We start from the raw sequence: 69,719 nt of genomic DNA, 5'->3' as shown, positions 1-69,719 counted from the left end.
GGGTGCCAAAGAGGTTCCATTGTAATGGCCTTTGAGTTGGGAAATCGAGGAGCGACAGCAATGCGGATGGCACCGTTGCAAAGCTGACTTTCTGCAGAAGAGGCACAGCTCCAGTTTTTTGCCCTGGCTCTTCGGCTGTGGGAGCAGATGCCAACCGTTCGTGCTCTACTCCCTGGGATGCTGGGCAGCCCAGCACGGGTGCCAAAGAGGTTCCATTGTAATGGACTTTGAGTTGGGAAACGGAGTAGCGACAGCAATGCGGATGGCACCGTTGCAAAGCTGACTTTCTGTAGAAGAGGCACAGCTCAAGGTTTTTGCCCTGGCTCAACGGCTGTGGGAGCAGAGGCCAACCGTTCGTGCTCTACTCCCTGGGATGCTGGGCAGCCCAGCACGGGTGCCAAAGAGGTTCCATTGTAATGGACTTTGAGTTGGGAAATGGAGGAGTGACAGCAATGCGGATGGCACCGTTGCAAAGCTGACTTTCTGCAGAAGAGGCACAGCTCAAGTTTTTTGCCCTGGCTCTTTGGCTGTGGGAGCAGATGCCAACCGTTCGTGCTCTACTCCCTGGGATGCTGGGCAGCCCAGCACGGGTGCCAAAGAGGTTCCTTTGTAATGGACTTTGAGTTGGGAAATGGAGGAGCGACAGCAATGCGGATGGCACCGTTGCAAAGCTGACTTTCTGCAGAAGAGGCACAGCTCAAGTTTTTTGCCCTGGCTCTTTGGCTGTGGGAGCAGAGGCCAACCGTTCGTGCTCTACTCCCTGGGATGCTGGGCAGCCCAGCACGGGTGCCAAAGAGGTTCCATTGTAATGGACTTTGAGTTGGGAAATGGAGGAGCGACAGCAATGCGGATGGCACCGTTGCAAAGCTGACTTTCTGCAGAAGAGGCACAGCTCAAGTTTTTTGCCCTGGCTCTTCAGCTGTGGGAGCAGAGGCCAACCGTTCGTGCTCTACTCCCTGGGATGCTGGGCAGCCCAGCACGGGTGCCAAAGAGGTTCCATTTTAATGGACTTTGAGTTGGGAAATCGAGGATCCTCAGCAATGCGGATGGCACCGTTGCAAAGCTGACTTTCTGCAGAAGAGGCACAGCTCAAGTTTTTTGCCCTGGCTCTTCGGCTGTGGGAGCAGAGGCCAACCGTTCGTGCTCTACTCCCTGGGATGCTGGGCAGCCCAGCACGGGTGCCAAAGATTCCATTGTAATGGCCTTTGAGTTGGGAAATGGAGGAGCGACAGCAATGCGGATGGCACCGTTGCAAAGCTGACTTTCTGCAGAAGAGGCACAGCTCCAGTTTTTTGCCCTGGCTCTTCGGCTGTGGGAGCAGATGCCAACCGTTCGTGCTCTACTCCCTGGGATGCTGGGCAGCCCAGCACGGGTGCCAAAGAGGTTCCATTGTAATGGACTTTGAATTGGGAAACGGAGGAGCGACAGCAATGCGGATGGCACCGTTGCAAAGCTGACTTTCTGTAGAAGAGGCACAGCTCAAGGTTTTTGCCCTGGCTCAAGGGCTGTAGGAGCAGAGGCCAACCGTTCGTGCTCTACTCCCTGGGATGCTGGGCAGCCCAGCACGGGTGCCAAAGAGGTTCCATTTTAATGGACTTTGAGTTGGGAAATGGAGGAGCGACAGCAATGCGGATGGCACCGTTGCAAAGCTGACTTTCTGCAGAAGACGCACAGCTCAAGTTTTTTGCCCTGTCTCAACGGCTGTAGGAGCAGAGTCCAACCGTTCGTGCTCTACTCCCTGGGATGCTGGGCAGCCCAGCACGGGTGCCAAAGAGGTTCCATTGTAATGGACTTTGAGTTGGGAAATGGAGGAGCGACAGCAATGCGGATGGCACCGTTGCAAAGCTGACTTTCTGCAGAAGACGCACAGCTCAAGGTTTTTGCCCTGGCTCTTCGGCTGTGGGAGCAGAGGTCAAATGTTCGTGCTCTACTCCCTGGGATGCTGGGCAGCCCAGCACGGGTGCCAAAGAGGTTCCATTGTAATGGACTTTGAGTTGGGAAATGGAGGAGCGACAGCAATGCGGATGGCACCGTTGCAAAGCTGACTTTCTGCAGAAGAGGCACAGGTCCAGTTTTTTGCCCTGGCTCTTTGGCTGTGGGAGCAGAGGTCAACCGTTCGTGCTCTACTCCCTGGGATGCTGGGCAGCCGGGCACGGGTGCCAAAGAGGTTCCATTGTAATGGACTTTGAGTTGGGAAATGGAGGAGCGACAGCAATGCGGATGGCACCGTTGCAAAGCTGACTTTCTGCAGAAGAGGCACAGCTCAAGTTTTTTGCCCTGGCTCTTCGGCTGTGGGAGCAGAGGCCAACCGTTCGTGCTCTACTCCCTGGGATGCTGGGCAGCCCAGCACGGGTGCCAAAGAGGTTCCATTGTAATGGACTTTGAGTTGGGAAATCGTGGAGCGACAGCAATGCGGATGGCACCGTTGCAAAGCTGACTTTCTGCAGAAGAGGCACAGCTTCAGTTTTTTGCCCTGGCTCTTCGGCTGTGGGAGCAGAGGCCAACCGTTCGTGCTCTACTCCCTGGGATGCTGGGCAGCCGAGCACAGGTGCCAAAGAGGTTCCATTGTAATGGACTTGGAGTTGGGAAATCGAGGAGCGACAGCAATGCGGATGGCACCGTTGCAAAGCTGACTTTCTGCAGAAGAGGCACAGCTCAAGGTTTTTGCCCTGGCTCTTCGGCTGTGGAAGCAGAGGTCAAATGTTTGTGCTCTACTCCCTGGGATGCTGGGCAGCCCAGCACGGGTGCCAAAGAGGTTCCAATGTAATGGACTTTGAGTTGGGAAATCGAGGATCCTCAGCAATGCGGATGGCACCGTTGCAAAGCTGACTTTCTGCAGAAGAGGCACAGCTCAAGTTTTTTGCCCTGGCTCTTCGGCTGTGGGAGCAGAGGCCAACCGTTCGTGCTCTACTCCCTGGGATGCTGGGCAGCCCAGCAAGGGTGCCAAAGATTCCATTGTAATGGCCTTGGAGTTGGGAAATCGAGGAGCGACAGCAATGCGGATGGCACCGTTGCAAAGCTGACTTTCTGCAGAAGAGGCACAGCTCCAGTTTTTTGCCCTGGCTCTTCGGCTGTGGGAGCAGAAGCCAACCGTCCGTGCTCTACTCCCTGGGATGCTGGGCAGCCCAGCACGGGTGCCAAAGAGGTTCCATTGTAATGGTCTTTGAGTTGGGAAATCGAGGAGCGACAGCAATGCGGATGGCACCGTTGCAAAACTGACTTTCTGCAGAAGAGGCACAGCTCAAGTTTTTTGCCCTGGCTCTTCGGCTGTGGGAGCAGAGGCCAACCGTTCGTGCTCTACTCCCTGGGATGCTGGGCAGCCGAGCACGGGTGCCAAAGAGGTTCCATTGTAATGGCCTTTGAGTTGGGAAATGGAGGAGTGACAGCAATGCGGATGGCACCGTTGCAAAGCTGACTTTCTGCAGAAGAGGCACAGCTCCAGTTTTTTGCCCTGGCTCTTCGGCTTTGGGAGAAAAGGCCAACCGTTCGTGCTCTACTCCCTGGGATGCTGGGCAGCCCAGCACGGGTGCCAAAGAGGTTCCATTGTAATGGCCTTTGAGTTGGGAAATCGAGGAGCGACAGCAATGCGGATGGCACCGTTGCAAAGCTGACTTTCTGCAGAAGAGGCACAGCTCAAGTTTTTTGCCCTGGCTCTTCGGCTGTGGGAGCAGATGCCAACCGTTCGTGCTCTACTCCCTGGGATGCTGGGCAGCCCAGCACGGGTGCCAAAGAGGTTCCATTGTAATGGACTTTGAGTTGGGAAACGGAGGAGCGACAGCAATGCGGATGGCACCGTTGCAAAGCTGACTTTCTGTAGAAGAGGCACAGCTCAAGGTTTTTGCCCTGGCTCAACGGCTGTGGGAGCAGAGGCCAACCGTTCGTGCTCTACTCCCTGGGATGCTGGGCAGCCCAGCACGGGTGCCAAAGAGGTTCCATTGTAATGGACTTTGAGTTGGGAAATGGAGGAGCGACAGCAATGCGGATGGCACCGTTGCAAAGCTGACTTTCTGCAGAAGAGGCACAGCTCAAGTTTTTTGCCATGGCTCTTTGGCTGTGGGAGCAGATGCCAACCGTTCGTGCTCTACTCCCTGGGATGCTGGGCAGCCCAGCACGGGTGCCAAAGAGGTTCCATTGTAATGGACTTTGAGTTGGGAAATGGAGGAGCGACAGCAATGCGGATGGCACCGTTGCAAAGCTGACTTTCTGCAGAAGAGGCACAGCTCAAGTTTTTTGCCCTGGCTCTTCGGCTGTGGGAGCAGAGGCCAACCGTTCGTGCTCTACTCCCTGGGATGCTGGGCAGCCCAGCACGGGTGCCAAAGAGGTTCCATTGTAATGGACTTTGAGTTGGGAAATGGAGGAGCGACAGCAATGCGGATGGCACCGTTGCAAAGCTGACTTTCTGCAGAAGAGGCACAGCTCAAGTTTTTTGCCCTGGCTCTTCAGCTGTGGGAGCAGAGGCCAACCGTTCGTGCTCTACTCCCTGGGATGCTGGGCAGCCCAGCACGGGTGCCAAAGAGGTTCCATTTTAATGGACTTTGAGTTGGGAAATCGAGGATCCTCAGCAATGCGGATGGCACCGTTGCAAAGCTGACTTTCTGCAGAAGAGGCACAGCTCAAGTTTTTTGCCCTGGCTCTTCGGCTGTGGGAGCAGAGGCCAACCGTTCGTGCTCTACTCCCTGGGATGCTGGGCAGCCCAGCACGGGTGCCAAAGAGGTTCCAATGTAATGGCCTTTGAGTTGGGAAATCGAGGAGCGACAGCAATGCGGATGGCACCGTTGCAAAGCTGACTTTCTGCAGAAGAGGCACAGCTCCAGTTTTTTGCCCTGGCTCTTCGGCTGTGGGAGCAGATGCCAACCGTTCGTGCTCTACTCCCTGGGATGCTGGGCAGCCCAGCACGGGTGCCAAAGAGGTTCCATTGTAATGGACTTTGAATTGGGAAACGGAGGAGCGACAGCAATGCGGATGGCACCGTTGCAAAGCTGACTTTCTGTAGAAGAGGCACAGCTCATGGTTTTTGCCCTGGCTCAACGGCTGTAGGAGCAGAGGCCAACCGTTCGTGCTCTACTCCCTGGGATGCTGGGCAGCCAAGAACGGGTGCCAAAGAGGTTCCATTGTAATGGACTTTGAGTTGGGAAATGGAGGAGCGACAGCAATGCGGATGGCACCGTTGCAAAGCTGACTTTCTGCAGAAGAGGCACAGCTCCAGTTTTTTGCCCTGGCTCTTCGGTTGTGGGAGCAGAGGCCAACCGTTCGTGCTCTACTGCCTGGGATGCTGGGCAGCCCAGCACGGGTGCCAAAGAGGTTCCATTGTAATGGACTTTGAGTTGGGAAACGGAGGAGCGAAAGCAATGCGGATGGCACCGTTGCAAAGCTGACTTTCTGCAGAAGACGCACAGATCAAGTTTTTTGCCCTGTGTCAACGGCTGTGGGAGCAAAGGCCAACCGTTCGTGCTCTACTCCCTGGGATGCTGGGCAGCCGAGCACGGGTGCCAAAGAGGTTCCATTGTAATGGACTTTGAGTTGGGAAATGGAGGAGCGACAGCAATGCGGATGGCACCGTTGCAAAGCTGACTTTCTGCAGAAGAGGCACAGCTCAAGGTTTTTGCCCTGGCTCTTCGGCTGTGGAAGCAGAGGTCAAATGTTTGTGCTCTACTCCCTGGGATGCTGGGCAGCCCAGCACGCGTGCCAAAGAGGTTCCATTTTAATGGACTTTGAGTTGGGAAATGGAGGAGCGACAGCAATGAGGATGGCACCGTTGCAAAGCTGACTTTCTGCAGAAGAGGCACAGCTCAAGTTTTTTGCCCTGGCTCTTTGGCTGTGGGAGCAGATGCCAACCGTTCGTGCTCTACTCCCTGGGATGCTGGGCAGCCCAGCACGGGTGCCAAAGAGGTTCCATTGTAATGGACTTTGAGTTGGGAAATGGAGGAGCGACAGCAATGCGGATGGCACCGTTGCAAAGCTGACTTTCTGCAGAAGAGGCACAGCTCCAGTTTTTTGCCCTGGCTCTTCGGCTGTGGGAGCAGAGGCCAACCGTTCGTGCTCTACTCCCTGGGATGCTGGGCAGCCCAGCACGGGTGCCAAAGAGGTTCCATTGTAATGGACTTTGAGTTGGGAAATGGAGGAGCGACAGCAATGCGGATGGCACCGTTGCAAAGCTGACTTTCTGCAGAAGAGGCACAGCTCAAGTTTTTTGCCCTGGCTCTTCAGCTGTGGGAGCAGAGGCCAACCGTTCGTGCTCTACTCCCTGGGATGCTGGACAGCCCAGCACGGGTGCCAAAGAGGTTCCATTTTAATGGACTTTGAGTTGGGAAATGGAGGAGCGACAGCAATGCGGATGGCACCGTTGCAAAGCTGACTTTCTGCAGAAGAGGCACAGCTCAAGTTTTTTGCCCTGGCTCTTTGGCTGTGGGAGCAGATGCCAACCGTTCGTGCTCTACTCCCTGGGATGCTGGGCAGCCCAGCACGGGTGCCAAAGAGGTTCCATTGTAATGGACTTTGAATTGGGAAACGGAGGAGCGACAGCAATGCGGATGGCACCGTTGCAAAGCTGACTATCTGTAGAAGAGGCACAGCTCAAGGTTTTTGCCCTGGCTCTTCGGCTGTAGGAGCAGAGGCCAACCGTTCGTGCTCTACTCCCTGGGATGCCGGGCAGCCCAGCACGGGTGCCAAAGAGGTTCCATTGTAATGGACTTTGAGTTGGGAAATGGAGGAGCGACAGCAATGCGGATGGCACCGTTGCAAAGCTGACTTTCTGCAGAAGAGGCACAGCTCAAGTTTTTTGCCCTGGCTCTTCAGCTCTGGGAGCAGAGGCCAACCGTTCGTGCTCTACTCCCTGGGATGCTGGGCAGCCCAGCACGGGTGCCAAAGAGGTTCCATTGTAATGGACTTTGAGTTGGGAAATCGAGGAGCGACAGCAATGCGGATGGCACCGTTGCAAAGCTGACTTTCTGCAGAAGAGGCACAGCTCAAGTTTTTTGCCCTGGCTCTTCGGCTGTGGGAGCAGAGGCCAAACGTTCGTGCTCTACTGCCTGGGATGCTGGGCAGCCCAGCACGGGTGCCAAAGAGGTTCCATTGTAATGGCCTTTGAGTTGGGAAATGGAGGAGCGTCAGCAATGCGGATGGCACCGTTGCAAAGCTGACTTTCTGCAGAAGAGGCACAGCTCAAGTTTTTTGCCCTGGCTCTTCGGCTGTGGGAGCAGATGCCAACCGTTCGTGCTCTACTCCCTGGGATGCTGGGCAGCCCAGCACTGGTGCCAAAGAGGTTCCATTGTAATGGACTTTGAGTTGGGAAATCGAGGAGCGACAGCAATGTGGATGGCACCGTTGCAAAGCTGACTTTCTGCAGAAGAGGCACAGCTCCAGTTTTTTGCCCTGGCTCAAAGGCTGTAGGAGCAGAGGCCAACCGTTCGTGCTCTACTCCCTGGGATGCTGGGCAGCCAAGAACGGGTGCCAAAGATGTTCCATTGTAATGGACTTTGAGTTGGGAAATGGAGGAGCGACAGCAATGCGGATGGCACCGTTGCAAAGCTGACTTTCTGCAGAAGAGGCACAGCTCAAGTTTTTTGCCCTGGCTCTTTGGCTGTGGGAGCAGAAGCCAACCGTACGTGCTCTACTCCCTGGGATGCTGGGCAGCCCAGCACGGGTGCCAAACAGGTTCCATTGTAATGGCCTTTGAGTTGGGAAATCGAGGAGCGACAGCAATGCGGATGGCACCGTTGCAAAGCTGACTTTCTGCAGAAGAGGCACAGCTCCAGTTTTTTGCCCTGGCTCTTCGGTTGTGGGAGCAGAGGCCAACCGTTCGTGCTCTACTCCCTGGGATGCTGGGCAGCCCAGCACGGGTGCCAAAGAGGTTCCATTGTAATGGACTTTGAGTTGGGAAACGGAGGAGCGAAAGCAATGCGGATGGCACCGTTGCAAAGCTGACTTTCTGCAGAAGACGCACAGATCAAGTTTTTTGCCCTGTGTCAACGGCTGTGGGAGCAAAGGCCAACCGTTCGTGCTCTACTCCCTGGGATGCTGGGCAGCCCAGCACGGGTGCCAAAGAGGTTCCATTGTAATGGACTTTGAGTTGGGAAATGGAGGAGCGACAGCAATGCGGATGGCACCGTTGCAAAGCTGACTTTCTGCAGAAGAGGCACAGCTCAAGGTTTTTGCCCTGGCTCTTCGGCTGTGGAAGCAGAGGTCAAATGTTTGTGCTCTACTCCCTGGGATGCTGGGCAGCCCAGCACGCGTGCCAAAGAGGTTCCATTTTAATGGACTTTGAGTTGGGAAATCGAGGATCCTCAGCAATGCGGATGGCACCGTTGCAAAGCTGACTTTCTGCAGAAGAGGCACAGCTCAAGTTTTTTGCCCTGGCTCTTCGGCTGTGGGAGCAGAAGCCAACCGTCCGTGCTCTACTCCCTGGGATGCTGGGCAGCCCAGCACGGGTGCCAAAGAGGTTCCATTGTAATGGCCTTTGAGTTGGGAAATGGAGGAGCGACAGCAATGCGGATGGCACCGTTGCAAAACTGACTTTCTGCAGAAGAGGCACAGCTCAAGTTTTTTGCCCTGGCTCTTCGGCTGTGGGAGCAGAGGCCAACCGTTCGTGCTCTACTCCCTGGGATGCTGGGCAGCCCAGCACGGGTGCCAAAGAGGTTCCATTGTAATGGACTTTGAGTTGGGAAACGGAGGAGCGAAAGCAATGCGGATGGCACCGTTGCAAAGCTGACTTTCTGCAGAAGACGCACAGATCAAGTTTTTTGCCCTGTGTCAACGGCTGTGGGAGCAAAGGCCAACCGTTCGTGCTCTACTCCCTGGGATGCTGGGCAGCCGAGCACGGGTGCCAAAGAGGTTCCATTGTAATGGACTTTGAGTTGGGAAATGGAGGAGCGACAGCAATGCGGATGGCACCGTTGCAAAGCTGACTTTCTGCAGAAGAGGCACAGCTCAAGGTTTTTGCCCTGGCTCTTCGGCTGTGGAAGCAGAGGTCAAATGTTTGTGCTCTACTCCCTGGGATGCTGGGCAGCCCAGCACGCGTGCCAAAGAGGTTCCATTTTAATGGACTTTGAGTTGGGAAATCGAGGATCCTCAGCAATGCGGATGGCACCGTTGCAAAGCTGACTTTCTGCAGAAGAGGCACAGCTCAAGTTTTTTGCCCTGGCTCTTCGGCTGTGGGAGCAGAAGCCAACCGTCCGTGCTCTACTCCCTGGGATGCTGGGCAGCCCAGCACGGGTGCCAAAGAGGTTCCATTGTAATGGCCTTTGAGTTGGGAAATCGAGGAGCGACAGCAATGCGGATGGCACCGTTGCAAAACTGACTTTCTGCAGAAGAGGCACAGCTCAAGTTTTTTGCCCTGGCTCTTCGGCTGTGGGAGCAGAGGCCAACCGTTCCTGCTCTACTCCCTGGGATGCTGGGCAGCCCAGCACAGGTGCCAAAGAGGTTCCATTGTAATGGCCTTTGAGTTGTGAAATGGAGGAGCGACAGCAATGCGGATGGCACCGTTGCAAAGCTGACTTTCTGCAGAAGAGGCACAGCTCCAGTTTTTTGCCCTGGCTCTTCAGCTGTGGGAGCAGAGGCCAACCGTTCGTGCTCTACTCCCTGGGATGCTGGGCAGCCCAGCACGGGTGCCAAAGAGGTTCCATTGTAATGGACTTTGAGTTGGGAAATGGAGGAGCGACAGCAATGCGGATGGCACCGTTGCAAAGCTGACTTTCTGCAGAAGATGCACAGCTCAAGGTTTTTGCCCTGGCTCTTCGGCTGTGGGAGCAGAGGTCAAATGTTCGTGCTCTACTCCCTGGGATGCTGGGCAGCCCAGCACGGGTGCCAAAGAGGTTCCATTTTAATGGACTTTGAGTTGGGAAATGGAGGAGCGACAGCAATGAGGATGGCACCGTTGCAAAGCTGACTTTCTGCAGAAGAGGCACAGCTCCAGTTTTTTGCCCTGGCTCTTCGGCTGTGGGAGCAGATGCCAACCGTTCGTGCTCTACTCCCTGGGATGCTGGGCAGCCCAGCACGGGTGACAAAGAGGTTCCATTTTAATGGACTTTGAGTTGGGAAATGGAGGAGCGACAGCAATGCGGATGGCACCGTTGCAAAGCTGACTTTCTGCAGAAGACGCACAGCTCAAGGTTTTTGCCCTGGCTCTTCGGCTGTGGGAGCAGAGGTCAAATGTTCGTGCTCTACTCCCTGGGATGCTGGGCAGCCCAGCACGGGTGCCAAAGAGGTTCCATTGTAATGGCCTTTGAGTTGGGAAATGGAGGAGCGACAGCAATGCGGATGGCACCGTTGCAAAGCTGACTTTCTGCAGAAGAGGCACAGCTCAAGTTTTTTGCCCTGGCTCTTTGGCTGTGGGAGCAGAGGCCAACCGTTCGTGCTCTACTCCCTGGGATGCTGGGCAGCCCAGCACGGGTGCCAAAGAGGTTCCATTGTAATGGACTTTGAGTTGGGAAATGGAGGAGCGACAGCAATGCGGATGGCACCGTTGCAAAGCTGACTTTCTGCAGAAGAGGCACAGCTCAAGTTTTTTGCCCTGGCTCTTCGGCTGTGGGAGCAGAGGCCAACCGTTCGTGCTCTACTCCCTGGGATGCTGGGCAGCCCAGCACGGGTGCCAAAGAGGTTCCATTGTAATGGACTTTGAGTTGGGAAATGGAGGAGCGACAGCAATGCGGAAGGCACCGTTGCAAAGCTGACTTTCTGCAGAAGAGGCACAGCTCAAGGTTTTTGCCCTGGCTCTTCAGCTGTGGGAGCAGAGGCCAACCGTTCGTGCTCTACTCCCTGGGATGCTGGGCAGCCCAGCACGGGTGCCAAAGAGGTTCCATTGTAATGGACTTTGAGTTGGGAAATGGAGGAGCGACAGCAATGCGGATGGCACCGTTGCAAAGCTGACTTTCTGCAGAAGAGGCACAGCTCCAGTTTTTTGCCCTGGCTCTTCGGCTGTGGGAGCAGAGGTCAACCGTTCGTGCTCTACTCCCTGGGATGCTGGGCAGCCCAGCACGGGTGCCAAAGAGGTTCCATTGTAATGGACTTTGAGTTGGGAAATGGAGGAGCGACAGCAATGCGGATGGCACCGTTGCAAAGCTGACTTTCTGCAGAAGAGGCACAGCTTCAGTTTTTTTCCCTGGCTCTTCGGCTGTGGGAGCAGAGGCCAACCGTTCGTGCTCTACTCCCTGGGATGCTGGGCAGCCCAGCACGGGTGCCAAAGAGGTTCCATTGTAATGGACTTTGAGTTGGGAAATCGTGGAGCGACAGCAATGCGGATGGCACCGTTGCAAAGCTGACTTTCTGCAGAAGAGGCACAGCTCAAGTTTTTTGCCCTGGCTCTTCGGCTGTGGGAGCAGAGGCCAACCGTTCGTGCTCTACTCCCTGGGATGCTGGGCAGCCCAGCACGGGTGCCAAAGAGGTTCCATTGTAATGGACTTTGAGTTGGGAAATGGAGGAGCGACAGCAATGCGGAAGGCACCGTTGCAAAGCTGACTTTCTGCAGAAGAGGCACAGCTCAAGGTTTTTGCCCTGGCTCTTCAGCTGTGGGAGCAGAGGCCAACCGTTCGTGCTCTACTCCCTGGGATGCTGGGCAGCCCAGCACGGGTGCCAAAGAGGTTCCATTGTAATGGACTTTGAGTTGGGAAATGGAGGAGCGACAGCAATGCGGATGGCACCGTTGCAAAGCTGACTTTCTGCAGAAGAGGCACAGCTCCAGTTTTTTGCCCTGGCTCTTCGGCTGTGGGAGCAGAGGCCAACCGTTCGTGCTCTACTCCCTGGGATGCTGGGCAGCCCAGCACGGGTGCCAAAGAGGTTCCATTGTAATGGACTTTGAGTTGGGAAATGGAGGAGCGACAGCAATGCGGATGGCACCGTTGCAAAGCTGACTTTCTGCAGAAGAGGCACAGCTTCAGTTTTTTTCCCTGGCTCTTCGGCTGTGGGAGCAGAGGCCAACCGTTCGTGCTCTACTCCCTGGGATGCTGGGCAGCCCAGCACGGGTGCCAAAGAGGTTCCATTGTAATGGACTTTGAGTTGGGAAATCGTGGAGCGACAGCAATGCGGATGGCACCGTTGCAAAGCTGACTTTCTGCAGAAGAGGCACAGCTCAAGTTTTTTGCCCTGGCTCTTTGGCTGTGGGAGCAGAAGCCAACCGTACGTGCTCTACTCCCTGGGATGCTGGGCAGCCCAGCACGGGTGCCAAACAGGTTCCATTGTAATGGCCTTTGAGTTGGGAAATCGAGGAGCGACAGCAATGCGGATGGCACCGTTGCAAAGCTGACTTTCTGCAGAAGAGGCACAGCTCCAGTTTTTTGCCCTGGCTCTTCGGTTGTGGGAGCAGAGGCCAACCGTTCGTGCTCTACTCCCTGGGATGCTGGGCAGCCCAGCACGGGTGCCAAAGAGGTTCCATTGTAATGGACTTTGAGTTGGGAAACGGAGGAGCGAAAGCAATGCGGATGGCACCGTTGCAAAGCTGACTTTCTGCAGAAGACGCACAGATCAAGTTTTTTGCCCTGTGTCAACGGCTGTGGGAGCAAAGGCCAACCGTTCGTGCTCTACTCCCTGGGATGCTGGGCAGCCCAGCACGGGTGCCAAAGAGGTTCCATTGTAATGGACTTTGAGTTGGGAAATGGAGGAGCGACAGCAATGCGGATGGCACCGTTGCAAAGCTGACTTTCTGCAGAAGAGGCACAGCTCAAGGTTTTTGCCCTGGCTCTTCGGCTGTGGAAGCAGAGGTCAAATGTTTGTGCTCTACTCCCTGGGATGCTGGGCAGCCCAGCACGCGTGCCAAAGAGGTTCCATTTTAATGGACTTTGAGTTGGGAAATCGAGGATCCTCAGCAATGCGGATGGCACCGTTGCAAAGCTGACTTTCTGCAGAAGAGGCACAGCTCAAGTTTTTTGCCCTGGCTCTTCGGCTGTGGGAGCAGAAGCCAACCGTCCGTGCTCTACTCCCTGGGATGCTGGGCAGCCCAGCACGGGTGCCAAAGAGGTTCCATTGTAATGGCCTTTGAGTTGGGAAATGGAGGAGCGACAGCAATGCGGATGGCACCGTTGCAAAACTGACTTTCTGCAGAAGAGGCACAGCTCAAGTTTTTTGCCCTGGCTCTTCGGCTGTGGGAGCAGAGGCCAACCGTTCGTGCTCTACTCCCTGGGATGCTGGGCAGCCCAGCACGGGTGCCAAAGAGGTTCCATTGTAATGGACTTTGAGTTGGGAAACGGAGGAGCGAAAGCAATGCGGATGGCACCGTTGCAAAGCTGACTTTCTGCAGAAGACGCACAGATCAAGTTTTTTGCCCTGTGTCAACGGCTGTGGGAGCAAAGGCCAACCGTTCGTGCTCTACTCCCTGGGATGCTGGGCAGCCGAGCACGGGTGCCAAAGAGGTTCCATTGTAATGGACTTTGAGTTGGGAAATGGAGGAGCGACAGCAATGCGGATGGCACCGTTGCAAAGCTGACTTTCTGCAGAAGAGGCACAGCTCAAGGTTTTTGCCCTGGCTCTTCGGCTGTGGAAGCAGAGGTCAAATGTTTGTGCTCTACTCCCTGGGATGCTGGGCAGCCCAGCACGCGTGCCAAAGAGGTTCCATTTTAATGGACTTTGAGTTGGGAAATCGAGGATCCTCAGCAATGCGGATGGCACCGTTGCAAAGCTGACTTTCTGCAGAAGAGGCACAGCTCAAGTTTTTTGCCCTGGCTCTTCGGCTGTGGGAGCAGAAGCCAACCGTCCGTGCTCTACTCCCTGGGATGCTGGGCAGCCCAGCACGGGTGCCAAAGAGGTTCCATTGTAATGGCCTTTGAGTTGGGAAATCGAGGAGCGACAGCAATGCGGATGGCACCGTTGCAAAACTGACTTTCTGCAGAAGAGGCACAGCTCAAGTTTTTTGCCCTGGCTCTTCGGCTGTGGGAGCAGAGGCCAACCGTTCCTGCTCTACTCCCTGGGATGCTGGGCAGCCCAGCACAGGTGCCAAAGAGGTTCCATTGTAATGGCCTTTGAGTTGTGAAATGGAGGAGCGACAGCAATGCGGATGGCACCGTTGCAAAGCTGACTTTCTGCAGAAGAGGCACAGCTCCAGTTTTTTGCCCTGGCTCTTCAGCTGTGGGAGCAGAGGCCAACCGTTCGTGCTCTACTCCCTGGGATGCTGGGCAGCCCAGCACGGGTGCCAAAGAGGTTCCATTGTAATGGACTTTGAGTTGGGAAATGGAGGAGCGACAGCAATGCGGATGGCACCGTTGCAAAGCTGACTTTCTGCAGAAGATGCACAGCTCAAGGTTTTTGCCCTGGCTCTTCGGCTGTGGGAGCAGAGGTCAAATGTTCGTGCTCTACTCCCTGGGATGCTGGGCAGCCCAGCACGGGTGCCAAAGAGGTTCCATTTTAATGGACTTTGAGTTGGGAAATGGAGGAGCGACAGCAATGAGGATGGCACCGTTGCAAAGCTGACTTTCTGCAGAAGAGGCACAGCTCCAGTTTTTTGCCCTGGCTCTTCGGCTGTGGGAGCAGATGCCAACCGTTCGTGCTCTACTCCCTGGGATGCTGGGCAGCCCAGCACGGGTGACAAAGAGGTTCCATTTTAATGGACTTTGAGTTGGGAAATGGAGGAGCGACAGCAATGCGGATGGCACCGTTGCAAAGCTGACTTTCTGCAGAAGACGCACAGCTCAAGGTTTTTGCCCTGGCTCTTCGGCTGTGGGAGCAGAGGTCAAATGTTCGTGCTCTACTCCCTGGGATGCTGGGCAGCCCAGCACGGGTGCCAAAGAGGTTCCATTGTAATGGCCTTTGAGTTGGGAAATGGAGGAGCGACAGCAATGCGGATGGCACCGTTGCAAAGCTGACTTTCTGCAGAAGAGGCACAGCTCAAGTTTTTTGCCCTGGCTCTTTGGCTGTGGGAGCAGAGGTCAACCGTTCGTGCTCTACTCCCTGGGATGCTGGGCAGCCCAGCACGGGTGCCAAAGAGGTTCCATTGTAATGGACTTTGAGTTGGGAAATGGAGGAGCGACAGCAATGCGGATGGCACCGTTGCAAAGCTGACTTTCTGCAGAAGAGGCACAGCTCAAGTTTTTTGCCCTGGCTCTTCGGCTGTGGGAGCAGAGGCCAACCGTTCGTGCTCTACTCCCTGGGATGCTGGGCAGCCCAGCACGGGTGCCAAAGAGGTTCCATTGTAATGGACTTTGAGTTGGGAAATGGAGGAGCGACAGCAATGCGGAAGGCACCGTTGCAAAGCTGACTTTCTGCAGAAGAGGCACAGCTCAAGGTTTTTGCCCTGGCTCTTCAGCTGTGGGAGCAGAGGCCAACCGTTCGTGCTCTACTCCCTGGGATGCTGGGCAGCCCAGCACGGGTGCCAAAGAGGTTCCATTGTAATGGACTTTGAGTTGGGAAATGGAGGAGCGACAGCAATGCGGATGGCACCGTTGCAAAGCTGACTTTCTGCAGAAGAGGCACAGCTCCAGTTTTTTGCCCTGGCTCTTCGGCTGTGGGAGCAGAGGCCAACCGTTCGTGCTCTACTCCCTGGGATGCTGGGCAGCCCAGCACGGGTGCCAAAGAGGTTCCATTGTAATGGACTTTGAGTTGGGAAATGGAGGAGCGACAGCAATGCGGATGGCACCGTTGCAAAGCTGACTTTCTGCAGAAGAGGCACAGCTTCAGTTTTTTTCCCTGGCTCTTCGGCTGTGGGAGCAGAGGCCAACCGTTCGTGCTCTACTCCCTGGGATGCTGGGCAGCCCAGCACGGGTGCCAAAGAGGTTCCATTGTAATGGACTTTGAGTTGGGAAATCGTGGAGCGACAGCAATGCGGATGGCACCGTTGCAAAGCTGACTTTCTGCAGAAGAGGCACAGCTTCAGTTTTTTGCCCTGGCTCTTCGGCTGTGGGAGCAGAGGCCAACCGTTCGTGCTCTACTCCCTGGGATGCTGGGCAGCCGAGCACAGGTGCCAAAGAGTTTCCATTGTAATGGACTTGGAGTTGGGAAATCGAGGAGCAACAGCAATGCGGATGGCACCGTTGCAAAGCTGACTTTCTGCAGAAGAGGCACAGCTCCAGTTTTTTGCCCTGGCTCTTCGGCTGTGGGAGCAGAGGCCAACCGTTCGTGCTCTACTCCCTGGGATGCTGGGCAGCCCAGCACGGGTGCCAAAGAGGTTCCATTGTAATGGCCTTTGAGTTGGGAAATGGAGGAGCGACAGCAATCCGGATGGCACCGTTGCAAAGCTGACTTTCTGCAGAAGAGGCACAGCTCCAGTTTTTTGCCCTGGCTCTTCGGCTGTGGGAGCAGAGGCCAACCGTTCGTGCTCTACTCCCTGGGATGCTGGGCAGCCCAGCACGGGTGCCAAAGAGGTTCCATTGTAATGGACTTTGAGTTGGGAAATGGAGGAGCGACAGCAATGCGGATGGCACCGTTGCAAAGCTGACTTTCTGCAGAAGAGGCACAGCTCCAGTTTTTTGCCCTGGCTCTTCGGCTGTGGGAGCAGAGGCCAACCGTTCGTGCTCTACTCCCTGGGATGCTGGGCAGCCCAGCACGGGTGCCAAAGAGGTTCCATTGTAATGGACTTTGAATTGGGAAATGGAGGAGTGACAGCAATGCGGATGGCACCGTTGCAAAGCTGACTTTCTGCAGAAGAGGCACAGCTCCAGTTTTTTGCCCTGGCTCTTCAGCTGTGGGAGCAGAGGCCAACCGTTCGTGCTCTACTCCCTGGGATGCTGGGCAGCCCAGCACGGGTGCCAAAGAGGTCCCATTGTAATGGACTTTGAGTTGGGAAATGGAGGAGCGACAGCAATGCGGATGGCACCGTTGCAAAGCTGACTTTCTGCAGAAGAGGCACAGATCAAGTTTTTTGCCCTGGCTCTTTGGCTGTGGGAGCAGAGGCCAACCGTTCGTGCTCTACTCCCTGGGATGCTGGGCAGCCCAGCACTGGTGCCACAGAGGTCCCATTGTAATGGACTTTGAGTTGGGAAATCGAGGAGCGACAGCAATGCGGATGGCACCGTTGCAAAGCTGACTTTCTGCAGAAGAGGCACAGCTCCAGTTTTTTGCCCTGGCTCTTCGGCTGTGGGAGCAGAGGCCAAATGTTCGTGCTCTACTCCCTGGGATGCTGGGCAGCCCAGCACGGGTGCCACAGAGGTTCCATTGTAATGGACTTTGAGTTGGGAAATCGAGGAGCGACAGCAATGCGGATGGCACCGTTGCAAAGCTGACTTTCTGCAGAAGAGGCACAGCTCCAGTTTTTTGCCCTGGCTCTTCGGCTGTGGGAGCAGAGGTCAACCGTTCGTGCTCTACTCCCTGGGATGCTGGGCAGCCCAGCACGGGTGCCAAAGAGGTTCCATTGTAATGGACTTTGAATTGGGAAACGGAGGAGCGACAGCAATGCGGATGGCACCGTTGCAAAGCTGACTTTCTGCAGAAGAGGCACAGCTCAAGTTTTTTGCCCTGGCTCTTCGGCTGTGGGAGCAGAGGCCAACCGTTCGTGCTCTACTCCCTGGGATGCTGGGCAGCCCAGCACGGGTGCCAAAGAGGTTCCATTGTAATGGACTTTGAGTTGGGAAATCGTGGAGCGACAGCAATGCGGATGGCACCGTTGCAAAGCTGACTTTCTGCAGAAGAGGCACAGCTCAAGGTTTTTGCCCTGGCTCTTCGGCTGTGGGAGCAGAGGCCAACCGTTCGTGCTCTAACCCCTGGGATGCTGGGCAGCCCAGCACGGGTGCCAAAGAGGTTCCATTGTAATGGACTTTGAGTTGGGAAATGGAGGAGCGACAGCAATGCGGATGGCACCGTTGCAAAGCTGACTTTCTGCAGAAGAGGCACAGCTCCAGTTTTTTGCCCTGGCTCTTCGGCTGTGGGAGCAGAGGCCAACCGTTCGTGCTCTACTCCCTGGGATGCTGGGCAGCCCAGCACGGGTGCCAAAGAGGTTCCATTTTAATGGACTTTGAGTTGGGAAATGGAGGAGCGACAGCAATGCGGATGGCACCGTTGCAAAGCTGACTTTCTGCAGAAGAGGCACAGCTCCAGTTTTTTGCCCTGGCTCTTCGGCTGTGGGAGCAGAGGCCAACCGTTCGTGCTCTACTCCCTGGGATGCTGGGCAGCCCAGCACGGGTGCCAAAGAGGTTCCATTGTAATGGACTTTGAATTGGGAAATGGAGGAGCGACAGCAATACGGATGGCACCGTTGCAAAGCTGACTTTCTGCAGAAGAGGCACAGCTCCAGTTTTTTGCCCTGGCTCTTCGGCTGTGGGAGCAGAGGCCAACCGTTCGTGCTCTACTCCCTGGGATGCTGGGCAGCCCAGCACGGGTGCCAAAGATGTCCCATTGTAATGGACTTTGAGTTGGGAAATCGAGGAGCGACAGCAATGCGGATGGCGCCGTTGCAAAGCTGACTTTCTGCAGAAGACGCACAGATCAAGTTTTTTTCCCTGGCTCAACGGCTGTAGGAGCAGAGGCCAACCGTTCGTGCTCTACTCCCTGGGATGCTGGGCAGCCCAGCACGCGTGCCACAGAGGTCCCATTGTAATGGCCTTTGAGTTGGGAAATCGAGGAGCGACAGCAATGCCGATGGCACCGTTGCAAAGCTGACTTTCTGCAGAAGAGGCACAGCTCCAGTTTTTTGCCCTGGCTCTTCGGCTGTGGGAGCAGAGGCCAAATGTTCGTGCTCTACTCCCTGGGATGCTGGGCAGCCCAGCACGGATGCCAAAGAGGTTCCATTGTAATGGACTTTGAGTTGGGAAATGGAGGAGCGACAGCAATGCGGATGGCACCGTTGCAAAGCTGACTTTCTGCAGAAGAGGCACAGCTCCAGTTTTTTGCCCTGGCTCTTCGGCTGTGGGAGCAGAGGCCAACCGTTCGTGCTCTACTCCCTGGGATGCTGGGCAGCCCAGCACGGGTGCCAAAGAGGTTCCATTTTAATGGACTTTGAGTTGGGAAATGGAGGAGCGACAGCAATGCGGATGGCACCGTTGCAAAGCTGACTTTCTGCAGAAGAGGCACAGCTCCAGTTTTTTGCCCTGGCTCTTCGGCTGTGGGAGCAGAGGCCAACCGTTCGTGCTCTACTCCCTGGGATGCTGGGCAGCCCAGCACGGGTGCCAAAGAGGTTCCATTGTAATGGACTTTGAATTGGGAAATGGAGGAGCGACAGCAATACGGATGGCACCGTTGCAAAGCTGACTTTCTGCAGAAGAGGCACAGCTCCAGTTTTTTGCCCTGGCTCTTCGGCTGTGGGAGCAGAGGCCAACCGTTCGTGCTCTACTCCCTGGGATGCTGGGCAGCCCAGCACGGGTGCCAAAGATGTCCCATTGTAATGGACTTTGAGTTGGGAAATCGAGGAGCGACAGCAATGCGGATGGCGCCGTTGCAAAGCTGACTTTCTGCAGAAGACGCACAGATCAAGTTTTTTTCCCTGGCTCAACGGCTGTAGGAGCAGAGGCCAACCGTTCGTGCTCTACTCCCTGGGATGCTGGGCAGCCCAGCACGCGTGCCACAGAGGTCCCATTGTAATGGCCTTTGAGTTGGGAAATCGAGGAGCGACAGCAATGCCGATGGCACCGTTGCAAAGCTGACTTTCTGCAGAAGAGGCACAGCTCCAGTTTTTTGCCCTGGCTCTTCGGCTGTGGGAGCAGAGGCCAAATGTTCGTGCTCTACTCCCTGGGATGCTGGGCAGCCCAGCACGGATGCCAAAGAGGTTCCATTGTAATGGACTTTGAGTTGGGAAATGGAGGAGCGACAGCAATGCGGATGGCACCGTTGCAAAGCTGACTTTCTGCAGAAGAGGCACATCTCCAGTTTTTTCCCCTGGCTCTTCGGCTGTGGGAGCAGAGGTCAACCGTTCATGCTCTACTGCCGGGGATGCTGGGCAGCCCAGCACGGGTGCCAAAGAGGTTCCATTGTAATGGACTTTGAGTTGGGAAATGGAGGAGCGACAGCAATGCGGATGGCACCGTTGCAAAGCTGACTTTCTGCAGAAGAGGCACAGCTCAAGGTTTTTGCCCTGGCTCTTCGGCTGTGGGAGCAGAGGCCAACCGTTCGTGCTCTACTCCCTGGGATGCTGGGCAGCCCAGCACGGGTGCCAAAGAGGTTCCATTGTAATGGACTTTGAGTTGGGAAATCGTGGAGCGACAGCAATGCGGATGGCACCGTTGCAAAGCTGACTTTCTGCAGAAGAGGCACAGATCAAGTTTTTTGCCCTGGCTCTTCGGCTGTGGGAGCAGAGGCCAACCGTTCGTGCTCTACTGCCTGGGATGCTGGGCATCCGAGCACGGGTGCCAAAGAGGTTCCATTGAAATGGACTTTGAGTTGGGAAATGGAGGAGCGACAGTAATGCAGATGGCACCGTTGCAAAGCTGACTTTCTGCAGAAGAGGCACAGCTCAAGGTTTTTGCCCTGGCTCTTTGGCTGTGGGAGCAGAGGCCAACCGTTCGTGCTCTACTCCCTGGGATGCTGGGCAGCCGAGCACGGGTGCCAAAGAGGTTCCATTGTAATGGACTTTGAATTGGGAAACGGAGGAGCGACAGCAATGCGGATGGCACCGTTGCAAAGCTGACTTTCTGCAGAAGAGGCACAGCTCCAGTTTTTTGCCCTGGCTCTTCGGCTGTGGGAGCAGAGGCCAATCGTTCGTGCTCTACTCCCTGGGATGCTGGGCAGCCCAGCACGGGTGCCAAAGAGGTTCCATTGTAATGGACTTTGAGTTGGGAAATGGAGGAGCGACAGCAATGCGGATGGCACCGTTGCAAAGCTGACTTTCTGCAGAAGACCCACAGATCAACTTTTTTGCCCTGGCTCTTCGGCTGTGGGAGCAGAGGCCAACCGTTCGTGCTCTACTCCCTGGGATGCTGGGCAGCCCAGCACGGATGCCAAAGAGGTCCCATTGTAATGGACTTTGAATTGGGAAACGGAGGAGCGACAGCAATGCGGATGGCACCGTTGCAAAGCTGACTTTCTGCAGAAGAGGCACAGATCAAGTTTTTTGCCCTGGCTCAACGGCTGTAGGAGCAGAGGCCAACCGTTCGTGCTCTACTCCCTGGGATGCTGGGCAGCCGAGCACGGGTGCCAAAGAAGATCCATTGTAATGGCCTTTGAGTTGGGAAATGGAGGAGCGACAGCAATGCGGATGGCACCGTTGCAAAGCTGACTTTCTGCAGAAGAGGCACAGCTCCAGTTTTTTGCCCTGGCTCCTCGGTTGTGGGAGCAGAGGCCAACCGTTAGTGCTCTACTCCCTGGGATGCTGGGCAGCCCAGCACGGGTGCCAAAGAGCTTCCATTGTAATGGACTTTGAGTTGGGAAATGGAGGAGCGACAGCAATGCGGATGGCACCGTTGCAAAGCTGACTTTCTGCAGAAGAGGCACAGCTCAAGTTTTTTGCCCTGGCTCTTCGGCTGTGGGATCAGAGGCCAACCGTTCGTGCTCTACTCCCTGGGATGCTGGGCAGCCCAGCACGGGTGCCAAAGAGGTTCCATTGTAATGGACTTTGAGTTGGGAAATCGTGGAGCGACAGCAATGCGGATGGCACCGTTGCAAAGCTGACTTTCTGCAGAAGAGGCACAGATCAAGTTTTTTGCCCTGGCTCTTCGGCTGTGGGAGCAGAGGCCAACCGTTCGTGCTCTACTCCCTGGGATGCTGGGCAGCCCAGCACGGGTGCCAAAGACGTTCCATTGTAATGGACTTTGAGTTGGGAAATGGAGGAGCGACAGCAATGCGGATGGCACCGTTGCAAAGCTGACTTTCTGCAGAAGAGGCACAGCTCCAGTTTTTTGCCCTGGCTCTTTGGCTGTGGGAGCAGAGGCCAACCGTTCGTGCTCTACTCCCTGGGATGCTGGGCAGCCCAGCACGGGTGCCAAAGAGGTTCCATTGTAATTGACTTTGAATTGGGAAACGGAGGAGCGACAGCAATGCGGATGGCACCGTTGCAAAGCTGACTTTCTGCAGAAGACCCACAGATCAAGCTTTTTGCCCTGTCTCAACGGCTGTGGGATCAGAGGCCAACCGTTCGTGCTCTACTCCCTGGGATGCTGGGCAGCCCAGCACGGGTGCCAAAGAGGTTCCATTGTAATGGACTTTGAGTTGGGAAATGGAGGAGCGACAGCAATGCGGATGGCACCGTTGCAAAGCTGAATTTCTGCAGAAGAGGCACAGCTCCAGTTTTTTGCCCTGGCTCTTTGGCTGTGGGAGCAGAGGCCAACCGTTCGTGCTCTACTCCCTGGGATGCTGGGCAGCCCAGCACGGGTGCCAAAGAGGTTCCATTGTAATGGACTTTGAGTTGGGAAATCGTGGAGCGACAGCAATGCGGATGGCACCGTTGCAAAGCTGACTTTCTGCAGAAGAGGCACAGCTCCAGTTTTTTGCCCTGGCTCTTTGGCTGTGGGAGCAGAGGCCAACCGTTCGTGCTCTACTCCCTGGGATGCTGGGCAGCCGAGCACAGGTGCCAAAGAGGTTCCATTGTAATGGACTTGGAGTTGGGAAATCGAGGAGCAACAGCAATGCGGATGGCACCGTTGCAAAGCTGACTTTCTGCAGAAGAGGCACAGCTCCAGTTTTTTGCCCTGGCTCTTCGGCTGTAGGAGCAGAGGCCAACCGTTCGTGCTCTACTGCCTGGGATGCTGGGCAGCCCAGCACGGGTGCCACAGAGGTCCCATTGTAATGGACTTTGAGTTGGGAAATCGAGGAGCGACAGCAATGCCGATGGCACCGTTGCAAAGCTGACTTTCTGCAGAAGAGGCACAGCTCCAGTTTTTTGCCCTGGCTCTTCGGCTGTGGGAGCAGAGGTCAACCGTTCGTGCTCTACTCCCTGGGATGCTGGGCAGCCCAGCACGGGTGCCAAAGAGGTTCCATTGTAATGGACTTTGAGTTGGGAAATGGAGGAGCGACAGCAATGCGGATGGCACCGTTGCAAAGCTGACTTTCTGCAGAAGAGGCACAGCTCAAGGTTTTTGCCCTGGCTCTTCGGCTGTGGGAGCAGAGGCCAACCGTTCGTGCTCTACTGCCTGGGATGCTGGGCATCCGAGCACGGGTGCCAAAGAGGTTGCATTGTAATGGACTTTGAGTTGGGAAATGGAGGAGCGACAGCAATGCGGATGGCACCGTTGCAAAGCTGACTTTCTGCAGAAGAGGCACAGCTCAAGGTTTTTGCCCTGGCTCTTTGGCTGTGGGAGCAGAGGCCAACCGTTCGTGCTCTACTCCCTGGGATGCTGGGCAGCCCAGCACGGGTGCCAAAGAGGTTCCATTGTAATGGACTTTGAATTGGGAAACGGAGGAGCGACAGCAATGCGGATGGCACCGTTGCAAAGCTGACTTTCTGCAGAAGAGGCACAGCTCCAGTTTTTTGCCCTGTCTCAACGGTTGTAGGAGCAGAGGCCAACCGTTCGTGCTCTACTCCCTGGGATGCTGGGCAGCCCAGCACGGGTGCCAAAGAGGTTCCATTTTAATGGACTTTGAGTTGGGAAATCGTGGAGCGACAGCAATGCGGATGGCACCGTTGCAAAGCTGACTTTCTGCAGAAGAGGCACAGCTCCAGTTTTTTGCCCTGTCTCAACGGTTGTAGGAGCAGAGGCCAACCGTTCGTGCTCTACTCCCTGGGATGCTGGGCAGCCCAGCACGGGTGCCAAAGAGGTTCCATTGTAATGGACTTTGAGTTGGGAAATCGTGGAGCGACAGCAATGCGGATGGCACCGTTGCAAAGCTGACTTTCTGCAGAAGAGGCACAGCTCCAGTTTTTTGCCCTGGCTCCTCGGTTGTGGGAGCAGAGGCCAACCGTTAGTGCTCTACTCCCTGGGATGCTGGGCAGCCCAGCACGGGTGCCAAAGAGGTTCCATTGTAATGGACTTTGAGTTGGGAAATCGTGGAGCGACAGCAATGCCGATGGCACCGTTGCAAAGCTGACTTTCTGCAGAAGACGCACAGCTCCAGTTTTTTGCCCTGGCTCTTCGGCTGTGGGAGCAGAGACCAAATGTTCGTGCTCTACTCCCTGGGATGCTGGGCAGCCCAGCACGGGTGCCAAAGAGGTTCCATTGTAATGGACTTTGAGTTGGGAAATGGAGGAGCGACAACAATGCGGATGGCACCGTTGCAAAGCTGACTTTCTGCAGAAGAGGCACAGCTCAAGGTTTTTGCCCTGGCTCTTCGGCTGTGGGAGCAGAGGCCAACCGTTCGTGCTCTACTCCCTGGGATGCTGGGCAGCCCAGCACGGGTGCCAAAGAGGTTCCATTGTAATGGACTTTGAGTTGGGAAATGGAGGAGCGACAGCAATGCGGATGGCACCGTTGCAAAGCTGACTTTCTGCAGAAGAGGCACAGATCAAGTTTTTTGCCCTGGCTCTTCGGCTGTGGGAGCAGAGGCCAACCGTTCGTGCTCTACTCCCTGGGATGCTGGGCAGCCCAGCACGGGTGCCAAAGAGGTTCCATTGTAATGGACTTTGAGTTGGGAAATGGAGGAGCGACAGCAATGCGGATGGCACCGTTGCAAAGCTGACTTTCTGCAGAAGAGGCACAGCTCCAGTTTTTTGCCCTGGCTCTTTGGCTGTGGGAGCAGAGGCCAACCGTTCGTGCTCTACTCCCTGGGATGCTGGGCAGCCGAGCACGGGTGCCAAAGAGGTTCCATTGTAATGGACTTTGAGTTGGGAAATGGAGGAGCGACAGCAATGCGGATGGCACCGTTGCAAAGCTGACTTCCTGCAGAAGACCCACAGATCAAGTTTTTTGCCCTGTCTCAACGGCTGTGGGATCAGAGGCCAACCGTTCGTGCTCTACTCCCTGGGATGCTGGGCAGCCCAGCACGGGTGCCAAAGAGGTTCCATTGTAATGGACTTTGAGTTGGGAAATGGAGGAGCGACAGCAATGCGGATGGCACCGTTGCAAAGCTGACTTTCTGCAGAAGAGGCACAGCTCAAGTTTTTTGCCCTGGCTCTTCGGCTGTGGCAGCAGAGGCCAACCGTTCGTGCTCTACTCCCTGGGATGCTGGGCAGCCCAGCACGGGTGCCAAAGAGGTTCCATTGTAATGGACTTTGAGTTGGGAAATCGTGGAACGACAGCAATGTGGATTGCACCGTTGCAAAGCTGACTTTCTGCAGAAGAGGCACAGCTCAAGTTTTTGCCCTGGCTCTTCGGCTGTGGGAGCAGAGGCCAACCGTTCGTGCTCTACTCCCTGGGATGCTGGGCAGCCGAGCACGGGTGCCAAAGAGGTTCCATTGTAATGGCCTTTGAGTTGGGAAATGGAGGAGCGACAGCAATGCGGATGGCACCGTTGCAAAGCTGACTTTCTGCAGAAGAGGCACAGCTCCAGTTTTTTGCCCTGTCTCTTCGGCTGTGGGAGCAGAGGCCAACCGTTCGTGCTCTACTCCCTGGGATGCTGGGCAGCCGAGCACGGCTGCCAAAGAGGTTCCATTGTAATGGACTTTGAGTTGGGAAATGGAGGAGCGACAGCAATGCGGATGGCACCGTTGCAAAGCTGACTTTCTGCAGAAGAGGCACAGCTCCAGTTTTTTGCCCTGGCTCTTCGGCTGTGGGAGCAGAGGCCAACCGTTCGTGCTCTACTCCCTGGGATGCTGGGCAGCCCAGCACGGGTGCCAAAGAGGTTCCATTGTAATGGCCTTTGAGTTGGGAAATGGAGGAGCGACAGCAATGCCGATGGCACCATTGCAAAGCTGACTTTCTGCAGAAGAGGCACAGCTCAAGGTTTTTGCCCTGGCTCTTTGGCTGTGGGAGCAGAGGCCAAATGTTCGTGCTCTACTCCCTGGGATGCTGGGCAGCCCAGCACGGGTGCCAAAGAGGTTCCATTGTAATGGACTTTGAGTTGGGAAATGGAGGAACGACAGCAATGCGGATGGCACCGTTGCAAAGCTGACTTTCTGCAGAAGACGCACAGATCAAGTTTTTTGCCCTGGCTCTTCGGCTGTGGGAGCAGAGGCCAACCGTTCGTGCTCTACTCCCTGGGATGCTGGGCAGCCCAGCACGGGTGCCAAAGAGGTTCCATTGTAATGGACTTTGAGTTGGGAAATCGAGGAGCGACAGCAATGCGGATGGCACCGTTGCAAAGCTGACTTTCTGCAGAAGAGGCACAGCTCAAGTTTTTTGCCCTGGCTCTTTGGCTGTGGGAGCAGAGGCCAACCGTTCCTGCTCTACTCCCTGGGATGCTGGGCAGCCCAGCACGGATGCCAAAGAGGTTCCAATGTAATGGCCTTTGAGTTGGGAAATGGAGGAGCGACAGCAATGCGGATGGCACCGTTGCAAAGCTGACTTTCTGCAGAAGAGGCACAGCTCCAGTTTTTTGCCCTGGCTCTTCGGCTGTGGGAGCAGAGGCCAACCGTTCATGCTCTACTGCCTGGGATGCTGGGCAGCCTAGCACGGGTGCCAAACAGGTTCCATTGTAATGGACTTTGAGTTGGGAAATGGAGGAGCGACAGCAATGCGGATGGCACCGTTGCAAAGCTGACTTTCTGCAGAAGACGCACAGATCAAGTTTTTTGCCCTGGCTCAACGGCTGTAGGAGCAGAGGCCAACCGTTCGTGCTCTACTCCCTGGGATGCTGGGCAGCCCAGCACGGGTGCCAAAGAGGTTCCATTGTAATGGACTTTGAGTTGGGAAATCGAGGAGCGACAGCAATGCCGATGGCACCGTTGCAAAGCTGACTTTCTGCAGAAGAGGCACAGCTCAAGGTTTTTGCCCTGGCTCAACGGCTGTGGGAGCAGAGGCCAAATGTTCGTGCTCTACTCCCTGGGATGCTGGGCAGCCCAGCACGGGTGCCAAAGAGGTTCCATTGTAATGGTCTTTGAGTTGTGAAATGGAGGAGCGACAGCAATGCGGATGGCAACGTTGCAAAGCTGACTTTCTGCAGAAGACGCACAGATCAAGTTTTTTACCCTGGCTCTTCGGCTGTGGGAGCAGAGGCCAACCGTTCATGCTCTACTCCCTGGGATGCTGGGCAGCCCAGCACGGGTGCCAAAGAGGTTCCATTGTAATGGACTTTGAGTTGGGAAATCGAGGAGCGACAGCAATGCGTATGGCACCGTTTCAAAGCTGACTTTCTGCAGAAGAGGCACAGCTCAAGTTTTTTGCCCTGGCTCTTTGGCTGTGGGAGCAGAGGCCAACCGTTCCTGCTCTACTCCCTGGGATGCTGGGCAGCCCAGCACGGGTGCCAAAGAGGTTCCATTGTAATGGACTTTGAGTTGGGAAATCGAGGAGCGACAGCAATGCCGATGGCACCGTTGCAAAGCTGACTTTCTGCAGAAGAGGCACAGCTCCACTTTTTCGCCCTGGCTCTTCGGCTGCGGGAGCAGAGGCCAAATGTTCTTGCTCTACTCCCTGGGATGCTGGGCAGCCCAGCACTGGTGCCAAAGAAGTTCCATTGTAATGGTCTTTGAGTTGGGAAATGGAGGATCGACAGCAATGCGGATGGCACCGTTGCAAAGCTGACTTCCTGCAGAAGACCCACAGATCAAGTTTTTTACCCTGGCTCTTCGGCTGTGGGAGCAGAGGCCAACCGTTCGTGCTCTACTCCCTGGGATGCTGGGCAGCCCAGCACGGGTGCCAAAGAGGTTCCATTGTAATGGACTTTGAGTTGGGAAATGGAGGAGAGAGAGCAATGCGGATGGCACCGTTTCAAAGCTGACTTTCTGCAGAAGAGGCACAGCTCAAGTTTTTTGCCCTGGCTCTTTGGCTGTGGGAGCAGAGGCCAACCGTTCCTGCTCTACTCCCTGGGATGCTGGGCAGCCCAGCACGGGTGCCAAAGAGGTTCCATTGTAATGGACTTTGAGTTGGGAAATCGAGGAGCGACAGCAATGCGGATGGCACCGTTGCAAAGCTGACTTTCTGCAGAAGAGGCACAGCTCCACTTTTTCGCCCTGGCTCTTCGGCTGTGGGAGCAGAGGCCAAATGTTCGTGCTCTACTCCCTGGGATGCTGGGCAGCCCAGCACTGGTGCCAAAGAAGTTCCATTGCAATGGACTTTGAGTTGGGAAATCGAGGAGCGACAGCAATGCGGATGGCGCCGTTGCAAAGCTGACTTTCTGCAGAAGAGGCACAGCTCCAGTTTTTTGCCCTGGCTCTTCGGCTGAGGGAGCAGAGGCCAGCCGTTCGTGCTCTACTCCCTGGGATGCTGGGCAGCCGAGCACGGGTGCCGAAGAGGTTCCATTGTAATGGACTTTGAGTTGGGAAATGGAGGAGCGACAGCAATGTGGATGGCAACGTTGCAAAGCTGACTTTCTGCATAAGAGGCACAGCTCAAGATTTTGCCCTGGCTCTTCGGCTGTGGGAGCAGAGGCCAGCCGTTCATGCTCTACTCCCGGGGATGCTGGGCAGCCCAGCACGGGTGCCAAAGAGGTTCCATTGTAATGGACTTTGAGTTGGGAAATCGAGGAGCGACAGCAATGCGGATGGCACCGTTGCAAAGCTGACTTTCTGCAGAAGAGGCACAGCTCAAGTTTTTTGCCCTGGCTCTTCGGCTGTGGGAGCAGAGGCCAACCGTTCGTGCTCTACTCCCTGGGATGCTGGGCAGCCGAGCACGGGTGCCAAAGAGGTTCCATTGTAATGGCCTTTGAGTTGGGAAATTGAGGAGCGACAGCAATGCGGATGGCACCGTTGCAAAACTGACTTTCTGCAGAAGAGGCACAGCTCCAGTTTTTCGCACTGGCTCTTCGGCTGTGTGAGCAGAGGCCAACCGTTCGTGCTCTACTCCCTGGGATGCTGGGCAGCCCAGCACGGGTGCCAAAGAGGTTCCATTGTAATGGACTTTGAGTTGGGAAATGGAGGAGCGACAGCAATGTGGATGGCAACGTTGCAAAGCTGACTTTCTGCAGAAGAGGCACAGCTCAAGTTTTTTGCCCTGGCTCTTCGGCTGTGGGAGCAGAGGCCAGCCGTTCGTGCTCTACTCCCTGGGATGCTGGGCAGCCCAGCACGGGTGCCAAAGAGGTTCCATTGTAATGGACTTTGAGTTGGGAAATGGAGGAGCGACAGCAATGCGGATGGCACCGTTGCAAAACTGACTTTCTGCAGAAGAGGCACAGCTCAAGCTTTTTGCCCTGGCTCTTCGGCTGTGGGAGCAGAGGCCAACCGTTCGTGCTCTACTCCCTGGGATGCTGGGCAGCCCAGCACGGGTGCCAAAGAGGTTCCATTGTAATGGACTTTGAGTTGGGAAATGGAGGAGCGACAGCAATGCGGATGGCACCGTTGCAAAGCTGACTTTCTGCAGAAGAGGCACAGAACAAGCTTTTTGCCCTGGCTCTTCGGCTGTGGGAGAAGAGGCCAACCGTTCGTGCTCTACTCCCTGGGATGCTGGGCAGCCCAGCACAGGTGCCAAAGAGGTTCCATTGTAATGGCCTTTGAGTTGGGAAATGGAGGAGCGACAGCAATGCGGATGGCACCGTTGCAAAGCTGACTTTCTGCAGAAGAGGCACAGCTCCAGTTTTTTGCCCTGGCTCTTTGGCTGTGGGAGCAGAGGCCAATCGTTCATGCTCTACTCCCTGGGATGCTGGGCAGCCCAGCACGGGTGCCAAAGAGGTTCCAATGTAATGGACTTTGAGTTGGGAAATCGAGGAGCGACAGCAATGCGGATGGCACCGTTGCAAAGCTGACTTTCTGCAGAAGAGGCACAGCTCCAGTTTTTTGCCCTGGCTCTTCGGCTGAGGGAGCAGAGGCCAGCCGTTCGTGCTCTACTCCCTGGGATGCTGGGCAGCCCAGCACTGGTGCCAAAGAGGTTCCATTGTAATGGACTTTGAGTTGGGAAATCGAGGAGCGACAGCAATGTGGATGGCAACGTTGAAAAGCTGACTTTCTGCAGAAGAGGCACAGCTCAAGGTTTTGCCCTGGCTCTTCGGCTGTGGGAGCAGAGGCCAGCCGTTCATGCTCTACTCCCTGGGATGCTGGGCAGCCCAGCACGGGTGCCAAAGAGGTTCCATTGTAATGGACTTTGAGTTGGGAAATGGAGGAGCGACAGCAATGCGGATGGCACCGTTGCAAAGCTGACTTTCTGCAGAAGAGGCACAGCTCAAGTTTTTTGCCCTGGCTCTTCGGCTGTGGGAGCAGAGGCCAACCGTTCGTGCTCTACTCCCTGGGATGCTGGGCAGCCCAGCACGGGTGCCAAAGAGGTTCCATTGTAATGGCCTTTGTGTTGGGAAATGGAGGAGCGACAGCAATGCGGATGGCACCGTTGCAAAACTGACTTTCTGCAGAAGAGGCACAGCTCCAGTTTTTCGCCCTGGCTCTTCGGCTGTGGGAGCAGAGGCCAACCGTTCGTGCTCTACTACCTGGGATGCTGGGCAGCCCAGCACGGGTGCCAAAGAGGTTCCATTGTAATGGACTTTGAGTTGGGAAATGGAGGAGCGACAGCAATGTGGATGGCAACGTTGCAAAGCTGACTTTCTGCAGAAGAGGCACAGCTCCAGTTTTTTGCCCTGGCTCTTTGGCTGTGGGAGCAGAGGCCAACCGTTCGTGCTCTACTCCCTGGGATGCTGGGCAGCCCAGCACGGGTGCCAAAGAGGTTCCATTGTAATGGACTTTGAATTGGGAAACGGAGGAGCGACAGCAATGCGGATGGCACCGTTGCAAAGCTGACTTCCTGCAGAAGACCCACAGATCAAGTTTTTTGCCCTGTCTCAACGGCTGTGGGATCAGAGGCCAACCGTTCGTGCTCTACTCCCTGGGATGCTGGGCAGCCCAGCACGGGTGCCAAAGAGGTTCCATTGTAATGGACTTTGAGTTGGGAAATGGAGGAGCGACAGCAATGCGGACGGCACCGTTGCAAAGCTGACTTTCTGCAGAAGAGGCACAGCTCCAGTTTTTTGCCCTGGCTCTTCGGCTGTGGCAGCAGAGGCCAATCGTTCGTGCTCTACTCCCTGGGATGCTGGGCAGCCCAGCACGGGTGCCAAAGAGGTTCCATTGTAATGGACTTTGAGTTGGGAAATCGTGGAACGACAGCAATGCGGATGGCACCGTTGCAAAGCTGACTTTCTGCAGAAGAGGCACAGCTCAAGTTTTTGCCCTGGCTCTTCGGCTGTGGGAGCAGAGGCCAACCGTTCGTGCTCTACTCCCTGGGATGCTGGGCAGCCCAGCACGGGTGCCAAAGAGGTTCCATTGTAATGGCCTTTGAGTTGGGAAATGGAGGAGCGACAGCAATGCGGATGGCACCGTTGCAAAGCTGACTTTCTGCAGAAGAGGCACAGCTCCAGTTTTTTGCCCTGGCTCTTCGGCTGTGGGAGCAGAGGCCAGCCGTTTGTGCTCTACTCCCTGGGATGCTGGGCAGCCGAGCACGGGTGCCAAAGAGGTTCCATTGTAATGGCCTTTGAGTTGGGAAATCGAGGAGTGACAGCAATGCGGATGGCACCGTTGCAAAGCTGACTTTCTGCAGAAGAGGCACAGCTCCAGTTTTTTGCCCTGGCTCTTTGGCTGTGGGAGCAGAGGCCAATCGTTCATGCTCTACTCCCTGGGATGCTGGGCAGCCCAGCACGGGTGCCAAAGAGGTTCCAATGTAATGGCCTTTGAGTTGGGAAATCGAGGAGCGACAGCAATGCGGATGGCACCGTTGCAAAGCTGACTTTCTGCAGAAGAGGCACAGCTCCAGTTTTTTGCCCTGGCTCTTCGGCTGTGGGAGCAGAGGCCAACCGTTCGTGCTCTACTCCCTGGGATGCTGGGCAGCCCAGCACGGGTGCCAAAGAGGTTCCATTGTAATGGCCTTTGAGTTGGGAAATCGAGGAGCGACAGCAATGCAGATGGCACCGTTGCAAAGCTGACTTTCTGCAGAAGACGCACAGATCAAGTTTTTTGCCCTGGCTCAACGGCTGCAGGAGCAGAGGCCAACCGTTCGTGCTCTACTCCCTGGGATGCTGGGCAGCCCAGCACGGGTGCCAAAGAGGTTCCATTGTAATGGACTTTGAGTTGGGAAATGGAGGAGCGACAGCAATGCCGATGGCACCGTTGCAAAGCTGACTTTCTGCAGAAGAGGCACAGCTCAAGTTTTTTGCCCTGGCTCTTTGGCTGTGGGAGCAGAGGCCAACCGTTCCTGCTCTAATCCCTGGGATGCTGGGCAGCCCAGCACGGGTGCCAAAGAGGTTCCATTGTAATGGACTTTGAGTTGGGAAATCGAGGAGCGACAGCAATGCGGATGGCACCGTTGCAAAGCTGACTTTCTGCAGAAGAGGCACAGCTCCACTTTTTCGCCCTGGCTCTTCGGCTGTGGGAGCAGAGGCCAAATGTTCGTGCTCTACTCCCTGGGATGCTGGGCAGCCCAGCACTGGTGCCAAAGAGGTTCCATTGCAATGGACTTTGAGTTGGGAAATCGAGGAGCGACAGCAATGCGTATGGCACCGTTGCAAAGCTGACTTTCTGCAGAAGAGGCACAGCTCAAGTTTTTTGCCCTGGCTCATCGTCTGTGGGAGCAGAGGCCAACCTTTCGTGCTCTACTCCCTGGGATGCTGGGCAGCCCAGCACGGGTGCCAAAGAGGTTCCAATGTAATGGCCTTTGAGTTGGGAAATCGAGGAGCGACAGCAATGCGGATGGCGCCGTTGCAAAGCTGACTTTCTGCAGAAGAGGCACAGCTCCAGTTTTTTGCCCTGGCTCTTCGGCTGTGGGAGCAGAGGCCAGCCGTTCGTGCTCTACTCCCTGGGATGCTGGGCAGCCCAGCACGGGTGCCAAAGAGGTTCCATTGTAATGGACTTTGAGTTGGGAAATGGAGGAGCGACAGCAATGTGGATGGCAAGGTTGCAAAGCTGACTTTCTGCAGAAGAGGCACAGCTCAAGGTTTTGCCCTGGCTCTTCGGCTGTGGGAGCAGAGGCCAGCCGTTCATGCTCTACTCCCGGGGATGCTGGGCAGCCCAGCACGGGTGCCAAAGAGGTTCCATTGTAATGGACTTTGAGTTGGGAAATGGAGGAGCGACAGCAATGCGGATGGCACCGTTGCAAAGCTGACTTTCTGCAGAAGAGGCACAGCTCAAGTTTTTTGCCCTGGCTCTTCGGCTGTGGGAGCAGAGGCCAATCGTTCGTGCTCTACTCCCTGGGATGCTGGGCAGCCGAGCACGGGTGCCAAAGAGGTTCCATTGTAATGGCCTTTGAGTTGGGAAATTGAGGAGCGACAGCAATGCGGATGGCACCGTTGCAAAACTGACTTTCTGCAGAAGAGGCACAGCTCCAGTTTTTCGCCCTGGCTCTTCGGCTGTGGGAGCAGAGGCCAACCGTTCGTGCTCTACTCCCTGGGATGCTGGGCAGCCCAGCACGGGTGCCAAAGAGGTTCCATTGTAATGGACTTTGAGTTGGGAAATGGAGGAGCGACAGCAATGCGGATGGCACCGTTGCAAAGCTGACTTTCTGCAGAAGAGGCACAGCTCAAGTTTTTTGCCCTGGCTCTTCGGCTGTGGGAGCAGAGGCCAGCCGTTCGTGCTCTACTCCCTGGGATGCTGGGCAGCCCAGCACGGGTGCCAAAGAGGTTCCATTGTAATGGACTTTGAGTTGGGAAATGGAGGAGCGACAGCAATGCGGATGGCACCGTTGCAAAACTGACTTTCTGCAGAAGAGGCACAGCTCAAGGTTTTTGCCCTGGCTCTTCGGCTGTGGGAGCAGAGGCCAACCGTTCGTGCTCTACTCCCTGGGATGCTGGGCAGCCCAGCACGGGTGCCAAAGAGGTTCCATTGTAATGGACTTTGAGTTGGGAAATGGAGGAGCGACAGCAATGCGGATGGCACCGTTGCAAAGCTGACTTTCTGCAGAAGAGGCACAGAACAAGCTTTTTGCCCTGGCTCTTCGGCTGTGGGAGAAGAGGCCAACCGTTCGTGCTCTACTCCCTGGGATGCTGGGCAGCCGAGCACGGGTGCCAAAGAGGTTCCATTGTAATGGACTTTGAGTTGGGAAATGGAGGAGCGACAGCAATGCGGATGGCACCGTTGCAAAGCTGACTTTCTGCAGAAGAGGCACAGCTCCAGTTTTTTGCCCTGGCTCTTTGGCTGTGGGAGCAGAGGCCAATCGTTCATGCTCTACTCCCTGGGATGCTGGGCAGCCCAGCACGGGTGCCAAAGAGGTTCCAATGTAATGGCCTTTGAGTTGGGAAATCGAGGAGCGACAGCAATGCGGATGGCACCGTTGCAAAGCTGACTTTCTGCAGAAGAGGCACAGCTCCAGTTTTTTGCCCTGGCTCTTCGGCTGAGGGAGCAGAGGCCAGCCGTTCGTGCTCTACTCCCTGGGATGCTGGGCAGCCCAGCACGGGTGCCAAAGAGGTTCCATTGTAATGGACTTTGAGTTGGGAAATGGAGGAGCGACAGCAATGTGGATGGCAACGTTGAAAAGCTGACTTTCTGCAGAAGAGGCACAGCTCAAGGTTTTGCCCTGGCTCTTCGGCTGTGGGAGCAGAGGCCAGCCGTTCATGCTCTACTCCCTGGGATGCTGGGCAGCCGAGCACGGGTGCCAAAGATCTTCCATTGTAATGGCCTTTGAGTTGGGAAATGGAGGAGCGACAGCAATGCGGATGGCACCGTTGCAAAGCTGACTTTCTGCAGAAGAGGCACAGAACAAGCTTTTTGCCCTGGCTCTTCGGCTGTGGGAGAAAAGGCCAACCGTTCGTGCTCTACTCCCTGGGATGCTGGGCAGCCCAGCACGGGTGCCAAAGAGGTTCCATTGTAATGGCCTTTGAGTTGGGAAATGGAGGAGCGACAGCAATGCGGATGGCACCGTTGCAAAGCTGACTTTCTGCAGAAGAGGCACAGCTCAAGTTTTTTGCCCTGGCTCTTTGGCTGTGGGAGCAGAGGCCAATCGTTCATGCTCTACTGCCTGGGATGCTGGGCAGCCGAGCACGGGTGCCAAAGAGGTTCCATTGTAATGGACTTTGAGTTGGGAAATGGAGGAGCGACAGCAATGCGGATGGCACCGTTGCAAAACTGACTTTCTGCAGCAGAGGCACATCTCCAGGTTTTGCCCTGGCTCTTCGGCTGTGGGAGCAGAGGCCAACCGTTCGTGCTCTACTCCCTGGGATGCTGGGCAGCCCAGCACGGGTGCCAAAGAGGTTCCATTGTAATGGACTTTGAATTGGGAAACGGAGGAGCGACAGCAATGCGGATGGCACCGTTGCAAAGCTGACTTTCTGCAGAAGACGCACAGCTCCAGTTTTTTCCCTGGCTCAACGGCTGTAGGAGCAGAGGCCAACCGTTCGTGCTCTACTCCCTGGGATGCTGGGCAGCCCAGTACGGATGCCAAAGAGGTTCCATTGTAATGGACTTTGAGTTGGGAAATGGAGGAGCGACAGCAATGCGGATGGCACCGTTGCAAAGCTGACTTTCTGCAGAAGAGGCACAGCTCAAGTTTTTTGCCCTGGCTCTTCGGCTGTGGGAGCAGAGGCCAATCGTTCATGCTCTACTCCCTGGGATGCTGGGCAGCCCAGCACGGGTGCCAAAGAGGTTCCATTGTAATGGACTTTGAGTTGGGAAATGGAGGAGCGACAGCAATGCGGATGGCACCGTTGCAAAGCTGACTTTCTGCAGAAGAGGCACAGCTCCAGTTTTTTGCCCTGGCTCTTTGGCTGTGGGAGCAGAGGCCAATCGTTCATGCTCTACTCCCTGGGATGCTGGGCAGCCCAGCACGGGTGCCAAAGAGGTTCCAATGTAATGGCCTTTGAGTTGGGAAATCGAGGAGCGACAGCAATGCGGATGGCACCGTTGCAAAGCTGACTTTCTGCAGAAGAGGCACAGCTCCAGTTTTTTGCCCTGGCTCTTCGGCTGTGGGAGCAGAGGCCAACCGTTCGTGCTCTACTCCCTGGGATGCTGGGCAGCCCAGCACGGGTGCCAAAGAGGTTCCATTGTAATGGCCTTTGAGTTGGGAAATCGAGGAGCGACAGCAATGCAGATGGCACCGTTGCAAAGCTGACTTTCTGCAGAAGACGCACAGATCAAGTTTTTTGCCCTGGCTCAACGGCTGCAGGAGCAGAGGCCAACCGTTCGTGCTCTACTCCCTGGGATGCTGGGCAGCCCAGCACGGGTGCCAAAGAGGTTCCATTGTAATGGACTTTGAGTTGGGAAATGGAGGAGCGACAGCAATGCCGATGGCACCGTTGCAAAGCTGACTTTCTGCAGAAGAGGCACAGCTCAAGTTTTTTGCCCTGGCTCTTTGGCTGTGGGAGCAGAGGCCAACCGTTCCTGCTCTAATCCCTGGGATGCTGGGCAGCCCAGCACGGGTGCCAAAGAGGTTCCATTGTAATGGACTTTGAGTTGGGAAATCGAGGAGCGACAGCAATGCGGATGGCACCGTTGCAAAGCTGACTTTCTGCAGAAGAGGCACAGCTCCACTTTTTCGCCCTGGCTCTTCGGCTGTGGGAGCAGAGGCCAAATGTTCGTGCTCTACTCCCTGGGATGCTGGGCAGCCCAGCACTGGTGCCAAAGAGGTTCCATTGCAATGGACTTTGAGTTGGGAAATCGAGGAGCGACAGCAATGCGTATGGCACCGTTGCAAAGCTGACTTTCTGCAGAAGAGGCACAGCTCAAGTTTTTTGCCCTGGCTCATCGTCTGTGGGAGCAGAGGCCAACCTTTCGTGCTCTACTCCCTGGGATGCTGGGCAGCCCAGCACGGGTGCCAAAGAGGTTCCAATGTAATGGCCTTTGAGTTGGGAAATCGAGGAGCGACAGCAATGCGGATGGCGCCGTTGCAAAGCTGACTTTCTGCAGAAGAGGCACAGCTCCAGTTTTTTGCCCTGGCTCTTCGGCTGTGGGAGCAGAGGCCAGCCGTTCGTGCTCTACTCCCTGGGATGCTGGGCAGCCCAGCACGGGTGCCAAAGAGGTTCCATTGTAATGGACTTTGAGTTGGGAAATGGAGGAGCGACAGCAATGTGGATGGCAAGGTTGCAAAGCTGACTTTCTGCAGAAGAGGCACAGCTCAAGGTTTTGCCCTGGCTCTTCGGCTGTGGGAGCAGAGGCCAGCCGTTCATGCTCTACTCCCGGGGATGCTGGGCAGCCCAGCACGGGTGCCAAAGAGGTTCCATTGTAATGGACTTTGAGTTGGGAAATGGAGGAGCGACAGCAATGCGGATGGCACCGTTGCAAAGCTGACTTTCTGCAGAAGAGGCACAGCTCAAGTTTTTTGCCCTGGCTCTTCGGCTGTGGGAGCAGAGGCCAATCGTTCGTGCTCTACTCCCTGGGATGCTGGGCAGCCGAGCACGGGTGCCAAAGAGGTTCCATTGTAATGGCCTTTGAGTTGGGAAATTGAGGAGCGACAGCAATGCGGATGGCACCGTTGCAAAACTGACTTTCTGCAGAAGAGGCACAGCTCCAGTTTTTCGCCCTGGCTCTTCGGCTGTGGGAGCAGAGGCCAACCGTTCGTGCTCTACTCCCTGGGATGCTGGGCAGCCCAGCACGGGTGCCAAAGAGGTTCCATTGTAATGGACTTTGAGTTGGGAAATGGAGGAGCGACAGCAATGCGGATGGCACCGTTGCAAAGCTGACTTTCTGCAGAAGAGGCACAGCTCAAGTTTTTTGCCCTGGCTCTTCGGCTGTGGGAGCAGAGGCCAGCCGTTCGTGCTCTACTCCCTGGGATGCTGGGCAGCCCAGCACGGGTGCCAAAGAGGTTCCATTGTAATGGACTTTGAGTTGGGAAATGGAGGAGCGACAGCAATGCGGATGGCACCGTTGCAAAACTGACTTTCTGCAGAAGAGGCACAGCTCAAGGTTTTTGCCCTGGCTCTTCGGCTGTGGGAGCAGAGGCCAACCGTTCGTGCTCTACTCCCTGGGATGCTGGGCAGCCCAGCACGGGTGCCAAAGAGGTTCCATTGTAATGGACTTTGAGTTGGGAAATGGAGGAGCGACAGCAATGCGGATGGCACCGTTGCAAAGCTGACTTTCTGCAGAAGAGGCACAGAACAAGCTTTTTGCCCTGGCTCTTCGGCTGTGGGAGAAGAGGCCAACCGTTCGTGCTCTACTCCCTGGGATGCTGGGCAGCCGAGCACGGGTGCCAAAGAGGTTCCATTGTAATGGACTTTGAGTTGGGAAATGGAGGAGCGACAGCAATGCGGATGGCACCGTTGCAAAGCTGACTTTCTGCAGAAGAGGCACAGCTCCAGTTTTTTGCCCTGGCTCTTTGGCTGTGGGAGCAGAGGCCAATCGTTCATGCTCTACTCCCTGGGATGCTGGGCAGCCCAGCACGGGTGCCAAAGAGGTTCCAATGTAATGGCCTTTGAGTTGGGAAATCGAGGAGCGACAGCAATGCGGATGGCACCGTTGCAAAGCTGACTTTCTGCAGAAGAGGCACAGCTCCAGTTTTTTGCCCTGGCTCTTCGGCTGAGGGAGCAGAGGCCAGCCGTTCGTGCTCTACTCCCTGGGATGCTGGGCAGCCCAGCACGGGTGCCAAAGAGGTTCCATTGTAATGGACTTTGAGTTGGGAAATGGAGGAGCGACAGCAATGTGGATGGCAACGTTGAAAAGCTGACTTTCTGCAGAAGAGGCACAGCTCAAGGTTTTGCCCTGGCTCTTCGGCTGTGGGAGCAGAGGCCAGCCGTTCATGCTCTACTCCCTGGGATGCTGGGCAGCCGAGCACGGGTGCCAAAGATCTTCCATTGTAATGGCCTTTGAGTTGGGAAATGGAGGAGCGACAGCAATGCGGATGGCACCGTTGCAAAGCTGACTTTCTGCAGAAGAGGCACAGAACAAGCTTTTTGCCCTGGCTCTTCGGCTGTGGGAGAAAAGGCCAACCGTTCGTGCTCTACTCCCTGGGATGCTGGGCAGCCCAGCACGGGTGCCAAAGAGGTTCCATTGTAATGGCCTTTGAGTTGGGAAATGGAGGAGCGACAGCAATGCGGATGGCACCGTTGCAAAGCTGACTTTCTGCAGAAGAGGCACAGCTCAAGTTTTTTGCCCTGGCTCTTTGGCTGTGGGAGCAGAGGCCAATCGTTCATGCTCTACTGCCTGGGATGCTGGGCAGCCGAGCACGGGTGCCAAAGAGGTTCCATTGTAATGGACTTTGAGTTGGGAAATGGAGGAGCGACAGCAATGCGGATGGCACCGTTGCAAAACTGACTTTCTGCAGCAGAGGCACATCTCCAGGTTTTGCCCTGGCTCTTCGGCTGTGGGAGCAGAGGCCAACCGTTCGTGCTCTACTCCCTGGGATGCTGGGCAGCCCAGCACGGGTGCCAAAGAGGTTCCATTGTAATGGACTTTGAATTGGGAAACGGAGGAGCGACAGCAATGCGGATGGCACCGTTGCAAAGCTGACTTTCTGCAGAAGACGCACAGCTCCAGTTTTTTCCCTGGCTCAACGGCTGTAGGAGCAGAGGCCAACCGTTCGTGCTCTACTCCCTGGGATGCTGGGCAGCCCAGTACGGATGCCAAAGAGGTTCCATTGTAATGGACTTTGAGTTGGGAAATGGAGGAGCGACAGCAATGCGGATGGCACCGTTGCAAAGCTGACTTTCTGCAGAAGAGGCACAGCTCAAGTTTTTTGCCCTGGCTCTTCGGCTGTGGGAGCAGAGGCCAATCGTTCATGCTCTACTCCCTGGGATGCTGGGCAGCCCAGCACGGGTGCCAAAGAGGTTCCATTGTAATGGACTTTGAGTTGGGAAATGGAGGAGCGACAGCAATGTGGATGGCAACGTTGAAAAGCTGACTTTCTGCAGAAGAGGCACAGCTCAAGGTTTTGCCCTGGCTCTTCGGCTCTGGGAGCAGAGGCCAGCCGTTCATGCTCTACGCCCGGGGATGCTGGGCAGCCCAGCACGGGTGCCAAAGAGGTTCCATTGTAATGGACTTTGAGTTGGGAAATCGAGGAGCGACAGCAATGCGGATGGCACCGTTGCAAAGCTGACTTTCTGCAGAAGAGGCACAGCTCAAGTTTTTTGCCCTGGCTCTTCGGCTGTGGGAGCAGAGGCCAACCGTTCGTGTTCTACTCCCGGGGATGCTGGGCAGCCGATCACCGGTTCCAAAGAGGTTCCATTGTAATGGCCTTTGAGTTGGGAAATCGAGGAGCGACAGCAATGCGGATGGCACCGTTGCAAAACTGACTTTCTGCAGCAGAGGCACAGCTCAAGGTTTTGCCCTGGCTCTTCGGCTGTGGGAGCAGAGGCCAACCGTTCGTGCTCTACTCCCTGGGATGCTGGGCAGCCCAGCACGGGTGCCAAAGAGGTTCCATTGTAATGGACTTTGAATTGGGAAACGGAGGAGCGACAGCAATGCGGATGGCACCGTTGCAAAGCTGACTTTCTGCAGAAGACGCACAGCTCCAGTTTTTTCCCTGGCTCAACGGCTGTAGGAGCAGAGGCCAACCGTTCGTGCTCTACTCCCTGGGATGCTGGGCAGCCCAGCACGGGTGCCAAAGAGGTTCCATTGTAATGGACTTTGAGTTGGGAAATCGAGGAGCGACAGCAATGCGGATGGCACCGTTGCAAAACTGACTTTCTGCAGAAGAGGCACAGCTCAAGGTTTTGAACTGGCTCTTCGGCTGTGGGAGCAGAGGCCAACTGTTCGTGCTCTACTCCCTGGGATGCTGGGCAGCCCAGCACGGGTGCCAAAGAGGTTCCATTGTAATGGACTTTGAATTGGGAAACGGAGGAGCGACAGCAATGCGGATGGCACCGTTGCAAAGCTGACTTTCTGCAGAAGACGCACAGATCAAGTTTTTTCCCTGGCTCAACGGCTGTAGGAGCAGAGGCCAACCGTCCGTGCTCTACTCGCTGGGATGCTGGGCAGCCCAGCACGGGTGCCAAAGAGGTTCCATTGTAATGGACTTTGAGTTGGGAAATGGAGGAGCGACAGCAATGCGGATGGCACCGTTGCAAAGGTGACTTTCTGCAGAAGAGGCACAGCTCAAGGTTTTTGCCCTGGCTCTTCGGCTGTGGGAGCAGAGGCCAACCGTTCGTGCTCTACTCCCTGGGATGCTGGGCAGCCGAGCACGGGTGCCAAAGAGGTTCCATTGTAATGGACTTTGTGTTGGGAAATCGTGGAGCGACAGCAATGCGGATGGCACCGTTGCAAAGCTGACTTTCTGCAGAAGACCCACAGATCAAGTTTTTTGCCCTGTCTCAACGGCTGTGGGAGCAGAGGCCAGCCGTTCGTGCTCTACTCCCTGGGATGCTGGGCAGCCCAGCACGGGTGCCAAAGAGGTTCCATTGTAATGGACTTTGATTTGGGAAATGGAGGAGCGACAGCAATGCGGATGGCACCGTTTCAAAGCTGACTTTCTGCAGAAGAGGCACAGCTCAAGTTTTTTGCCCTGGCTCTTCGGCTGTGGGAGCAGAGGCCAACCGTTCGTGCTCTACTCCCTGGGATGCTGGGCAGCCGAGCACGGGTGCCAAAGAGGTTCCATTGTAATGGACTTTGAGTTGGGAAATCGTGGAGCGACAGCAATGCGTATGGCACCATTGCAAAGCTGACTTTCTGCAGAAGAGGCACAGCTCCAGTTTTTTGCCCTGGCTCTTTGGCTGTGGGAGCAGAGGCCAACCGTTCGTGCTCTACTGCCTGGGATGCTGGGCAGCCCAGCACGGGTGCCAAAGAGGTTCCATTGTAATGGACTTTGAGTTGGGAAATGGAGGAGCGACAGCAATGCGGATGGCACCGTTGCAAAGCTGACTTTCTGCAGAAGAGGCACAGCTCCAGTTTTTTGCCCTGGCTCCTCGGCTGTGGGAGCAGAGGCCAACCGTTCGTGCTCTACTCCCTGGGATGCTGGGCAGCCCAGCACGGGTGCCAAAGAGGTTCCATTGTAATGGCCTTTGAGTTGGGAAATCGAGGAGCGACAGCAATGCGGATGGCACCGTTGCAAAGCTGACTTTCTGCAGAAGAGGCACAGCTCAAGGTTTTTGCCCTGGCTCTTCGGCTGTGGGAGGAGAGTCCAAATGTTCGTGCTCTACTCCCTGGGATGCTGGGCAGCCCAGCACGGGTGCCAAAGAGGTTCCATTGTAATGGACTTTGAGTTGGGAAACGGAGGAGCGACAGCAATGCGGATGGCACCGTTGCAAAGCTGACTTTCTGCAGAAGAGGCACAGCTCAAGGTTTTTGCCCTGGCTCATCGTCTGTGGGAGCAGAGGCCAACCGTTCGTGCTCTACTCCCTGGGATGCTGGGCAGCCCAGCACGGGTGCCAAAGAGGTTCCAATGTAATGGCCTTTGAGTTGGGAAATGGAGGAGCGACAGCAATGCGGATGGCACCGTTGCAAAGCTGACTTTCTGCAGAAGAGGCACAGCTCCACTTTTTGCCCTGGCTCATCGGCTGTGGGAGCAGAGGCCAGCCGTTCATGCTCTACTCCCTGGGATGCTGGGCAGCCCAGCACGGGTGTCAAAGAGGTTCCATTGTAATGGACTTTGAGTTGGGAAATCGAGGAGCGACAGCAATGCGGATGGCACCGTTGCAAAGCTGACTTTCTGCAGAAGAGGCACAGCTCAAGTTTTTTGCCCTGGCTCTTCGGCTGTGGGAGCAGAGGCCAACCGTTCGTGCTCTACTCCCTGGGATGCTGGGCAGCCGAGCACGGGTGCCAAAGAGGTTCCATTGTAATGGCCTTTGAGTTGGGAAATTGAGGAGCGACAGCAATGCGGATGGCACCGTTGCAAAACTGACTTTCTGCAGAAGAGGCACAGCTCCAGTTTTTCGCCCTGGCTCTTCGGCTGTGGGAGCAGAGGCCAACCGTTCGTGCTCTACTCCCTGGGATGCTGGGCAGCCCAGCACGGATGCCAAAGAGGTTCCATTGTAATGGACTTTGAGTTGGGAAATCGAAGAGCGACAGCAATGCGGATGGCACCGTTGCAAAGCTGACTTTCTGCAGAAGAGGCACAGCTCAAGATTTTTGCCCTGGCTCTTCGGCTGTGGGAGCAGAGGCCAACCGTTCATGCTCTACTCCCTGGGATGCTGGGCAGCCCAGCACGGGTGCCAAAGAGGTTCCATTGTAATGGACTTTGAGTTGGGAAATGGAGGAGCGACAGCAATGCGGATGGCACCGTTGCAAAGGTGACTTTCTGCAGAAGAGGCACAGCTCAAGGTTTTTGCCCTGGCTCTTCGGCTGTGGGAGCAGAGGCCAACCGTTCGTGCTCTACTCCCTGGGATGCTGGGCAGCCCAGCACGGGTGCCAAAGAGGTTCCATTGTAATGGACTTTGTGTTGGGAAATCGTGGAGCGACAGCAATGCGGATGGCACCGTTGCAAAGCTGACTTTCTGCAGAAGACCCACAGATCAAGTTTTTTGCCCTGTCTCAACGGCTGTGGGAGCAGAGGCCAGCCGTTCGTGCTCTACTCCCTGGGATGCTAGGCAGCCCAGCACGGGTGCCAAAGAGGTTCCATTGTAATGGCCTTTGAGTTGGGAAATGGAGGAGCGACAGCAATGCGGATGGCACCGTTGCAAAGCTGACTTTCTGCAGAAGAGGCACAGCTCAAGCTTTTTCCCCTGGCTCTTCGGCTGTGGGAGCAGAGGCCAACCGTTCGTGCTCTACTCCCTGGGATGCTGGGCAGCCCAGCACGGGTGCCAAAGAGGTTCCATTGTAATGGACTTTGAGTTGGGAAATCGTGGAGCGACAGCAATGCGGATGGCACCGTTGCAAAGCTGACTTTCTGCAGAAGAGGCACAGCTCCAGTTTTTTGCCCTGGCTCTTTGGCTGTGGGAGCAGAGGCCAACCGTTCGTGCTCTACTCCCTGGGATGCTGGGCAGCCCAGCACGGGTGCCAAAGAGGTTCCATTGTAATGGACTTTGAATTGGGAAACGGAGGAGCGACAGCAATGCGGATGGCACCGTTGCAAAGCTGACTTTCTGCAGAAGACGCACAGATCAAGTTTTTTGCCCTGGCTCTTTGGCTGTAGGAGCAGAGGCCAACCGTTCATGCTCTACTCCCTGGGATACTGGGCAGCCCAGCACGGGTGCCAAAGAGGTTCCATTGTAATGGACTTTGAGTTGGGAAATGGTGGAGCGACAGCAATGCGGATGGCACCGTTGCAAAGCTGACTTTCTGCAGAAGAGGCACAGCTCCAGTTTTTTGCCCTGGCTCCTCGGCTGTGGGAGCAGAGGCCAACCGTTCGTGCTCTACTCCCTGGGATGCTGGGTAGCCCAGCACGGGTGCCAAAGAGGTTCCATTGTAATGGCCTTTGAGTTGGGAAATGGAGGAGCGACAGCAATGCCGATGGCACCGTTGCAAAGCTGACTTTCTGCAGAAGAGGCACAGCTCAAGGTTTTTGCCCTGGCTCTTCGGCTGTGGGAGGAGAGTCCAAATGTTCGTGCTCTACTCCCTGGGATGCTGGGCAGCCCAGCACGGGTGCCAAAGAGGTTCCATTGTAATGGACTTTGAGTTGGGAAATGGAGGAGCGACAGCAATGCGGATGGCACCGTTGCAAAGCTGACTTTCTGCAGAAGAGGCACAGCTCAAGGTTTTTGCCCTGGCTCATCATCTGTGGGAGCAGAGGCCAACCGTTCGTGCTCTACTCCCTGGGATGCTGGGCAGCCCAGCACGGGTGCCAAAGAGGTTCCATTGTAATGGACTTTGAGTTGGGAAATGGAGGAGCGACAGCAATGCGGATGGCACCGTTGCAAAGCTGACTTTCTGCAGAAGAGGCACAGCTCAATGTTTTTGCCCTGGCTCATCGGCTGTGGGAGCAGAGGCCAGCCGTTCATGCTCTACTCCCTGGGATGCTGGGCAGCCCAGCACGGGTGTCAAAGAGTTTCCATTGTAATGGACTTTGAGTTGGGAAATGGAGGAGCGACAGCAATGCGGATGGCACCGTTGCAAAGCTGACTTTCTGCAGAAGAGGCACAGCTCAAGTTTTTTGCCCTGGCTCTTCGGCTGTGGGAGCAGAGGCCAACCGTTCGTGCTCTACTCCCTGGGATGCTGGGCAGCCGAGCACGGGTGCCAAAGAGGTTCCATTGTAATGGCCTTTGAGTTGGGAAATTGAGGAGCGACAGCAATGCGGATGGCACCGTTGCAAAGCTGACTTTCTGCAGAAGAGGCACAGATCCAGTTTTTCGCCCTGGCTCTTCGGCTGTGGGAGCAGAGGCCAACCGTTCGTGCTCTACTCCCTGGGATGCTGGGCAGCCCAGCACGGGTGCCAAAGAGGTTCCATTGTAATGGACTTTGAGTTGGGAAATCGAAGAGCGACAGCAATGCGGATGGCACCGTTGCAAAGCTGACTTTCTGCAGAAGAGGCACAGCTCAAGGTTTTTGCCCTGGCTCTTCGGCTGTGGGAGCAGAGGCCAACCGTTCGTGCTCTACTCCCTGGGATGCTGGGCAGCCCAGCACGGGTGCCAAAGAGGTTCCATTGTAATGGACTTTGAGTTGGGAAATCGAGGAGCGACAGCAATGCGGATGGCACCGTTGCAAAGCTGACTTTCTGCAGAAGAGGCACAGCTCAAGGTTTTTGCCCTGGCTCTTCGGCTGTGGGAGCAGAGGCCAACCGTTCGTGCTCTACTCCCTGGGATGCTGGGCAGCCCAGCACGGGTGCCAAAGAGGTTCCATTGTAATGGACTTTGAGTTGGGAAACGGAGGAGCGACAGCAATGCGGATGGCACCGTTGCAAAGCTGACTTTCTGCAGAAGACGCACAGATCAAGTTTTTTCCCTGGCTCAACGGCTGTAGGAGCAGAGGCCAACCGTTCGTGCTCTACTCCCTGGGATGCTGGGCAGCCCAGCACGGGTGCCAAAGAGGTTCCATTGTAATGGACTTTGATTTGGGAAATGGAGGAGCGACAGCAATGCGGATGGCACCGTTGCAAAGCTGACTTTCTGCAGAAGAGGCACAGCTCAAGTTTTTTGCCCTGGCTCTTCGGCTGTGGGAGCAGAGGCCAACCGTTCGTGCTCTACTCCCTGGGATGCTGGGCAGCCGAGCACGGGTGCCAAAGAGGTTCCATTGTAATGGACTTTGAGTTGGGAAATCGTGGAGCGACAGCAATGCGGATGGCACCGTTGCAAAGCTGACTTTCTGCAGAAGAGGCACAGCTCCAGTTTTTTGCCCTGGCTCTTCGGCTGTGGGAGCAGAGGCCAACCGTTCGTGCTCTACTGCCTGGGATGCTGGGCAGCCCAGCACGGGTGCCGAAGAGGTTCCATTGTAATGGACTTTGAGTTGGGAAATGGAGGAGCGACAGCAATGTGGATGGCACCGTTGCAAAGCTGACTTTCTGCAGAAGAGGCACAGCTCAAGCTTTTTCCCCTGGCTCTTCGGCTGTGGGAGCAGAGGCCAACCGTTCATGCTCTACTCCCTGGGATGCTGGGCAGCCGAGCACGGGTGCAAAGAGGTTCCATTGTAATGGACTTTGAGTTGGGAAATGGAGGAGCGACAGCAATGCGGATGGCACCGTTGCAAAACTGACTTTCTGCAGAAGAGGCACAGCTCAAGGTTTTTGCCCTGGCTCTTCGGCTGTGGGAGCAGAGGCCAACCGTTCGTGCTCTACTCCCTGGGATGCTGGGCAGCCGAGCACGGGTGCTAAAGAGGTTCCATTGTAATGGACTTTGAGTTGGGAAATGGAGGATCGACAGCAATGCGGATGGCACCGTTGCAAAGCTGACTTTCTGCAGAAGAGGCACAGCTCCAGTTTTTTGCCCTGGCTCTTCGGCTGTGGGAGCAGAGGCCAACCGTTCATGCTCTACTCCCTGGGATGCTGGGCAGCCGAGCACGGGTGCCAAAGAGCTTCCATTGTAATGGACTTTGAGTTGGGAAATCGAGGAGCGACAGCAATGCAGATGGCACCGTTGCAAAGCTGACTTTCTGCAGAAGAGGCACAGATCAAGTTTTTTGCCCTGGCTCTTCGGCTGTGGGAGCAGAGGCCAACCGTTCGTGCTCTACTCCCTGGGATGCTGGGCAGCCCAGCACGGGTGCCAAAGAGGTTCCATTGTAATGGACTTTGAGTTGGGAAATGGAGGAGCGACAGCAATGCGGATGGCACCGTTGCAAAGCTGACTTTCTGCAGAAGAGGCACAGCTCCAGTTTTTTGCCCTGGCTCTTCGGCTGTGGGAGCAGAGGCCAGCCGTTCATGCTCTACTCCCGGGGATGCTGGGCAGCCCAGCACGGGTGCCAAAGAGGTTCCAATGTAATGGACGTTGAGTTGGGAAATCGAGGAGCGACAGCAATGCGGATGGCACCGTTGCAAAGCTGACTTTCTGCAGAAGAGGCACAGCTCAAGCTTTTTGCCCTGGCTCTTCGGCTGTGGGAGCAGAGGCCAACCGTTCGTGCTCTACTCCCTGGGATGCTGGGCAGCCGAGCACGGGTGCCAAAGAGCTTCCATTGTAATGGACTTTGAGTTGGGAAATCGAGGACCGACAGCAATGCGGATGGCACTGTTGCAAAGCTGACTTTCTGCAGAAGAGGCACAGAACAAGCTTTTTGCCCTGGCTCTTCGGCTGTGGGAGAAAAGGCCAACCGTTCGTGCTCTACTCCCTGGGATGCTGGGCAGCCCAGCACGGGTGCCAAAGAGGTTCCATTGTAATGGCCTTTGAGTTGGGAAATGGAGGAGCGACAGCAATGCGGATGGCACCGTTGCAAAGCTGACTTTCTGCAGAAGAGGCACAGCTCAAGGTTTTTGCCCTGGCTCTTTGGCTGTGGGAGCAGAGGCCAATCGTTCGTGCTCTACTCCCTGGGATGCTGGGCAGCCGAGCACGGGTGCCAAAGAGGTTGCATTGTAATGGACTTTGAGTTGGGAAATCGATGAGCGACAGCAATGCGGATGGCACCGTTGCAAAACTGACTTTCTGCAGAAGAGGCACAGCTCAAGGTTTTGCCCTGGCTCTTCGGCTGTGGGAGCAGAGGCCAACCGTTCGTGCTCTACTGCCTGGGATGCTGGGCAGCCCAGCACGGGTGCCAAAGAGGTTCCATTGTAATGGACTTTGAGTTGGGAAACGGAGGAGCGACAGCAATGTGGATGGCACCGTTGCAAAGCTGACTTTCTGCAGAAGACGCACAGATCAAGTTTTTTCCCTGGCTCAACAGCTGTAGGAGCAGAGGCCAACCGTTCGTGCTCTACTGCCTGGGATGCTGGGCAGCCCAGCATGGATGCCAAAGAGGTTCCATTGTAATGGACTTTGAGTTGGGAAATGGAGGAGCGACAGCAATGCGGATGGCACCGTTGCAAAGCTGACTTTCTGCAGAAGAGGCACAGCTCCAGTTTTTTGCCCTGGCTCTTCGGCTGTGGGAGCAGAGGCCTATCGTTCATGCTCTACTCCCTGGGATGCTGGGCAGCCCAGCACGGGTGCCAAAGAGGTTCCATTGTAATGGCCTTTGAGTTGGGAAATCGAGGAGCGACAGCAATGCGGATGGCACCGTTGCAAAGCTGACTTTCTGCAGAAGAGGCACAGCTCAAGGTTTTTGCCCTGGCTCATCGGCTGTGGGAGCAGAGGCCAAATGTTCGTGCTCTACTCCCTGGGATGCTGGGCAGCCCAGCACGGGTGCCAAAGATATTCCATTGTAATGGACTTTGAGTTGGGAAATGGAGGAGCGACAGCAATGCGGATGGCACCGTTGCAAAGCTGACTTTCTGCAGAAGAGGCACAGCTCAAGTTTTTTGCCCTGGCTCTTCGGCTGTGGGAGCAGAGGCCAACCGTTCGTGCTCTACTCCCTGGGATGCTGGGCAGCCGAGCACGGGTGCCAGAGAGGTCCCATTATAATGGACTTTGAGTTGGGAAATGGAGGAGTGACAGCAATGCGGATGGCACCGTTGCAAAGCTGACTTTCTGCAGAAGACGCACAGATCAAGTTTTTTCCCTGGCTCAACGGCTGTGGGAGCAGAGGCCAACCGTTCGTGCTCTACTCCCTGGGATGCTGGGTAGCCCAGCACGGATGCCAAAGAGGTTCCATTGTAATGGACTTTGAGTTGGGAAATGGAGGAGCGACAGCAATGCGGATGGCACCGTTGCAAAGCTGACTTTCTGCAGAAGAGGCACAGCTCCAGTTTTTTGCCCTGGCTCTTCGGCTGTGGGAGCAGAGGCCAATCGTTCATGCTCTACTCCCTGGGATGCTGGGCAGCCCAGCACGGGTGCCAAAGAGGTTCCATTGTAATGGACTTTGAGTTGGGAAATGGAGGAGCGACAGCAATGCGGATGGCACCGTTGCAAAGCTGACTTTCTGCAGAAGAGGCACAGCTCCAGTTTTTTGCCCTGGCTCTTCGGCTGTGGGAGCAGAGGCCAACCGTTCGTGCTCTACTCCCTGGGATGCTGGGCAGCCGAGCACGGGTGCCAAAGAGGTTCCATTGTAATGGACTTTGAGTTGGGAAATCGTGGAGCGACAGCAATGCGGATGGCACCGTTGCAAAGCTGACTTTCTGCAGAAGAGGCACAGCTCCAGTTTTTTGCCCTGGCTCTTCGGCTGTGGGAGCAGAGGCCAACCGTTCGTGCTCTACTCCCTGGGATGCTGGGCAGCCGAGCACGGGTGCCAAAGAAGTTCCATTGTAATGGACTTTGAATTGGGAAACGGAGGAGCGACAGCAATGCGGATGGCACCGTTGCAAAGCTGACTTTCTGCAGAAGAGGCACAGATCAAGTTTTTTGCCCTGGCTCAACGGCTGTAGGAGCAGATGCCAACCGTTCGTGCTCTACTCCCTGGGATGCTGGGCAGCCCAGCACGGGTGCCAAAGAGGTTCCATTGTAATGGACTTTGAGTTGGGAAATGGAGGAGCGACAGCAATGCGGATGGCACCGTTGCAAAGCTGACTTTCTGCAGAAGAGGCACAGCTCCAGTTTTTTACCCTGGCTCCTCGGCTGTGGGAGCAGAGGCCAACCGTTCGTGCTCTACTCCCTGGGATGCTGGGCAGCCCAGCACGGGTGCCAAAGAGGTTCCATTGTAATGGACTTTGAGTTGGGAAATCGAAGAGCGACAGCAATGCGGATGGCACCGTTGCAAAGCTGACTTTCTGCAGAAGAGGCACAGCTCAAGGTTTTTGCCCTGGCTCTTCGGCTGTGGGAGCAGAGGCCAAATGTTCGTGCTCTACTCCCTGGGATGCTGGGCAGCCCAGCACGGGTGCCAAAGAGGTTCCATTGTAATGGACTTTGAGTTGGGAAATGGAGGAGCGACAGCAATGCGGATGGCACCGTTGCAAAGCTGACTTTCTGCAGAAGAGGCACAGCTCAAGTTTTTTGCCCTGGCTCTTCGGCTGTGGGAGTAGAGGCCAACCGTTCGTGCTGTACTCCCTGGGATGCTGGGCAGCCCAGCACGGGTGCCAAAGAGGTTCCATTGTAATGGACTTTGAGTTGGGAAATGGAGGAGCGACAGCAATGCGGATGGCACCGTTTCAAAGCTGACTTTCTGCAGAAGAGGCACAGCTCAAGGTTTTTGCCCTGGCTCTTCGGCTGTGGGAGCAGAGGCCAAATGTTCGTGCTCTACTCCCTGGGATGCTGGGCAGCCCAGCACGGGTGCCAAAGAGGTTCCATTGTAATGGACTTTGAGTTGGGAAATCGAAGAGCGACAGCAATGCGGATGGCACCGTTGCAAAGCTGACTTTCTGCAGAAGAGGCACAGCTCAAGTTTTTTGCCCTGGCTCTTCGGCTGTGGGAGCAGAGGCCAATCGTTCATGCTCTACTCCCTGGGATGCTGGGCAGCCCAGCACGGGTGCCAAAGAGGTTCCATTGTAATGGACTTTGAGTTGGGAAATGGAGGAGCGACAGCAATGCGGATGGCACCGTTGCAAAGCTGACTTTCTGCAGAAGAGGCACAGCTCCAGTTTTTTGCCCTGGCTCTTCGGCTGTGGGAGCAGAGGCCAACCGTTCATGCTCTACTCCCTGGGATGCTGGGCAGCCGAGCACGGGTGCCAAAGAGGTTCCATTGTAATGGACTTTGAGTTGGGAAATGAAGGAGCGACAGCAATGCGGATGGCACCGTTGCAAAGCTGACTTTCTGCAGAAGAGGCACAGCTCCAGTTTTTTGCCCTGGCTCTTCGGCTGTGGGAGCAGAGGCCAACCGTTCATGCTCTACTGCCTGGGATGCTGGGCAGCCCAGCACGGGTGCCAAAGAGGTTCCATTGTAATGGACTTTGAGTTGGGAAATGGAGGAGCGACAGCAATGCGGATGGCACCGTTGCAAAGCTGACTTTCTGCAGAAGATGCACAGCTCAAGCTTTTTCCCCTGGCTCTTCGGCTGTGGGAGCAGAGGCCAACCGTTCGTGCTCTACTCCCTGGGATGCTGGGCAGCCCAGCACGGGTGCCAAAGAGGTTCCATTGTAATGGACTTTGAGTTGGGAAATGGAGGAGCGACAGCAATGCGGATGGCACCGTTGCAAAGATGACTTTCTGCAGAAGAGGCACAGCTCCAGTTTTTTTCCCTGGCTCTTCGGCTGTGGGAGCAGAGGCCAACCGTTCGTGCTCTACTCCCTGGGATGCTGGGCAGCCCAGCACGGGTGCCAAAGAGGTTCCATTGTAATGGACTTTGAATTGGGAAATGGAGGAGCGACAGCAATGCGGATGGCACCGTTGCAAAGCTGACTTTCTGCAGAAGAGGCACAGCTCAACTTTTTTGCCCCTGGCTCAACGGCTGTAGGAGCAGAGGCCAACCGTTCATGCTCTACTCCCTGGGATGCTGGGCATCCCAGCACGGGTGCCAAAGAGGTTCCATTGTAATGGACTTTGAGTTGGGAAATGGAGGAGCGACAGCAATGCGGATGGCACCGTTGCAAAGCTGACTTTCTGCAGAAGAGGCACAGCTCCAGTTTTTTGCCCTGGCTCTTCGGCTGTGGGAGCAGAGGCCAACCGTTCGTGCTCTACTCCCTGGGACGCTGGGCAGCCCAGCCCGGGTGCCAAAGAGGTTCCATTGTAATGGACTTTGAGTTGGGAAATGGAGGAGCGACAGCAATGCGGATGGCACCATTGCAAAGCTGACTTTCTGCAGAAGAGGCACAGGTCAAGGTTTTTGCCCTGGCTCTTCGGCTGTGGGAGCAGAGGCCAAATGTTCGTGCTCTACTCCCTGGGATGCTGGGCAGCCCAGCACGGGTGCCAAAGAGGTTCCATTGTAATGGACTTTGAGTTGGGAAATCGAAGAGCGACAGCAATGCGGATGGCACCGTTGCAAAGCTGACTTTCTGCAGAAGAGGCACAGCTCAAGTTTTTTGCCCTGGCTCTTCGGCTGTGGGAGCAGAGGCCAATCGTTCATGCTCTACTCCCTGGGATGCTGGGCAGCCCAGCACGGGTGCCAAAGAGGTTCCATTGTAATGGACTTTGAGTTGGGAAATGGAGGAGTGACAGCAATGCGGATGGCACCGTTGCAAAGCTGACTTTCTGCAGAAGAGGCACAGCTCAAGTTTTTTGCCCTGGCTCTTCGGCTGTGGGAGCAGAGGCCAACCGTTCATGCTCTACTCCCTGGGATGCTGGGCAGCCGAGCACGGGTGCCAAAGAGGTTCCATTGTAATGGACTTTGAGTTGGGAAATGGAGGAGCGACAGCAATGCGGATGGCACCGTTGCAAAGCTGACTTTCTGCAGAAGAGGCACAGCTCCAGTTTTTTGCCCTGGCTCTTCGGCTGTGGGAGCAGAGGCCAACCGTTCATGCTCTACTGCCTGGGATGCTGGGCAGCCCAGCACGGGTGCCAAACAGGTTCCATTGTAATGGACTTTGAGTTGGGAAATCGAGGAGCGACAGCAATGCGGATGGCACCGTTGCAAAGCTGACTTTCTGCAGAAGATGCACAGCTCCAGCTTTTTCCCCTGGCTCTTCGGCTGTGGGAGCAGAGGCCAACCGTTCGTGCTCTACTCCCTGGGATGCTGGGCAGCCCAGCACGGGTGCCAAAGAGGTTCCATTGTAATGGACTTTGAGTTGGGAAATGGAGGAGCGACAGCAATGCGGATGGCACCGTTGCAAAGCTGACTTTCTGCAGAAGAGGCACAGCTCCAGTTTTTTTCCCTGGCTCTTCGGCTGTGGGAGCAGAGGCCAACCGTTCGTGCTCTACTCCCTGGGATGCTGGGCAGCCCAGCACGGGTGCCAAAGATCTTCCATTGTAATGGACTTTGAGTTGGGAAATGGAGGAGCGACAGCAATGCGGATGGCACCGTTGCAAAGCTGACTTTCTGCAGAAGAGGCACAGCTCAACTTTTTTGCCCTGGCTCAACGGCTGTAGGAGCAGAGGCCAACCGTTCATGCTCTACTGCCTGGGATGCTGGGCAGCCCAGCACGGGTGCCAAAGATCTTCCATTGTAATGGACTTTGAGTTGGGAAATGGAGGAGCGACAGCAATGCGGATGGCACCGTTGCAAAGCTGACTTTCTGCAGAAGAGGCACAGCTCCAGTTTTTTGCCCTGGCTCTTCGGCTGTGGGAGCAGAGGCCAACCATTCGTGCTCTACTCCCTGGGATGCTGGGCAGCCCAGCACGGGTGCCAAAGAGGTTCCATTGTAATGGACTTTGAGTTGGGAAATGGAGGAGCGACAGCAATGCGGATGGCACCATTGCAAAGCTGACTTTCTGCAGAAGAGGCACAGCTCAAGGTTTTTGCCCTGGCTCTTCGGCTGTGGGAGCAGAGGCCCAATGTTCGTGCTCTACTCCCTGGGATGCTGGGCAGCCCAGCACGGGTGCCAAAGAGGTTCCATTGTAATGGACTTTGAGTTGGGAAATCGAAGAGCGACAGCAATGCGGATGGCACCGTTGCAAAGCTGACTTTCTGCAGAAGAGGCACAGAACAAGCTTTTTGCCCTGGCTCTTCGGCTGTGGGAGCAGAGGCCAACCGTTCGTGCTCTACTCCCTGGGATGCTGGGCAGCCCAGCACGGGTGCCAAAGAGGTTCCATTGTAATGGACTTTGAGTTGGGAAATGGAGGAGCGACAGCAATGCGGATGGCACCGTTGCAAAGCTGACTTTCTGCAGAAGAGGCACAGCTCCAGTTTTTTGCCCTGGCTCTTCGGCTGTGGGAGCAGAGGCCAAATGTTCGTGCTCTACTCCCTGGGATGCTGGGCAGCCCAGCACGGGTGCCAAAGAGGTTCCATTGTAATGGACTTTGAGTTGGGAAATCGAGGAGCGACAGCAATGCGGATGGCACTGTTGCAAAGCTGACTTTCTGCAGAAGAGGCACAGCTCAAGGTTTTTGCCCTGGCTCTTCGGCTGTGGGAGCAGAGGCCAACCGTTCGTGCTCTACTCCCTGGGATGCTGGGCAGCCGAGCACGGGTGCCAAAGATCTTCCATTTTAATGGACTTTGAGTTGGGAAATGGAGGAGCGACAGCAATGCGGATGGCACCGTTGCAAAGCTGACTTTCTGCAGAAGAGGCACAGCTCAAGGTTTTTGCCCTGGCTCTTCGGCTGTGGGAGAAAAGGCCAACCGTTCGTGCTCTACTCCCTGGGATGCTGGGCAGCCGAGCACGGGTGCCAAAGAGGTTCCATTGTAATGGACTTTGAATTGGGAAACGGAGGAGCGACAGCAATGCGGATGGCACCGTTGCAAAGCTGACTTTCTGCAGAAGAGGCACAGCTCCAGTTTTTTCCCTGGCTCAACGGCTGTAGGAGCAGAGGCCAACCGTTCGTGCTCTACTCCCTGGGATGCTGGGCAGCCCAGCACGGATGCCAAAGAGGTTCCATTGTAATGGACTTTGAGTTGGGAAATGGAGGAGCGACAGCAATGCGGATGGCACCGTTGCAAAGCTGACTTTCTGCAGAAGAGGCACAGCTCAAGTTTTTTGCCCTGGCTCTTCGGCTGTGGGAGCAGAGGCCAATCGTTCATGCTCTACTCCCTGGGATGCTGGGCAGCCCAGCACGGGTGCCAAAGAGGTTCCATTGTAATGGACTTTGAGTTGGGAAATGGAGGAGCGACAGCAATGCAGATGGCACCGTTGCAAAGCTGACTTTCTGCAGAAGAGGCACAGCTCAAGTTTTTTGCCCTGGCTCTTCGGCTGTGGGAGCAGAGGCCAACCGTTCATGCTCTACTCCCTGGGATGCTGGGCAGCCGAGCACGGGTGCCAAAGAGGTTCCATTGTAATGGACTTTGAGTTGGGAAATGGAGGAGCGACAGCAATGCGGATGGCACCGTTGCAAAGCTGACTTTCTGCAGAAGAGGCACAGCTCCAGTTTTTTTCCCTGGCTCTTCGGCTGTGGGAGCAGAGGCCAACCGTTCGTGCTCTACTCCCTGGGATGCTGGGCAGCCCAGCACGGGTGCCAAAGAGGTTCCATTGTAATGGACTTTGAATTGGGAAACGGAGGAGCGACAGCAATGCGGATGGCACCGTTGCAAAGCTGACTTTCTGCAGAAGAGGCACAGCTCAACTTTTTTGCCCTGGCTCTTCGGCTGTGGGAGCAGAGGCCAACCGTTCGTGCTCTACTCCCTGGGATGCTGGGCAGCCCAGCACGGGTGCCAAAGAGGTTCCATTGTAATGGACTTTGAGTTGGGAAATGGAGGAGAGAGAGCAATGCGGATGGCAACGTTGCAAAGCTGACTTTCTGCAGAAGAGGCACAGCTCAAGGTTTTTGCCCTGGCTCTTCGGCTGTGGGAGCAGAGGCCAACCGTTCGTGCTCTACTCCCGGGGATGCTGGGCAGCCCAGCACGGGTGCCAAAGAGGTTCCATTGTAATGGACTTTGAGTTGGGAAATGGAGGAGTGACAGCAATGCGGATGGCACCGTTGCAAAGCTGACTTTCTGCAGAAGAGGCACAGCTCCAGTTTTTTGCCCTGGCTCTTCGGCTGTGGGAGCAGAGGCCAAATGTTCGTGCTCTACTCCCTGGGATGCTGGGCAGCCCAGCACGGGTGCCAAAGAGGTTCCATTACAATGGACTTTGAGTTGGGAAATCGAAGAGCGACAGCAATGTGGATGGCACCGTTGCAAAGCTGACTTTCTGCAGAAGAGGCACATCTCCAGTTTTTTGCCCTGGCTATTCGGCTGTGAGAGCAGAGGCCAACCGTTCGTGCTCTACTCCCTGGGATGCTGGGCAGCCGAGCACGGGTGCCAAAGAGGTTCCATTGTAATGGCCTTTGAGTTGAGAAATGGAGGAGCGACAGCAATGAGGATGGCACCGTTGCAAAGCTGACTTTCTGCAGAAGAGGCACAGCTCCAGTTTTTTGCCCTGGCTCTTCGGCTGTGGGAGCAGAGGCCAACCATTCGTGCTCTACTCCCTGGGATGCTGGGCAGCCCAGCACGGGTGCCAAAGAGGTTCCATTGTAATGGACTTTGAGTTGGGAAATCGAGGAGCGACAGCAATGCGGTTGGCAACGTTGCAAAGCTGACTTCCTGCAGAAGAGGCACAGCTCAACTTTTTTGCCCTGGCTCTTCGGCTGTGGGAGCAGAGGCCAACCGTTCGTGCTCTACTCCCTGGGATGCTGGGCAGCCCAGCACGGGTGCCAAAGAGGTTCCATTGTAATGGACTTTGAGTTGGGAAATCGAGGAGCGACAGCAATGCGGATGGCACCGTTGCAAAGCTGACTTTCTGCAGAAGAGGCACAGCTCAAGTTTTTTGCCCTGGCTCTTCGGCTGTGGGAGCAGAGGCCAACCGTTCGTGCTCTACTCCCTGGGATGCTGGGCAGCCCAGCACGGGTGCCAAAGAGGTTCCATTGTAATGGCCTTTGAGTTGGGAAATTGAGGAGCGACAGCAATGCGGATGGCACCGTTGCAAAACTGACTTTCTGCAGAAGAGGCACAGTTCAAGGTTTTTGCCCTGGCTCTTCGGCTGTGGGAGCAGAGGCCAACCGTTCGTGCTCTACTCCCTGGGATGCTGGGCAGCCGAGCACGGGTGCCAAAGAGGTTCCATTGTAATGGCCTTTGAGTTGGGAAATCGAGGAGCGACAGCAATGCGGATGGCACCGTTGCAAAGCTGACTTTCTGCAGAAGAGGCACAGCTCCAGTTTTTCGCCCTGGCTCTTTGGCTGTGGGAGCAGAGGCCAACCGTTCGTGCTCTACTCCCTGGGATGCTGGGCAGCCGAGCACGGGTTCCAAAGATCTTCCATTGTAATGGACTTTGAGTTGGGAAATGGAGGAGCGACAGCAATGCGGATGGCACCGTTGCAAAGTTGACTTTCTGCAGAAGAGGCACAGCTCAAGGTTTTTGCCCTGGCTCTTCGGCTGTGGGAGAAAAGGCCAACCGTTCGTGCTCTACTCCCTGGGATGCTGGGCAGCCCAGCACGGGTGCCAAAGAGGTTCCATTGTAATGGCCTTTGAGTTGGGAAATGGAGGAGCGACAGCAATGCGGATGGCACCGTTGCAAAGCTGACTTTCTGCAGAAGAGGCACAGCTCCAGTTTTTTGCCCTGGCTCTTTGGCTGTGGGAGCAGAGGCCAATCGTTCATGCTCTACTCCCTGGGATGCTGGGCAGCCGAGCACGGGTGCCAAAGAGGTTCCATTGTAATGGACTTTGAGTTGGGAAATCGAGGAGCGACAGCAATGCGGATGGCACCGTTGCAAAACTGACTTTCTGCAGAAGAGGCACAGCTCAAGGTTTTGCCCTGGCTCTTCGGCTGTGGGAGCAGAGGCCAACCGTTCGTGCTCTACTCCCTGGGATGCTGGGCAGCCCAGCACGGATGCCAAAGAGGTTCCATTGTAATGGACTTTGAATTGGGAAACGGAGGAGCGACAGCAATGTGGATGGCACCGTTGCAAAGCTGACTTTCTGCAGAAGACGCACAGCTCCAGTTTTTTCCCTGGCTCAACGGCTGTAGGAGCAGAGGCCAACCGTTCGTGCTCTACTCCCTGGGATGCTGGGCAGCCCAGCACGGATGCCAAAGAGGTTCCATTGTAATGGACTTTGAGTTGGGAAATGGAGGAGCGACAGCAATGCGGATGGCACCGTTGCAAAGCTGACTTTCTGCAGAAGAGGCACAGCTCAAGTTTTTTGCCCTGGCTCTTCGGCTGTGGGAGCAGAGGCCAATCGTTCATGCTCTACTCCCTGGGATGCTGGGCAGCCCAGCACGGGTGCCAAAGAGGTTCCATTGTAATGGACTTTGAGTTGGGAAATGGAGGAGCGACAGCAATGCGGATGGCACCGTTGCAAAGCTGACTTTCTGCAGAAGAGGCACAGCTCCAGTTTTTTGCCCTGGCTCTTCGGCTGTGGGAGCAGAGGCCAACCGTTCGTGCTCTACTCCCTGGGATGCTGGGCAGCCCAGCACGGGTGCCAAAGAGGTTCCATTGTAATGGACTTTGAGTTGGGAAATGGAGGAGCGACAGCAATGCGGATGGCAACGTTTCAAAGCTGAGTTTCTGCAGAAGAGGCACAGCTCCAGTTTTTTGCCCTGGCTCTTCGGCTGTGGGAGCAGAGGCCAACCGTTCATGCTCTACTCCCTGGGATGCTGGGCAGCTGAGCACGGGTGCCAAAGAGGTTCCATTGTAATGGACTTTGAGTTGGGAAATCGAGGAGCGACAGCAATGCGGATGGCACCGTTGCAAAACTGACTTTCTGCAGAAGAGGCACAGCTCCAGTTTTTTGCCCTGGCTCTTCGGCTGTGGGAGCAGAGGCCAACCGTTCATGCTCTACTGCCTGGGATGCTGGGCAGCCGAGCACGGGTGCCAAAGAGCTTCCATTGTAATGGACTTTGAGTTGGGAAATGGAGGAGCGACAGCAATGCGGATGGCAACGTTGCAAAGCTGACTTTCTGCAGAAGAGGCACAGCTCAAGTTTTTTGCCCTGGCTCTTCGGCTGTGGGAGCAGAGGCCAACCGTTCATGCTCTACTCCGTGGGATGCTGGGCAGCCCAGCACGGGTGCCAAAGAGGTTCCATTGTAATGGACTTTGAGTTGGGAAATGGAGGAGCGACAGCAATGCGGATGGCACCGTTGCAAAGCTGACTTTCTGCAGAAGAGGCACAGCTCCAGTTTTTTGCCCTGGCTCTTCGGCTGTGGGAACAGAGGCCAACCGTTCATGCTCTACTGCCTGGGATGCTGGGCAGCCGAGCACGGATGCCAAAGAGGTTCCATTGTAATGGACTTTGAGTTGGGAAATGGAGGAGCGACAGCAATGCGGATGGCACCGTTGCAAAGCTGACTTTCTGCAGAAGAGGCACATCTCCAGTGTTTTGCCCTGGCTCTTCGGCTGTGGGAGCAGAGGCCAACCGTTCATGCTCTACTGCCGGGGATGCTGGGCAGCCCAGCACGGGTGCCAAAGAGGTTCCATTGTAATGGACTTTGAGTTGGGAAATGGAGGAGCGACAGCAATGCGGATGGCACCGTTGCAAAGCTGACTTTCTGCAGAAGATGCACAGCTCAAGCTTTTTCCCCTGGCTCTTCGGCTGTGGGAGCAGAGGCCAACCGTTCGTGCTCTACTCCCTGGGATGCTGGGCAGCCGAGCACGGGTGCCAAAGAGGTTCCATTTTAATGGACTTTGAGTTGGGAAATCGAGGAGCGACAGCAATGCGGATGGCACCGTTGCAAAGCTGACTTTCTGCAGAAGAGGCACATCTCCAGTTTTTTGCCCTGGCTCTTCGGCTGTGGGAACAGAGGCCAACCGTTCGTGCTCTACTCCCTGGGATGCTGGGCAGCCCAGCACGGGTGCCAAAGAGGTTCCATTTTAATGGCCTTTGAGTTGGGAAATCGAGGAGCGACAGCAATGCGGATGGCACCGTTGCAAAGCTGACTTTCTGCAGAAGAGGCACAGCTCAAGTTTTTTGCCCTGGCTCTTCGGCTGTGGGAGCAGATGCCAACCGTTCGTGCTCTACTCCCTGGGATGCTGGGCAGCCCAGCACGGGTGCCAAAGAGGTTCCATTGTAATGGACTTTGAGTTGGGAAATGGAGGAGAGACAGCAATGCGGATGGCACCGTTGCAAAGCTGACTTTCTGCAGAAGAGGCACATCTCCAGTTTTTTGCCCTGGCTCTTCGGCTGTGGGAGCAGAGGCCAACCGTTCATGCTCTACTGCCTGGGATGCTGGGCAGCCCAGCACGGGTGCCAAAGAGGTTCCATTGTAATGGACTTTGAGTTGGGAAATTGAGGAGCGACAGCAATGCGGATGGCACCGTTGCAAAACTGACTTTCTGCAGAAGAGGCACAGCTCCAGTTTTTCGCCCTGGCTCTTCGGCTGTGGGAGCAGAGGCCAACCGTTCGTGCTCTACTCCCTGGGATGCTGGGCAGCCGAGCACGGGTGCCAAAGAGGTTCCATTGTAATGGACTTTGAGTTGGGAAATGGAGGAGCGACAGCAATGCGGATGGCAACGTTGCAAAGCTGACTTTCTGCAGAAGAGGCACAGCTCCAGTTTTTTGCCCTGGCTCTTCGGCTGTGGGAGCAGAGGCCAACCGTTCATGCTCTACTCCCTGGGATGCTAGGCAGCCCAGCACGGGTGCCAAAGAGGTTCCATTGTAATGGACTTTGAGTTGGGAAATTGAGGAGCGACAGCAATGCGGATGGCACCGTTGCAAAACTGACTTTCTGCAGAAGAGGCACAGCTCCAGTTTTTCGCCCTGGCTCTTCGGCTGTGGGAGCAGAGGCCAACCGTTCGTGCTCTACTCCCTGGGATGCTGGGCAGCCGAGCACGGGTGCCAAAGAGGTTCCATTGTAATGGACTTTGAGTTGGGAAATGGAGGAGCGACAGCAATGCGGATGGCAACGTTGCAAAGCTGACTTTCTGCAGAAGAGGCACAGCTCCAGTTTTTTGCCCTGGCTCTTCGGCTGTGGGAGCAGAGGCCAACCGTTCATGCTCTACTCCCTGGGATGCTAGGCAGCCCAGCACGGGTGCCAAAGAGGTTCCATTGTAATGGACTTTGAGTTGGGAAATGGAGGAGCGACAGCAATGCGGATGGCACCGTTGCAAAACTGACTTTCTGCAGAAGAGGCACAGCTCAAGGTTTTTGCCCTGGCTCTTCGGCTGTGGGAGCAGAGGCCAACCGTTCGTGCTCTACTCCCTGGGATGCTGGGCAGCCCAGCACGGGTGCCAAAGAGGTTCCATTGTAATGGCCTTTGAGTTGGGAAATGGAGGAGCGACAGCAATGCGGATGGCACCGTTGCAAAGCTGACCTTCTGCAGAAGAGGCACAGCTCCAGTTTTTTGCCCTGGCTCTTTGGCTGTGGGAGCAGAGGCCAACCGTTCGTGCTCTACTGCCTGGGATGCTGGGCAGCCCAGCACGGGTGCCAAAGAGGTTCCATTGTAATGGACTTTGATTTGGGAAATCGAGGAGCTACAGCAATGCGGATGGCACCGTTGCAAAGCTGACTTTCTGCAGAAGAGGCACAGCTCAAGTTTTTTGCCCTGGCTCTTCGGCTGTGGGAGCAGAGGCCAACCGTTCATGCTCTACTCCCTGGGATGCTGGGCAGCCGAGCACGGGTGCCAAAGAGGTTCCATTGTAATGGACTTTGAGTTGGGAAATGGAGGAGCGACAGCAATGCGGATGGCACCGTTGCAAAGCTGACTTTCTGCAGAAGAGGCACATCTCCAGTTTTTTGCCCTGGCTCTTCGGCTGTGGGAGCAGAGGCCAACCGTTCATGCTCTACTCCCTGGGATGCTGGGCAGCCCAGCACGGGTGCCAAAGAGGTTCCATTGTAATGGCCTTTGAGTTGGGAAATGGAGGAGCGACAGCAATGCGGATGGCACCGTTGCAAAGCTGACTTTCTGCAGAAGATGCACAGCTCAAGCTTTTTCACCTGGCTCTTCGGCTGTGGGAGCAGAGGCCAACCGTTCGTGCTCTACTGCCTGGGATGCTGGGCAGCCCAGCACGGGTGCCAAAGAGGTTCCATTGTAATGGACTTTGAGTTGGGAAATGGAGGAGCGACAGCAATGCGGATGGCACCGTTGCAAAGCTGACTTTCTGCAGAAGAGGCACAGCTCCAGTTTTTTTCCCTGGCTCTTCGGCTGTGGGAGCAGAGGCCAACCGTTCGTGCTCTACTCCCTGGGATGCTGGGCAGCCGAGCACGGGTGCCAAAGAGGTTCCATTGTAATGGACTTTGAATTGGGAAACGGAGGAGCGACAGCAATGCGGATGGCACCGTTGCAAAGCTGACCTTCTGCAGAAGAGGCACAGCTCCAGTTTTTTGCCCTGGCTCTTTGGCTGTGGGAGCAGAGGCCAACCGTTCCTGCTCTACTGCCTGGGATGCTGGGCAGCCCAGCACGGGTGCCAAAGAGGTTCCATTGTAATGGACTTTGATTTGGGAAATCGAGGAGCTACAGCAATGCGGATGGCACCGTTGCAAAGCTGACTTTCTGCAGAAGAGGCACAGCTCAAGTTTTTTGCCCTGGCTCTTCGGCTGTGGGAGCAGAGGCCAACCGTTCATGCTCTACTCCCTGGGATGCTGGGCAGCCGAGCACGGGTGCCAAAGAGGTTCCATTGTAATGGACTTTGAGTTGGGAAATGGAGGAGCGACAGCAATGCGGATGGCACCGTTGCAAAGCTGACTTTCTGCAGAAGAGGCACATCTCCAGTTTTTTGCCCTGGCTATTTGGCTGTGGGAGCAGAGGCCAACCGTTCATGCTCTACTCCCTGGGATGCTGGGCAGCCCAGCACGGGTGCCAAAGAGGTTCCATTGTAATGGACTTTGAGTTGGGAAATGGAGGAGCGACAGCAATGCGGATGGCACCGTTGCAAAGCTGACTTTCTGCAGAAGACGCACAGATCAAGTTTTTTTCCCTGGCTCTTTGGCTGTGGGAGCAGAGGCCAACCGTTCGTGCTCTACTCTCTGGGATGCTGGGCAGCCGAGCACGGGTGCCAAAGAGGTTCCATTGTAATGGACTTTGAATTGGGAAACGGAGGAGCGACAGCAATGCGGATGGCACCGTTGCAAAGCTGACCTTCTGCAGAAGAGGCACAGCTCCAGTTTTTTGCCCTGGCTCTTTGGCTGTGGGAGCAGAGGCCAACCGTTCGTGCTCTACTGCCTGGGATGCTGGGCAGCCCAGCACGGGTGCCAAAGAGGTTCCATTGTAATGGCCTTTGAGTTGGGAAATCGAGGAGCTACAGCAATGCGGATGGCACCGTTGCAAAGCTGACTTTCTGCAGAAGAGGCACAGCTCCAGTTTTTTGCCCTGGCTATTTGGCTGTGGGAGCAGAGGCCAACCGTTCATGCTCTACTCCCTGGGATGCTGGGCAGCCCAGCACGGGTGCCAAAGAGGTTCCATTGTAATGGACTTTGAGTTGGGAAATCGAGGAGCGACAGCAATGCGGATGGCACCGTTGCAAAGCTGACTTTCTGCAGAAGAGGCACAGATCCAGTTTTTTGCCCTGGCTCTTCGGCTGTGGGAGCAGAGGCCAACCATTCGTGCTCTACTCCCTGGGATGCTGGGCAGCCCAGCACGGGTGCCAAAGAGGTTCCATTGTAATGGACTTTGAGTTGGGAAATGGAGGAGCGACAGCAATGTGGATGGCAACGTTTCAAAGCTGACTTTCTGCAGAAGAGGCACAGCTCAAGTTTTTTGCCCTGGCTCTTCGGCTGTGGGAGCAGAGGCCAACCGTTCATGCTCTACTCCCTGGGATGCTGGGCAGCCGAGCACGAGTGCCAAAGAGGTTCCATTGTAATGGACTTTGAGTTGGGAAATCGATGAGCGACAGCAATGCGGATGGCACCGTTGCAAAACTGACTTTCTGCAGAAGAGGCACAGCTCAAGGTTTTTGCCCTGGCTCTTCGGCTGTGGGAGCAGAGGCCAACCGTTCGTGCTCTAACCCCTGGGATGCTGGGCAGCCGAGCACGGGTGCCAAAGAGGTTCCATTGTAATGGACTTTGAGTTGGGAAATGGAGGAGCGACAGCAATGCGGATGGCACCGTTGCAAAGCTGACTTTCTGCAGAAGAGGCACAGCTCAAGTTTTTTGCCCTGGCTATTTGGCTGTGGGAGCAGAGGCCAACCGTTCATGCTCTACTCCCTGGGATGCTGGGCAGCCAAGCACGGGTGCCAAAGAGGTTCCATTGTAATGGACTTTGAGTTGGGAAATCGAGGAGCGACAGCAATGCGGATGGCACCGTTGCAAAGCTGACTTTCTGCAGAAGACGCACAGCTCAACTTTTTTGCCCTGGCTCTTCGGCTGTGGGAGCAGAGGCCAACCGTTCATGCTCTACTCCCTGGGATGCTGGGCAGCCGAGCACGGGTGCCAAAGAGGTTCCATTGTAATGGACTTTGAGTTGGGAAATGGAGGAGCGACAGCAATGCGGATGGCACCGTTGCAAAGCTGACTTTCTGCAGAAGAGGCACATCTCCAGTTTTTTGCCCTGGCTCTTCGGCTGTGGGAGCAGAGGCCAACCGTTCATGCTCTACTGCCTTGGATGCTGGGCAGCCCAGCACGGGTGCCAAAGAGGTTCCATTGTAATGGACTTTGAGTTGGGAAATTGAGGAGCGACAGCAATGCGGATGGCACCGTTGCAAAGCTGACTTTCTGCAGAAGAGGCACAGCTCAAGTTTTTTGCCCTGGCTCTTCGGCTGTGGGAGCAGAGGCCAACCGTTCATGCTCTACTCCCTGGGATGCTGGGCAGCCGAGCACGGGTTCCAAAGAGGTTCCATTGTAATGGACTTTGAGTTGGGAAATCGAGGAGCGACAGCAATGCGGATGGCACCGTTGCCAAACTGACTTTCTGCAGAAGAGGCACAGCTCAAGGTTTTTGCCCTGGCTCTTCGGCTGTGGGAGCAGAGGCCAACCGTTCGTGCTCTACTCCCTGGGATGCTGGGCAGCCGAGCACGGGTGCCAAAGATCTTCCATTGTAATGGACTTTGAGATTGGAAATGGAGGAGCGACAGCAATGCGGATGGCACCGTTGCAAAGCTGACTTTCTGCAGAAGAGGCACAGCTCAGGGTTTTTGCCCTGGCTCTTCGGCTGTGGGAACAGAGGCCAACCGTTCATGCTCTACTCCCTGGGATGCTGGGCAGCCCAGCACGGGTGCCAAAGAGGTTCCATTGTAATGGACTTTGAGTTGGGAAATGGAGGAGCGACAGCAATGCGGATGGCACCGTTGCAAAGCTGACTTTCTGCAGAAGAGGCACAGCTCAAGTTTTTTGCCCTGGCTCTTCGGCTGTGGGAGCAGAGGCCAACCGTTCATGCTCTACTGCCTGGGATGCTGGGCAGCCCAGCACGGGTGCCAAAGAGGTTCCATTGTAATGGCCTTTGAGTTGGGAAATGGAGGAGCGACAGCAATGCGGATGGCACCGTTGCAAAGCTGACTTTCTGCAGAAGAGGCACAGCTCCAGTTTTTTGCCCTGGCTCTTCGGCTGTGGGAGCAGAGGCCAACCGTTCGTGCTCTACTCCCTGGGATGCTGGACAGCCCAGCACGGGTGCCAAAGAGGTTCCATTGTAATGGCCTTTGAGTTGGGAAATGGAGGAGCGACAGCAATGCGGATGGCACCGTTTCAAAGCTGACTTTCTGCAGAAGAGGCACATCTCCAGTTTTTTGCCCTGGCTATTTGGCTGTGGGAGCAGAGGCCAACCGTTCATGCTCTACTCCCTGGGATGCTGGGCAGCCCAGCACGGGTGCCAAAGAGGTTCCATTGTATTGGACTTTGAGTTGGGAAATCGAGGAGCGACAGCAATGCGGATGGCACCGTTGCAAAGCTGACTTTCTGCAGAAGAGGCACAGATCCAGTTTTTTGCCCTGTCTCTTCGGCTGTGGGAGCAGAGTCCAACCATTCGTGCTCTACTCCCTGGGATGCTGGGCAGCCCAGCACGGGTGCCAAAGAGGTTCCATTGTAATGGACTTTGAGTTGGGAAATGGAGGAGCGACAGCAATGTGGATAGCAACGTTTCAAAGCTGACTTTCTGCAGAAGAGGCACAGCTCCAGTTTTTTGCCCTGGCTCTTCGGCTGTGGGAGCAGAGGCCAACCGTTCATGCTCTACTGCCTGGGATGCTGGGCAGCCCAGCACGGGTGCCAAAGAGGTTCCATTGTAATGGACTTTGAGTTGGGAAATCGAGGAGCGACAGCAATGCGGATGGCACCGTTGCAAAACTGACTTTCTGCAGAAGAGGCACAGCTCAAGGTTTTTGCCCTGGCTCTTCGGCTGTGGGAGCAGAGGCCAACCGTTCGTGCTCTACTCCCTGGGATGCTGGGCAGCCCAGCACGGGTGCCAAAGAGGTTCCATTGTAATGGACTTTGAGTTGGGAAATGGAGGAGCGACAGCAATGCGGATGGCACCGTTGCAAAGCTGACTTCCTGCAGAAGAGGCACAGCTCAAGTTTTTTGCCCTGGCTCTTCGGCTGTGGGAGCAGAGGCCAACCGTTCATGCTCTACTCCCTGGGATGCTGGGCAGCCAAGCACGGGTGCCAAAGAGGTTCCATTGTAATGGACTTTGAGTTGGGAAATGGAGGAGCGACAGCAATGCGGATGGCACCGTTGCAAAGCTGACTTTCTGCAGAAGAGGCACAGCTCAACTTTTTTGCCCTGGCTCTTCGGCTGTGGGAGCAGAGGCCAACCGTTCATGCTCTACTCCCTGGGATGCTGGGCAGCCGAGCACGGGTGCCAAAGAGGTTCCATTGTAATGGACTTTGAGTTGGGAAATGGAGGAGCGACAGCAATGCGGATGGCACCGTTGCAAAACTGACTTTCTGCAGAAGAGGCACAGCTCCAATTTTTTGCCCTGGCTCTTCGGCTGTGGGAGCAGAGGCCAACCGTTCGTGCTCTACTCCCTGGGATGCTGGGCAGCCGAGCACGGGTGCCAAAGATCTTCCATTGTAATGGACTTTGAGTTGGGAAATGGAGGAGCGACAGCAATGCGGATGGCACCGTTGCAAAGCTGACTTTCTGCAGAAGAGGCACAGCTCAAGGTTTTTGCCCTGGCTCTTCGGCTGTGGGAGCAGAGGCCAACCGTTCATGCTCTACTCCCTGGGATGCTGGGCAGCCCAGCACGGGTGCCAAAGAGGTTCCATTGTAATGGACTTTGAGTTGGGAAATGGAGGAGCGACAGCAATGCGGATGGCACCGTTGCAAAGCTGACTTTCTGCAGAAGAGGCACAGCTCAAGGTTTTTGCCCTGGCTCTTCGGCTGTGGGAGCAGAGGCCAACCGTTCATGCTCTACTGCCTGGGATGCTGGGCAGCCCAGCACGGGTGCCAAAGAGGTTCCATTGTAATGGACTTTGAGTTGGGAAATGGAGGAGCGACAGCAATGCGGATGGCACCGTTGCAAAGCTGACTTTCTGCAGAAGATGCACAGATCAAGTTTTTTTCCCTGGCTCAACGGCTGTAGGAGCAGAGGCCAACCGTTCATGCTCTACTCCCTGGGATGCTGGGCAGCCCAGCACGGGTGCCAAAGAGGTTCCATTGTAATGGCCTTTGAGTTGGGAAATCGAGGAGCGACAGCAATGCGGATGGCACCGTTGCAAAGCTGACTTTCTGCAGAAGAGGCACAGCTCCAGTTTTTTGCCCTGGCTCTTCGGCTGTGGGAGCAGAGGCCAACCGTTCGTGCTCTACTCCCTGGGATGCTGGGCAGCCCAGCACGGGTGCCAAAGAGGTTCCATTTTAATGGACTTTGAGTTGGGAAATGGAGGAGCGACAGCAATGCGGATGGCACCGTTGCAAAGCTGACTTTCTGCAGAAGAGGCACATCTCCAGTTTTTTGCCCTGGCTCTTCGGCTGTGGGAGCAGAGGCCAACCGTTCGTGCTCTACTCCCTGGGATGCTGGGCAGCCCAGCACGGGTGCCAAAGAGGTTCCATTGTAATGGCCTTTGAGTTGGGAAATCGAGGAGCGACAGCAATGCGGATGGCACCGTTTCAAAGCTGACTTTCTGCAGAAGAGGCACAGCTCAAGTTTTTTGCCCTGGCTATTTGGCTGTGGGAGCAGAGGCCAACCGTTCGTGCTCTACTCCCTGGGATGCTGGGCAGCCCAGCACGGGTGCCAAAGAGGTTCCATTGTAATGGACTTTGAGTTGGGAAATGGAGGAGCGACAGCAATGCGGATGGCACCGTTGCAAAGCTGACTTTCTGCAGAAGAGGCACAGCTCAAGGTTTTTGCCCTGGCTCTTCGGCTGTGGGAGCAGAGGCCAAATGTTCGTGCTCTACTCCCTGGGATGCTGGGGAGCCCAGCACGGGTGCCAAAGAGGTTCCATTGCAATGGACTTTGAGTTGGGAAATCGAAGAGCGACAGCAATGCGGATGGCACCGTTGCAAAGCTGACTTTCTGCAGAAGAGGCACAGCTCCAGTTTTTTGCCCTGGCTCTTCGGCTGTGGGAGCAGAGGCCAACCGTTCGTGCTCTACTCCCTGGGATGCTGGGCAGCCCAGCACGGGTGCCAAAGAGGTTCCATTGTAATGGCCTTTGAGTTGGGAAATCGAGGAGCGACAGCAATGAGGATGGCACCGTTGCAAAGCTGACTTTCTGCAGAAGAGGCACAGCTCCAGTTTTTTGCCCTGGCTCTTCGGCTGTGGGAGCAGAGGCCAACCATTCGTGCTCTACTCCCTGGGATGCTGGGCAGCCCAGCACGGGTGCCAAAGAGGTTCCACTGTAATGGACTTTGAGTTGAGAAATGGAGGAGCGACAGCAATGCGGATGGCAACGTTGCAAAGCTGACTTTCTGCAGAAGAGGCACAGCTCAACTTTTTTGCCCTGGCTCTTCGGCTGTGGGAGCAGAGGCCAACCGTTCGTGCTCTACTCCCTGGGATGCTGGGCAGCCCAGCACGGGTGCCAAAGAGGTTCCATTGTAATGGACTTTGAGTTGGGAAATGGAGGAGCGACAGCAATGCGGATGGCACCGTTGCAAAGCTGACTTTCTGCAGAAGAGGCACAGCTCAAGTTTTTTGGCCTGGCTCTTCGGCTGTGGGAGCAGAGGCCAACCGTTCATGCTCTACTCACTGGGATGCTGGGCAGCCCAGCACGGGTGCCAAAGAGGTTCCATTGTAATGGACTTTGAGTTGGGAAATGGAGGAGCGACAGCAATGCGGATGGCACCGTTGCAAAACTGAATTTCTGCAGAAGATGCACAGCTCAAGGTTTTTGCCCTGGCTCTTCGGCTGTGGGAGAAAAGGCCAACCGTTCGTGCTCTACTCCCTGGGATGCTGGGCAGCCGAGCACGGGTGCCAAAGAGGTTCCATTGTAATGGCCTTTGAGTTGGGAAATTGAGGAGCGACTGCAATGCGGATGGCACCGTTGCAAAACTGACTTTCTGCAGAAGAGGCACAGCTCCAGTTTTTTGCCCTGGCTCTTCGGCTGTGGGAGCAGAGGCCAACCGTTCGTGCTCTACTCCCTGGGATGCTGGGCAGCCCAGCACGGGTGCCAAAGAGGTTCCATTGTAATGGCCTTTGAGTTGGGAAATTGAGGAGCGACAGCAATGCGGATGGCACCGTTGCAAAACTGACTTTCTGCAGAAGAGGCACAGCTCCAGTTTTTCGCCCTGGCTCTTCGGCTGTGGGAGCAGAGGCCAACCGTTCGTGCTCTACTCCCTGGGATGCTGGGCAGCCCAGCACGGGTGCCAAAGAGGTTCCATTGTAATGGACTTTGAGTTGGGAAATGGAGGAGCGACAGCAATGCGGATGGCACCGTTGCAAAGCTGACTTTCTGCAGAAGAGGCACAGCTCCAGTTTTTTGCCCTGGCTCTTCGGCTGTGGGAGCAGAGGCCAACCGTTCATGCTCTACTCCCTGGGATGCTAGGCAGCCCAGCACGGGTGCCAAAGAGGTTCCATTGTAATGGACTTTGAGTTGGGAAATCGAGGAGCGACAGCAATGCGGATGGCACCGTTGCAAAACTGACTTTCTGCAGAAGAGGCACAGCTCAAGGTTTTTGCCCTGGCTCTTCGGCTGTGGGAGCAGAGGCCAACCGTTCGTGCTCTACTCCCTGGGATGCTGGGCAGCCGAGCACGGGTGCCAAAGATCTTCCATTGTAATGGACTTTGAGTTGGGAAATGGAGGAGCGACAGCAATGCGGATGGCACCGTTGCAAAGCTGACTTTCTGCAGAAGAGGCACAGAACAAGCTTTTTGCCCTGGCTCTTCGGCTGTGGGAGAAAAGGCCAACCGTTCGTGCTCTACTCCCTGGGATGCTGGGCAGCCCAGCACGGGTGCCAAAGAGGTTCCATTGTAATGGACTTTGAGTTGGGAAATCGAGGAGCGACAGCAATGCGGATGGCACCGTTGCAAAACTGACTTTCTGCAGCAGAGGCACAGCTCAAGGTTTTGCCCTGGCTCTTCGGCTGTGGGAGCAGAGGCCAACCGTTCGTGCTCTAC

This window comes from Psittacula echo, assembly GCF_963264785.1.
Source record: "Psittacula echo genome assembly, chromosome: 24".
NCBI classification, from domain to species: Eukaryota; Metazoa; Chordata; class Aves; order Psittaciformes; family Psittacidae; genus Psittacula; species Psittacula echo.
Note: the sequence above shows the minus strand (reverse complement) of the source record.